The sequence below is a fragment of the Rosa chinensis genome, chromosome 4 (assembly GCF_002994745.2).
Source record: "Rosa chinensis cultivar Old Blush chromosome 4, RchiOBHm-V2, whole genome shotgun sequence".
NCBI lineage: Eukaryota > Viridiplantae > Streptophyta > Magnoliopsida > Rosales > Rosaceae > Rosa > Rosa chinensis.
This window is the reverse complement of record NC_037091.1, coordinates 1,894,693-1,966,781: the sequence shown is the minus strand read 5'-3', so window position 1 is coordinate 1,966,781 and position 72,089 is coordinate 1,894,693. Positions and strand designations below refer to the sequence as shown.

The following is a 72,089-nucleotide window of genomic DNA, read 5'->3' as shown; positions in this document are numbered from 1 at the left end:
ATAGAGGATTCTTATGGTTTGCGGATTGTCGTCATCAGAAGAAGAATCTTCAGCTTCAGGCTCAGCGAGCACCGCTTTCTGTTTTCCAGATTGTCCGGCAGCTAGGGAAGCGCTAGTTACGCGGCAGCCAAAGCGATGCGCACTCCCCTGATACAGAGAAGGATGAGTAAAGGGAGAGCAGCGAAGAGACTTGCAGAGGATAGAATTACGATACTTACCTCTGGAGGGGGTTCGCGAATCACGATACCAGCCTGGGCCGGGCGAGGGGCTCGCACCGGGTGTACCACCTGAAGAGGCTGGGGTCTTGCGGCATCTTCAGAGAAGCGAGCGAGCATCTCAATATCGGCAGGATAGGGGTTCCTCAGCTCTCCGAAAAGGGTTGCAAAGAGTTCGTCGTCCGGTTGAGTCCAGCAATTGACGGAGACCTCTGCCCACCAAGTTTCGTATCGTTCTTTGGTTCCGTCCACGACGTCGATGGTCTGGGCCCAATCGGGAAGATCAACTAGCACGAGCATGCTCTGTGCCGGCGGGGGCCCGGAGGGGGGCCCGAATCTGCGCCAAGAGGTGTTGTAGTTCCAGGCATTGTATAGAGGGAATGGTACCAATTGAACAAGACTGAACTGGCGGGCAAAGTGATTGGGGGCATAAAGCTAGTAGCTGAGTTCTTCGGCGGCGATCCTGATGCCTGAGCAGGAGATCGCGCGGCGAAAAGCCAGGCGAGCGCGGTAGGGGTAGCGAGGATCGCCAGGAAGAAAACCATATTCAAGCAAGGATGGGAATCTTCTACCCAGAATTATGTCGCAGTATGGCATCTCATCCAGGAGATACAGATAAGAAAAACACTCAGAATATGGGGGATGAGTACTTTGCCTTGCGGCTAAACCATCGACCTAAGAGTTGATCGGCTGGTGGAAGTAGAGGGATGTCGTCACGGCGGAAGAATGGAAAGTAAGTCTGGATCCAGAAGTCCAAAATCCAGAAGGGGCCAGACATGTTGGTCTCAAATGGATGCATCGTCGCCTGGTATAACATGCGGTAGAGGGCTCCTAGTACCTGTTGTCCAAGTCCGACATTGCGGCCGTTGTAGAGGGCCGTCGCTAGGGAAGTCCAAGTGCCAGTGGGCTTACAGGAAGAAGTGCAGAATATGAACTTACAGAGCCAATACTCAAGAAAAGCAATTCCGCCGGTTGCATTGTGTTCCCGGCTGTAGTACGCCAACCATCACGGGTAGGAGCCACTGTGGGCGCTGCGACCGTGCTGGGTCATGGTCGAGGTGAAGTTGACATAATCAAATTGGCCATGTACATAGGGCTCGCCATCGATGGGCAGGCCAGTGATAGCGAGGATATCCAACAAAGTGATGCTCATTTGACCAAATCTGAAGTCAAATGTGTTGGTGGTATTCTAGAAACAAAGGAAAGCAGCGAGCGGCGAGCGGTTGCCACCGCGAGGAAGATGAAAACACAGGTCGATAGTATGTGTGATACCTGCTGCGTTCCAGCGAGCCAAATCCCGCACCAGCGTTTCGCGGTACCAGGAAGTCTCCGGTGCACTGATAGAGGAGGGCCAATTCCCTATTTTGGCTCGATGGTTTTGGGCACCCCAGCCACTAAAATCTCCAGGAGTCCTTCGAAGGACTGGAATGGGCAAACGGACGGGTAGGCCGTACAGAGCGATAGCGTCGTCTGGGATTACGCCTTGCGGCGCTGGGCCCAGTCCGGTGTGATGGTCGGAAAAGCGAAGGAGCAGGGGTCGATGAATAGAGGTTTGAAGACTAATGTGAACACCGATGTTGATGCCCCAAGTCTGAGCAGCCTTTTCGTTTAACTCTTCCACCTGATCGATGATGATTTTCTTTGGGGGAGCCATTTCTGAATGTCTGCAAAGAGATGTTGGAAGAAATGGGTTTTTTCTGGGTTTAAGAGACTGGATGGGTTTCTGATGTGACAGGCTTTGCGGCTGTGGGTTTAAATAAAAGATTTTGTGAGGGAAACGATGCGATAGAAAGCGTTTCGCAAACGAAAGGATGCAACCTTCATTAATGGCATCGTTCCAAGCGACCGGCGCGTCGTTCTAGCCCCCTTCAATCAGTTACATCTTCGCGGGCCTGATTTCGGGGCCTGGGGGGCAATGTTTGAGCCCAAAAAGCATTTTTGGAAATATCCTTTGGTGGGTTTAAGCCAGTGGGCCGATACCTGTGGCCTAAAAATAAAGCTACTCGGGTCTGGGTTGTAGTTGCGCCCATTCCGTGATTCATAAGGAGACGAAACCTTCTTGAATTTGAGTAGTAGAGACGAAGTAGGAAACTACAATTAAGAATCCTTCCAAGGCAAGGAGCAGGCAAAACCCTAGGGTATAAGTACAGGGTTAAGCGGCGAAATCAAGGACCTCTCTCGAATCAACTAATCCCAGCGATTACAAAGCCTCCCCGGAGCAAACTTTCAACCTTGTTGAAACCCGGTGACCGCTTGCCAATCCTAGTCTCCTCGCGAGCCGACTGTCAGCCTCACCAAATCAACCCAGCGACCATATTTCCAGTCCCAGTCTCCTCGCGAGCCGACTGCCAGTACTACTGCCACCGATACACCCAGTGAAGCAAGGGTAACGCCCTCGCAACCCAGCGAAGCTAAAGATACGCTTTAGCAAAATCCGTGTTTTCTCATAACTTCCTAGTGATTGCTCTGCTTAGTCTACAACACTAAGTATCGATACGGTGAACACGAAGAGACCACAACCGAAGTCCTTACCCGTGTAAGGCAAAGAAGTCCTTTTTCGAAAGGCAAGAAAAGAACCCTGTGACGAGGTTGGTGCTCTCCTCGTCCACAGCGCTTGAAGAAGAAGTCAGGTCAAGGGACTACCCCAACGACTGCACCCCGCGGTGCTGGCACGCCTGCGCAATCACACGCTTAAAAGAGACTGTTTGCACACCTACCAGATTTTCGAGCCAAACATCTGTGTCCTCGGATCATACATGCAATGATCATGAAAGGAGAATCAACAGCGAGAAGCAGCGCCTGCTCCGGTGAGTTTCTGCAACTTCCGGTGACTTCAGCCACCGTTTGGGCCGCTTGGGATATGAAACCTCCTCTCCTCTTCATGCTTTTCAAGTCTATGTAATTAGTTCTTCCATTCGATCGATTTTGACTGATTTGCCTTTTGGTAGCCACGGCTCCGCCGTGTTCTTCGAGTCCGGCAACGTCTCCAGCGCTTCTAACTTAGGTGGCCTGTGAAATATGGTCCATTATTCATACTCTACACGCTGGTGTACCTAGTCTGCGAGTTCGATTATGATTTTGGAGAAGCTGTGTTTGGGGTGCAACCTGCCTCCATCGAGGTTTTATTTTCCTGGTCTGTCTTTTGATCGATTTTGGTATTAGACTATGGACTGAGGCTTAGTTGTGTTGAATACAGGATTGGGGAATTAGTTAGCTACACTAGCTCAGGCTTGCTATGCTCTCCTAATGAGTGCAGACTTTGAGCTAAGTTGATCATAAGGTGAGTTGGATTTGTTGGAGAAATTCTGGGAAATTTCCTTGTAGTTGATTGCTGGTGTTTGTATGATAGTCATACCTTATAGTGAAGGATGGTAATTTGAGTTGTTTCTGGTCTGCCAGCTTGATGTCTTCAGTCTTGAATTGGATGGATGAGTTATGGTGCTTTTATTTTTTTTTAGATTAATTGTCAACCATTTTAATAATAATAATCATAAGAGAAATTACAACTTGAAGATGTAGAAACTACATCAAAATATGAAAAAAACTTAACAATACTAGATGCAACAAAGCATCGGAAATAAAACCTAACAGGTGTACGAAGGGATGCAATTAAGCATTTGATGTAGCACCGGACATAATCCACCTAAGTAACCAACGAAGCGATTCCAACATGCAACTAAATGTAGGGCCCTTAAAAAGTCTCCCGGATCCCAAATGCGCACCTTAACAGCATCGGGCTCGTGCACAAGTTGCAAAGCCCCAAGGAGGAAGACCCATCCCAAAACCCTACTTGAACAATCCAACAAAGCAGAGGCCCAAGCCCACAAGAGTCTACTTTGGGCACCCAATACCTCTATTGGTACCAGTCCTGATCTCGGCCCCAACAACTGCTCCATCGACCTTCGTCGGAGAAAGATCAAGCCGGCCTCAACTCGACATAATTTATGTTTGGGTGTCTCTGTCGAATCGAGAATTTATGTTCGGGTGTCTCTGTCGAATCGAGAATTTCATGAATTTGTTATGACTTTCATTGTCTGCGTATTTTGTAAAAATGATAGTAAGTAAAGAAAAGAAATGAATATATTGGGTGGCCTTGGAAAAATTTGGGTGCACCTAATATATATGGTCGATATATATCGCAATTTAAGTGAAATGTTCGGTAATCTGGGTTAATTATCAAATCTATTACAATTGGTCAAACCTTGGTCAACTCCTGGTCAAACCAAGAAAAGTTGGTTTGCACGATTTGTAATCGTCGAGATTTCAATTATTAGTTCAATGAGATATTGACTGTAGAAATGTCGAAACTAGGACTCCAGTCACCTGAGGAATGGAAGGTTTGCGACTCTCAGTCTCTCAGAGTACGTGAGAAAAACATCGAAATCTAGGTAGGGATTCAGGACTCTCCTCGGTTAGGTGGTATGGTTTGGTTATGTTAAAATGCAATGCATACTAACCAAATCGTGAGAAATGTGATGGCTTGAGAGCAAAAGGGGCACTGACTTCCTTGGGTTCGATTCCCTAAACCTCCGGATGGTTAGCTATGCCAGTCGTCCGAGTATCTGCTTATAATGTCGGACTCGGTACATGGGTGTAGCTAGGTAGCAGACAGTCTCACTACGCTTACCTGGTTATAATTAATTTGAGGTAAGGTCGTGTAGTGGGTCAATGGGACCGGCCATCAGTTAATATTTGGTGCGTACGTATTTATATAAGTAACATGCATCGATTTTCAGGCGGAAAAATATTTTAAAGTTTGTCATTCCTTTAAATACTTGGTTTAAGCATGTTTTCATACTGAGGCCTCAATAATTTATTTATCGATTTTCAAACCTAGTCGAGATAGAGTTCCTATTGAGCAGCGAGGATGAAAGCTCACCCCTATAACAGTATGGATGCAGGTACTAAGCACTGGTGACGAGACAGTAACGACAGAGCTGGGTGAGCGGAACAAGTTTGGTAAACCATCATTTGGGCTTTATTCTAAATTCTTTTTCTCGAACTTCGTGTTTCGGAGCTTGTTGATATTTAGCTTTATGTCAACTTCAGTTGAATTCTCACTTCTTGAGATTCGTGTCTCTCGTGTGAGCCTGCATTCCAAGTTCTGGACGAATGAAATAAATTTTAGCAACTCATGTTTTCACCTCAAAAATATTTTGTAGCTTTCGCTGTGTTTATACAAAAAGTTTTTCAAACCAAACGCCTGGCGGTTCTCTAGGATGTAAATCTAGCTTTCGGTTTATGTTTTAGAGGGTTGCGGCATTGTGACGTGCTTAAGCTGATGAGGTGCAGCCTAGGGCGTTACAGTGGCACTGGTGTGGATGATGGTTGATCGGCGTTCAGTGGTGGCGCAGGCATGGAGCAGATGGCCATAGGTCAGATCATGGCGGCTGCATGCCATGGATTGTATGATGCTGGTTTCTTCTCTGTTTTGGGTCGCTAGGCGAAGCTTGCAGTGGGGGTTTCGAGCTCTCAAGTTGACGATCTCAGATTTTTGCAGGGCACAGAGATGGCTTGTTGCTAGGTTTGGGCATCTTTGGCGAGGTGAGTTTGAAGGGATAGGTTTGCAGTGGTGGTTTGCCAACGGCGCATCTGGGGAGAAGGAAGAGGAACACGACAGCTCCCTTTTAATTTTGTTTAGATGCTTGTTTCTGGTTAGGTTTTTTTGGTCATTAGTATGTCCCTACTCTTTTGAGCTAGGGTTGGGTAAAATTGAGGTGCCATGGATGTGGTGTCTTTCCTAGGGATGAATTAGTTTATGTTCGGTTTTATCTTATGGTTAATATGCTGACGAGCGATCCTTGCACATAATCTGGTATTTTTGGGACACGGTGTGGAAGAAGACGTACATTGGTTTTTCTGTCGATTGTCTATGAGGTGGTATTGAGATTCTCGGGATTTTCTGTAGCCTGAGAGGTTGGGCAATATAGGTGGTTAGGGGTTGGGCCCTTTCAGCTCATGGAGGTCATTCATGATGACGAACCTGTAACTGGTTCAGGTTTTAGGGAGGAGAATGGGGACTTCATGTCCACCACCAATCATTCCCGTCTTATGTAATCTTGATTATTTTCAACAAAGGTTTCTTATTCTCAAAAAAAACAAACAAACAAACAATTGATAATTTGCGATGCAAAATGACTTTGTTTTTTAGGGATATGTTGAATATAAATTGATTTGTTTTTCTGTTTATTAGTATTTTAAAGGAGAAATTGATGGAGTTCCTCATTTAGAATTGTCTTGAAGGATTATTCGTGCCGATCTTGACTATCTTTTATGGAACATGAAAAGATATAGACTCGTCTACCAGCTGTTATAAGGTGGCTCCCTTCTCCTTGCCAGTTTGCCAAGCTGAACTTTGATGGATTAGTTATCAACAACAAGAATCTGCCCATGCCTGCACTTAGTTCAGTTTTGGTTTTTGTAGAGGTTTCCATTTGTAATTTTTTTTCCTCCTTTAAAAAAAAAAAGAAAAAAAAAGCCAGTTTTGTTGCAAACACTATTAAGATTTAGGGCATAGTGTTCCTAACCCAACTGTCTGGATCAAGAATCTGCCCATGGCTGCACTCACTGCATTTAATTTCTATCAGTTCAGTTTTCGTTTTTGTAGATGTTTCCATTTGTACGTAATTTTTTTTCCTCCTTTTTTTAATTAAAAAAAAAATGGAGGAAAGATAGACTCGTCAAAGCCTTTTTTCTTTTTTTTTTAATAAAACTCGTCAAAGCCTTTTTGAAACACTTCATCACCTACATGTATCTGAATGATGAATTAATTTGATAAAGTTACATGTTTACTTACCTCAAATGCAAGTGGCCTCACATAAAAAACTACGTAAGTTCCCTTGTAGATAGAGACTATTGCATGGTCAAATGTATATATATAGCTAATCAAATCCACATATTCTTAAAGTTTATCTATATACGTTTCATTTACATTTCAGATAAGTAATATGTTATTATAATAGTAATTTCAAAGATATCGATAGATAATATTTTTTAATTTATTTTGAAATTTTATTACTCAAGTACGATCTTATGCAATCACTTGTGTAGAACGCTTAATGTAAGCTTATGCAACAATGATTTTTTTTTTTTTGAAAAAAGAGGAGTTTATTAATTCATACGATTAACATCGTACACTAGGGCATCCAAGATGAAATCTGGAGCATTTGTGAACCAATCTTGATGAAGGTTAGAATCAAAGCTAATACTAGCAAGTCTATGAGCTACACGATTTCCATCACTTCTAACATGGTGTAAAGAAATATTAGGACATTGAATCTGAATCCCTTAATTTGATGTCTGCAACTAAGGGACTCAGAGGAGATAGATCACCTACTGGGGAGGAGATTTCCTGAATTGCAAGTAAACAGTCACTTTCCAGTTCAGCTTGTAAGTAGCCATGCTGCTGCATGTATCGAAGACCTTTTTGTATAGCTAGTAATTCCACATGTAAAGGAGAGCTGATATAGTCCAGCCTATAGCAGAAGGCTGCAACAAAAGTGCCCATAAAGTTGAGCAAGACACCCCCCCCCCCCCCCCCCCCCCCCCCGACTCCTCTATACTGAACATTGGATAAAAAAGAACCATCCACGTTCATTTTCAGTAGCTCACCATGAGGGGGAACCATTCCTTAACCACTGCATGTTTTGGACTACTAGATTTTTCTCTAGTGTGCGTAGCCATTAGGTACTCTTTGAAGAGAAATGGAATTGCTTGATTGAAGTGGATGATGATTACATAAAAAACAGATATTTATACTACAATTCTGAGCAAGCCTAGTTGCTATTAGACATCAAGATCACATGTGAAAGTTAACAGAGATGTCAGATGTACAGTTCAATATGTGGTCATGCTTGGTCTTCTTAGTCTGCAATGTAGCAACAAGCTCTATCAATTGTACTTGGGTGAGAGAGCACGAATTGTCTCCAATATTGTCTGCTGCTACCATACTGTGTTGTTACTTGTTCACTTGTGCAGACTTGTAATCTTGTGCTTTTGATATGCTAATGTACGTCTTCATCTTATCATCCCCCCGCAAGCTTATGTGGGATGTGAAGCAATCAGCTTGGAACTTAGATGACGAAAACAATGCTTTGGAACGTTCTTTTGTGTGCTATGTTGGCTGAGTTTAGCATAGAGGTTTGAACAAAGTTAAGGCAGAAACAAAATCAAGGCAGAGATATACTGAAACCAAAGGAAAGGCAAGAGAAGAACATTATGCACGTTCCTAACAAGCAAGGAAGAGATTTTGTAATCATGTGGAGAGGAAAAAGGAAGGAAAGGGAAATAGAGGATGTGGGGAGAAAGAGGGAATAGAGATTTTAAAACACAGAAAATGAGAAAAGAGATGGACTTGATTATATAGCAGATGAGTAATGTTTTTGTTCTTTTGGGGTGACGAAGAAATGATTACAATGGTAGGTATGAGAAGAAAACTATGAGTGAGCAGGTTATGGTACGGGAATTTGACCTTGAAATTTTAGATTTCAAACGATGAGGAGAAGAAGAATGAGATGGAGAAGCTTTTAAAAGAGCGGTAGTAGAAAATCTATATAAAATTGCTTGAACAAGGATGATGAGGGAAACTCAGAACTAATAAGTGAAGATGAAAGTCATGAAACATAGAAGAAGCAAATAAGAAGTAGAAGAGAGATGTCGTTGCATAAGAGAGATATGCAACGAGGCTGAGCAATCGAAAGGTGAAAGCAGATCACTGTTGTTATGCAGCATGAGGAGGTAGAGAGAGCATAGAGAGAAGATCATTCTCTGGGATTTGGAGAGAGCTAATCGAGAGAGTTGTTATGCAGGAGTCTAAATGAAAAGGATTTTCTTTTGAAGAGAAAGGAAAAAGAGGTAGCTTGTAGAAGCAGAGAGAGTGAGAGAGTGAGAGAGTAAATGAACAGAGGGATGGGGTTGCTATTTTCCAAACAACAATCTAAGGTTAATTGGAAGGAAGTTATGGAGGAGAAGGGTTGTTGGGGCATGGTGGGGAAGTGAAACATGGTGCATCTGCTATAATGGTGCCAGAAAAGATATCAAGAGAAATGGGAATTGAGACTGAAAAATTGAAGTGAAATATGAAAGATCTTAGTCTTGAGGACATCACAAGAATGTAAAGAAGAAAGTAAACGGAATTGATCGAATTGGAAATTGAACTAAGAAGAAGGATTCATACATGCTGCAATCGGTTTTAGACCCGTGGGTGTACGGAGAAAATTACTCCATACACCCAGGGAGGGTTTTGGGGTTCATAGGATCAAGAGCTGTTAAGCAGATGCTCTGATACTATGAAGAGAAATGGAATTGCTTGATTGAAGTGGATGATGATTACATAAAAAACACATATTTATACTACAATTCTGAGCAAGCCTAGTTGCTATTAGACATCAAGATCACATGTGAAAGTTAACATAAATGTCAGATGTGCAGTTCAATATGTGGTCATGCTTGGTCTTCTTAGTCTACAATGTAGCAACAAGCTCTGTCAATTGTACTTGGGTGAGAGAGCACGAATTGTCTCCAATATTGTCTTCTGCTACCATACTGTGTTGTTACTTGTTCACTTGTGCAGACTTGTAATCTTGTGCTTTTGATATGCAAATGTACGTCTTCATCTTATCACTCTTCATACCATGCCATAGCAGAAGCAATTAGCATGGATCTGCACTTCTCCTTATCATTCCACAGTTTCTCATTACGATTCTTCCAAATACTCCAGAGAATAATCAACAGTTTATTAAACAACTGAGAGAGAAGAGATAGTACCCGTTCCAGCAACCATTCTTTCAAACTGAAAGCCGGAGAGACATAAATTGGAATTGAGAAAGGAGGAGACTGTAGGATAGGCTTGGCAGTAACACAATCACATAACACATGACCAATAGATTCATAAGGCGCAGAACAAAGAACATAATTCTGATCACCAATGTAACCTTTAGTACTTAAGACTACTCGAGTTGGAAAAATGTTATGACAAGCCCTCCACCCAAAAATAGCTACCTTACTAGGGACTTTAGCACTCCAAAGAGCCTTCCAGAGCAGCGCATAAGAGTCTCCAGTAGAGGTAGAAGCAGAATAATTCCCCATAGCTAACACCCTAGCCACTTTGTAAGCTGACTTAACTGAAAAAAAACCTTTTGGTTCTAATTTCCACGCAAAGTGATCAGTGTTAAAGCGTCAACTTAGGGGAATACAAAGAACTTTAGCAGCCACAGCTGCAGCGATAGGTGAACAGCAGCCTCATTCCAAGAGCATGAAGTGTGATCGATCAAATCAGAAACTAACTCAAAAATGGTATCCTCAGGTTTATTCAATAAATGGTGAGGAGTATTTGGAATCCAATTGTCCTCCCAAATACTAACCTTGGTGCCATTTCCAATTTTCCAGTACAAACCAGCTTGTAGAACTGAACGAGCTTCCAAAATACTTCTCAAAGAATAGGAGGGTCTATCACCCATATCAACAGTGAGAAAGGTACCATTAGGGTAGTAAACCGCCTTGAGAACTTGAGTCACTAAGGAGTCTGGGTTGGATACTAACCTCCAGCCCTGCTTAGCTAGCATAGAAAGATTGTGGGCATGTAAGTGCTTGAAATTCATACCTCCCTCATCTTTAGGTAAACACATTCTTTCCCAAGACCTCCAATGGATTCTTTTTTCTGATCAATGCTCCCCCAGAAGAACTCATTGCACAGTTGTTGTAAGTCATCACATAAGGATTTTGTCAACATATAGCAGTTCATAGCATAGGTTGGAATTGTCTGAGCAACTGCTTTAATAAGAACTTCTTTACCTCCTGCACTCAAGAGCTTGGAACGCCAACTAATGAGTTTTTTAGTTAACCCCTCATTTAGGTAAGCAAAAATAGCCACTTTAGAATGCCCTATATGAATAGGCAAACCTAAATAGAGACCATGCTCAGAAACACATTGCACTCCAAGAATATTTGCCAATTGAGCTTGAGTTTGAGAGACAACATTACCACTGAACACAACACTTGACTTATATATGTAGATTAGGCAAACCTAAATAGAGACCATGCTCAGAAACACATTGCACTCCAAGAATATTTGCCAATTGAGCTTGAGTTTGAGAGACAACATTACCACTGAACACAACACTTGACTTATGTAGATTAATTTGTTGGCCCGAGGCTCTAGCATATTCATTGAGAATCTGTTTGAACTGTGTACATTCATTGGTAGTAGCTTCCCCAAAAATGAAGCTATCATCAGCAAATAGCAAGTGCTGAAGGGTAGGAGCAGAGGGAGACATAGACAAACCTTTGATTACACCATGTTGAACTGAAGAAGAAATCAAGGCTGATAGGCCTTCCACACATAGTATAAAAAGATAGGGAGATAAGGGATCTCCTTGCCTAATGCCCCTTGTAGGGAGAATGAAACCTGTAGGCGCCCCATTAAGTAGAATGGAGTAACTAACAGATTTGATGGTTGCCATAACCACAGCAACCCATCTGCTACAAAAACCCAACCGCAATAACACTGCTTCAAGATAGGACCATTCTAGTCTGTCATAAGCTTTGCTTATGTCTAGCTTCAAGGAGAAGAAACCATCTGCTTGTTGTCTTAATTTCTTCATGAAATGAGCTACTTCAGTGGCTATAAGTGTATTATCTGGAATTAAACGACCCGGGACAAAGGCACTTTGAAGTGGAGATATAATCTGAGGGAGAAGACCTTTAAGTCTATTAGCAAGGACTTTGGAAGCTATTTTGTAGACCACATTACAAAGGGCAATCGGTCTTAGATCCAAGGCTAACTTTGGTTCTTTCACTTTGGGAATAAGTGTGAGATGAGTAAAATTTGATGCCTGAGAGAGTTGTCCAGTTTGCAAAACATGCTTGACAGCCAAGCAAACATCATGATGAACTACATTCCAAAATTTCTGAAAAAAGAATGGAGACATACCATCTGGCCCTGGAGATTTAGAAGGATGCATTTGGAAAAGAGCCTTCTTAATCTCTGCATTAGTGTAAGGAGCAAGAAGCACCTCATTCATCAAATCTGTGACTTTAGGTTGTAGTGCTTGAAGCACTAAAGAGGTGGCTGCACTATCAGAGCCCTCAGTATGAAAAATGTTTTCATAATATCTAATAAGTATCCCTGAAATCTAGTCTTGATCAGAAGTCCACACCCCTTCCTCATTAGTGATTCCTTTCACTTTATTTCGACTCCTTCGATTAGATGCTCGACGATGAAAGAAAGGTGTGTTCCTATCTCCTTCTTTCAGCCATTGAATACGAGAGCGCTGCCTCCAGTAAGTCTCATTGATTGTTAGTAACTCATTAAGCCAGAACTGTAAAGCTTTCTGCTCCTCAAACTGAGAGGGTTCGAAAGGTTTGCTCATTAATGGTTGCAAGCTTATCCTGTACAAGTCTCATTTCTACATGTCGTTGAAAAACACCAGCATGCCATTCAAGTAGAAGGTTGCCAGTTTGTTTAATTTTTTGCCCAACTTGAATCAATGGTGCTCCAGTAGAGGGGGTCATCCAACCACGATCAACAACAGAAGAGCACCCTTCATGCTGAAACCACATCTCCTCAAAACGGAAGCGTTTAGGAGGAAACCTTCTAACTGGGGGCTAAGGGTTAACCTTAATAAGAAGAGGGTTGTGATCAGATTTACTCAATGGTAAAGTGATAGTTCTGGAATACGAAAACATCTCTCTCCAAGTTAGGGTTTGGCAAGCTCTATCCAAATGCTCTTTTGTTGTCCTGTTAGACCAAGTGAAACGAGATCCGACGAACCCCATATCCATAAGTGCATAGTCGACAAGGGTTTTTCGAAAGCGGTTCATCTGTGCCACACTCGGGGAGGGCCACCAAATTTGTCTTCTTGGCACAAGATTTCGTTAAAATCTCCAACAACCAACCAAGGCAGCGAAGATTGTCGGGCAAGAGTGCGTAGTAGATCCCAAGTGAAGATTCTCTCGCTGGTTCTAGCAACACCATAGATCCCTGCAAATCTAAACACCTTATCTGAGCCAAGTTCTCCAACTTCTGCATCAATATGATTCAATGAGTAATTATGTAACCTCACCGGAACTTCATTGCGCCAAAGAAGCGCCAAACCTCTACACTCATCTTTGGACTCAACACAAAAGCAACCATCAAACCCTAAATTACGACGAACAGAGGTTAACAGATCCGGAGCAGCTAGGGTTTCTGAAAGAAAGATCAAGCTGGGGCATTTGAGACGCACCATATTCAAAAGGGCATCTTGGGTCGCGATGTTGTTAATACCTTGGCAATTCCAAACAAGTATCTTGAAGGGAAGCATGATTGATACCGGCAAGTTGCCGGAACTAGAGTACTTATGCAACAATGATGAGTGAATAGAATGTCTGATGTAGGCTTAGGCTACTTGGCTCCTACGTCAATATTAAACTAGGAAAATATGACTAACTTATTGAAAATAACAAAAAGGAGCAAATTACAACATTTGTTAATAACAACAAAATGATCAAATCTGTAAATCAAGCAAACATGTGTAGCAAGATACAAATTAGCCATTTTATTTTCTTAGGTATTTTCTCAAATTAGCCATTTTGTTACCTAATAGATAGGTATATGCATATAGGGATAAGTTAGAGATTTTCAACCTAAGAAATATGCTCAAGTCGCAATGATAGAATACCTAAGAAAGAGGCTGATGTGAAAAATCATTCGAATAATTAGGTTGAAATGAAAATTTCTAGAAGTGAGGTTAACTAAACACAGGCGTCTAATCTTTAGGTTGTAATACAAAAATACCTATTCGTCAGGTTGCAAGAAATGAATGGAAATCAGAAATAAAATACACAAAATCTCAAAATCTATAAGCTAGGTAAAAAAAACAAATGAAAAAAAAAACTATCAGTTAGGTTGAAAACTTAAACCTCTAACTTTAAGTCAAGTTGCAAGGAAATGAAAAACATAAATAGAAAACACAAAATCTACCTTTAAAATAGAAAGTATAAATTCCACATTCATTTAAATCTATAAAATCTTTGAATTCCAAAAAAAATAAAATATATATATATATAGAGTTAATTACTGCTTACTCCCTATACTTACAAGGTTTCATCGTTTCAGTCCCTGACCTACAAATTTCACCTAAAAAGTCTCTGAACTCCCAATTTCCTCTCAATTGGTCCCTGCCATCAAGCATCTGTCAAAAACTCAGTTATTTTCCCCTAAAAAGTCTATTATACCCTCATTTACTTAAAAAAATATATATATTTCTCTTCCTCTCTTATTTTTTTTTTTTCTTTTTACCTCTTCTTCTTCTTCCGGCACTCTTGCCTCCTTCTGTTCATCTCCTCATCAAGATGGTTCCAATCCACAGACCTTCAAGAGGTGAAATGAAAAAAAGAAATAAAAGAGAGAGAAAAAATAATTTAAAAAAACAAAGTAAGTGAGGGCATAATAGACATTTTCGGCAACTGTAACAGAAAATTTGGCGGCAGGGACCAATTGGGAGGAAATTGAGAGTTCATGGACTTTTTAGGTGAAATTTGAAGGTCAGGGACTGAAACGATGAAACCCTATAAGTATAAGGAGTAAACAGTATTTAATCCATATATATATATATATATATATATATATATATATATATATATATATATATATATATAAAGAAAAGATCCATAATTCTAGCAAGGAAAACTGCTGGAATAATGGGATAAATAAAAAAATATGTAATTAAGGTATTTAATGTTAATTTTGTTAGTTGACTAATATTTATCAGATTTAAATAGTGGCAATATTTGTAGAGATGCTAAGGTATTGGAGATGCTAACTAGTTGACTAATATTTATCAAATTTAATTTTGCTAGCCCATAAGCTTGCCAAGTTTGCACTAGTTTCGGAATTTAACTTGTATTGGAGTGGGTTTGTTCCCATGGAGATCAGTGGCTTCTTAGCCACTCTATGTTCACAATAGTTTTTTTATCTCAATATAATCTGACGTCTTTCTTAAAAAAAAAAAAATAGTGGCAATATGCGTAATTTTTAGAAGAAGAAAAAAATGTAATATTTTAGGGTCCTTGACCCAAAGCACCAAAATTGACAAAAATTATCTCACTTACCCCAGCAACATCCCCATAAAAGATCTCTTATTGAAGGCTCTAGCCGTCAAAAGTTTTCCAACGAGATACGTCTGAGAACGACGTAATCCTTCACTATGAGTAGGTTGCAAATCCACCGGCCGGCATGCATCCGCCAGTGCCTGGGATGTTGCAAGGCTTACAGATATCTCATTGACATTCTCCACGCAGTCCAAACTAGGGTTTTTGGTGAGGTAGGGTTTTCCTCTCTCTCGCGTATGTGTGGCTAGAGATGAATAGTTCCGTGACACAATTGTATGTAGACAATCAAGACTATGTAATAGTCAGGGTCCTATGGCAACATGGGAGTTGAGATAGTATTAGTTGGCTTCTCAAAGACGGAAGTCCTAGAATAAGGACAAAATGCTTTTTTTTACCGCCGCGCAAAGAAAATGTTTTGTTGCAAATGAACAACATTCTTGCTTTTAGAAGATCGTTCTTTTTTTTTGGGTACATATAGGATTTGGTTTTCAAGGAATCTGAGACAATATTCTCGACAGTCTGTCTTGGATAGGCTCGGGAATATGGTTAGTTTGGCGCTTCTAAGATATGTTCGGTACCCTTATTTTGATATTATTGATGTTAAGTTTCTTTATGTTTTATTTGTTGTTTTGTGATCTCGATCCTATCATTTATATATAATCTCATTAAAAGAAAATAGTGAGAGGAAAAATTTTTGAACTCATGAGGCTAACATTTAATTTTTAGGAAATTTAGTACCTTGTGGTTTACACTCGACATCATGTCAGTCCCTGTCCTTTCAATTTGATCAGCAACACCCCTAAGGTACCAATTTCGATCACCCGTGTCCACAATTTCGTGGGTCGTCCAAAATAGACGTCAAATGCTGATCTGGCTCTAACAAGCCCAGCAAGAAGGCCCACAAGAAAGGTTAAATTCCTAATCTGCCCCTAATACTTCCCACAAGCCTCCACTCGATTAACCTAATTCATTTTGAACGAAATCAAACACCTCAGTCTCCTAAAATCCTCCCCGAGCGACCCAAATCTCCCCAAAATCTAGCACTGAAATCTATCCTAAAATCGGGCAACCCTATAAAGGAAATCCTCCATTTGAAGTGTCAATGGACGAATAGAGACCTCGAAATGGGGGGGATACAGTTGCTGACGAAATTCCTAAATATGGTGAGTTATTTTTGTTTAGAAAATTTGAATCCGGTCTTCGATTAGAGTGGGTTGAACAATGGTTTTAAAATTTTGAGGGTTTGGGTGTTCGATTTGGAATGGGTTTGGGGGTTATTGCTATAAGCTAGGGTTTAGGGCATTGTTTAGCCCTCTTCGAAGCTTCTGATTTGGTGTATAGGTTTAGGAGGTGTTATTGTGGGTGGAATGGGTTTATAAATGGCAAAGTTTGCACCTTTCTTGTCTGTTTGCGCTGACGGTTTAGGGATTAAACATGCTTATGATTTGGTGTTTGGAAATGTGAATGAATATTTTAGGGGTTTGATTGTGGGTGGAATGGGTTTATAAATGATTGTGTGTAGCTTTATTGTTGCATTTTTCATATTCAATTGAGCTGTTGTCTGTTTGTGTTTGTGGTTTAGAGAAATTGTGGTGTAAAGTCAGTTAAAGTGTAAAGAATGCATGTGATGGTTGTTGGGGAGCTGCTTTATGCACTTTAATATAGTACCGCGTGTGTGGTCCTAATGTGGACAAAAGAAGAAATTTGACTGGAGGGCTTTTAAAAGTTGTTGTTTTGTTTGGACTTGTGGTGCTTCTCATTCATTCAATTGTTTGGTTGTGTTGTTGTTTTACATTCAATACATGGCTGATTAATTCCTTCTCTACCCAGATTACTTTACGGTCAAGATGTATCATGGTGGATACATCAGTGGAAGAAATTATATTGGTGGTCAAGTGAACTACTATGACTATGTAGATAAGGATCGAATGTCACTTGTAGAGGTTGATGGGATGGTCAGAGGGTTAAACCAAAACTACAGTGGAAGGAGAATAGATTATTGGTATAGTATAGGGAATGAGGATAATGGTATGACTAAGATTAAGACAGACAAGGATGCAATTACAATGTATTGCTGTGTACCAGAAATTCGACTAGTCATCATCTACTTGGATCACTTGGATCTACATGATGACTATGAAGAAACAAACTCGAATAGTGAGTTATATATGTATGAAGATGGGGAGGCAGATTATTTTGTAAGTCCAACTAGAAAGAAGAGTGGAGTTGTGATTGAAGAACCCCCGGATTCTCCAAGAAAGAAACCTGGGGTTATCATAAAAGAGCTTCCGGATTCACCAAGGAAGGAACTTGGGATAGAGAGAGTAGCCAAAAAAGAGCTTGGGATTGTGATTAGAGAATGGAATGAGGATGGCAGCATACTTACTCAAGCAAGCAGAACACCTGCCTTGGATCCAAAGGCTAAAGGCAAACAAAAGGTCAGTGAAAGTGAGGATTTGTTTGACATTAAAGTGGGGGAGTTTAGGAAGAGAGGAAGAGTGCATGTTGATTATAAGAAGGATGGGGCAGAATATGGAGATGAAGATTATAGGCCACGTTTTGAGGATGATGAATATGGGGATTATGGTTGGGATGATGATTGGCTGGAAGATATGGAAGGTGAATTTGATGTCTTTGGTGAGAGTATTGGCCCAAGTACACACGTAAAAACTGCTGTTGGAAGTACTGTTGAGGAAGAGTTTGTGGCTGAGGACAATAAAGATATGTATAAAGCAGTTGATTATGATGAGGAAGTGCTAGGAGGTGAAGCCAACTCTAATGGTGAGATAGGGGATGACTTTCCGGAGTTCAATCCCAATATGGACATGAAAGACCCACACTTTAGGTTGGGGATGAAGTTTGCATCAGCAAAAATCTTGAGAGCTGCTTTAAGAGAGAAAGCAATAATGGAAGGATGGGAATGCTGCCTTTTGAAGAGTGACAAAAAGAGGGTGAGAGTGATTTGCAAAACGGACAATTGCCCCTTCGAGTTGTATGCTAGCAAAATGCAGCATGAGTCAACCCTAATGGTGAAGATATCCGTGCAGCAGGCCTATAGAGCTAAGAGGGCAGCCTTGAAGCAGCTTGAAAGGTCCATCATGGAGCAATATGCTAGAGTGAGGGACTATGGATCAGAACTGAAAAGAGTAGACCCTGAAACCACAATGGACATAAAGTGTGATTTTAATGATGCTAGTGGGTTGCTTGTGTTTAAAAGGATGTACATTTGCCTTGGGGCATTGAAGACTGGTTTTAAAGCTGGATCCAGATCAGTAATCGGGCTGGACGGTTGCCATTTAAAGAGTCCTCATGGTGGACAGCTCCTAACCGCAGTGGGAGTTGATGTAAATAACACCACCTGGGTAGTTGCATATGCTCAAGTTGAGATGGAGAGCACAGACTCTTGGAAATGGTTCTTGGAAATGGTTTGCGGGGGCTGGATGGACCTTTATCAGTGACAAGCATAAAGGCCTCTTACCAGCCTTTGAGTTCATTATCCCCCTTGCAGACCATCGCTTCTGTGTGCAACACCTTTGGACAAATTTTAAGAAGTTGTTTCCTGGTAAAGCCATGAAGGACCAACTCTAGGCAATAGCAAAGTCAATTTCACAAGGAAATGGTTATGATCAAACAAATGGACCCCAAGGCTTATGATTGGCTGACAGGTTAGTATTGTTCTTGTTTATTTTATTTTTTATTTTTTATTTTTTAAAGGTTCAACAAGTTAGTTTCTTCCCTATTTAGATTAATACATGTGTTTGTCTTGTAGATCCAAGAAGGCCTCCCCTTCACTGGTGTAGAGCACACTTCAAGACTCACACTAAGTGTGATATTCTTCTGAATAATTTATGTGAGAGCTTTAACACATTCATATTAAGTGCAAGAGGCAAGCCGGTTGTGTCAAGCTTTGAGGAGATGAGGGTTAAACTCATGAAGAGGATTATGTTGAGAAAGGAAAAGATGATGAAGTATGAGGGTACCATCTGCCCTAAACCTCTAGGAATTTTGGGAAAAAACAAAGTCAAAGCTGCCAGGGATTGTATCCCACATTGTTCTAGAGGTCCACAAATTGAAGTGGAAAGTTTTAGAGGAGGTAAGCATGTTGTTGATCTTGAAAGAAGGAGTTGTGCATGTCGGAGATGGAACTTGAGTGGTATGCCATCTAAACATGGTGTTGCTGCAATTAACTTCATGAGGCTAAACCCGGATGACTTTGTCGATGATTGCTACTTGAAAAAGACATATATGGCCACTTACAGCCACACCATCAAGCCTGTTAATGGCATGGAGTTGTGGTCCACTTCTGAAGAACCTACAATCCCCCCCCCCCCCCCCCCCCCAATACACAAGACAGCCGGGAAGGCCAAGGACAGCAAGGATCAAGGATGCATCAGAGAGGGCTGAAAATGGAGGTTCCAAGCTTGGTAGAGTTCAAAGAAGTAGGCACTTGCCTCCCAAGCCAAAAGCAACCAATATGAACAAGAGGAAGAGGAACAATGAAGAGGCAGGAACATCTGCAAATCAGGCAACCAAACTTTATTTTTCATATAATCAACCAATGAGTTTTACCACATAACCATTCTTTTCGAATAATAAAATGATGATTTTGTTTCTTGATTTATTGTAAGGTACTGGTAAGAAAAAGGGTACCAAGACAAAGACTGAGTTAAGGCAGAAGGCAAGGGAAAGGGCAAAAGTACTAAAGTTTAGCTAATCGATCAAAATCTGATGATTAAAATGGTCCAATTAATTATGAGCTAAGTTGGTGTGGTTTGAGTGATTGTAGAAAAAAATGGATGAGAAGAAGGCTGTCATAGCTAGAGCTGCTCCCACAAATGCAAGAGCTGCTTCTACAAATGCAAGAGTTGCTGCTGCTTCAAGCTCAAGAGCTGCTCCTCCTGCTTGAACCTCGAAAGGAACTGCTGCAAAAGGTACAGCCTCTGTAACACCTACTAGATCATCAAAGAGGCTTAGAGAAAGTAGAAAATAGAGTCAAAAGAATTTCTTATTAGCAGGCCTTAGTTTACTTTTAGGTGATCAGTTTTTGTTTAGGGATATTGATGATGATTTGTGTTTCAATCACTTGTGCAACCTTGTGTTATGGTACAAGGTTGCTGGACCTAATCTTTTGATAAGATGATTAGGTCTACTAAATCTACAATCTGTGGATCCTATTTGAAATGTTTTTTTGGGTGATGGATGTAAGACATGTAACTTGTTTGGGTCTGTTATTCTAAAATACAATTAACGGTATTGATGTTATTGTTATTGTTTCAATTGGTCCTTGTTATTGTTTCATTGTATTGTTATAAATCAGGTTGTTTTCATGTCTTTCAATAATGTTTGAATTGGAAAAAATGAAAGGAACTGCTTCTGTCAAATTCTGGGTTTTTGGAGGCAAGATTTGTCAGTTGTCGAATTTGCCCCTTCATGTGGGCCTTCTTGCTGGGCTTGTCAAAGCCAGGTCAGCAATTAACGTTTGTTTTGGACGGCATGGACACGAGTGATCGAAATTGGTACCTCAGGGATGTTATTGATCAAATTGAAATGACAGGGACTGACATGATGTCAAGTGTAAACCACAGGGTACTAAACTGAAATTTCTCCTAATTTCTAAGATCAAAAGGATTTGGTCTAGCGGAAACTTGGTTAGACTTGCAAGTTGGGCAAATGTGGAGCTAGATACTAAAAAAGGTTCAGCGTTTGATCAAGCGTCCGTGAAAAAACACTTTTTGAGGAGAGCTTTCTATAAATCAGATTCCCACTCAAAATGATAGCACACTTTGCTAGTAAAAAAAAAAAAAAAAAACCACATTTAATTTTTAAGCCTCAACTAGAGGTTCATGGGTCAGAAAACCCAAACCTATAATAGGTTCATTTTTGAAAATGTAAAACCTCACGCTTATTTCTTCCAAAATCCAACTTGTGAGGTCAGAGTATGGACTATGGGTTCTCGTTCGTTTTAAGCTCTCTCCATATGCCAGACTGGAATAGCCATATCCCATTTCACTTTCCTTAGCCAAAATGCTCACAAGGCTCCACAATCTCAAGCTCCATTCAACTTCAAAAACCCACATCAATGCCCTGCGTTACTTCTTAAACCCTCTATGCACCACAACCGAGGTCGCCGAGTCACCGGACCTTCCAAGCTGGGTAAAGTTCTTCGACACCAACCACCCAAATCACGCAGCTTCCGACGACGACGACTTCGTCATCCCTTCACTGGCCAATTGGGTCGAAACCCACAACCTAAACCACCCCACCAAACCTCCCAAGCTCTCAACTTCCGATACCGACGACCTCGAAAGCATCAGTAGAATCTTGAAAATCCGGTACCCATCGCCGGAAAATGCAGCTGAATCGTTGGAAAGGTATAATTTTGAGTTATCAAACGGTTTGGTGCAACGGGTTTTGATGAGGTTTAGCAATGATTGGGTGCCGGCGTTGGGGTTTTTCATTTGGGCAAAACGTCGAACAGGTTATAGGCATCTTCCTGAGGCCTATAACTCCATGGTTGATGTATTGGGAAAGTCCAAGAATTTTGAACTTATGTGGGATTTTGTGGAGGAAATGGATCAAATTGGAGATGGGTTTGTGTCGTTGGAGACAATGACTAAGGTGTTTAGGAGACTTGCAAAGCCTGGTAAGCACCGAGAGGCAATCGAGGCGTTTCGGGGCATGGAGCGATTCGGATTGAGCAAAGATGTTGTGGCATTGAACACTCTACTGAATGCATTGGTGAAGGAGAGAAGCGTTGAGCTTGCCCAAGAAGCTTTCTTGGAGTTTAAGGAATCTATACCTGTGAATGCTCACAGCTTTAATGTTTTGATACATGGGTGGTGTAAGAATAGGAAGTTGGATATTGCTAGGAACACAATGGAGGAGATGGAGAGACACGGGTTTCGCCCCGATGTTTTCTCTTATACTTGTTTGGTTGAGGCCTATTGTAGTGACAAGGATTTTCGCAAAGTTGATGAAGTTCTTAGTGAAATGAAGGGCAAGGCTTGCGAACCGAATGCTGTGACATACACTATCGTAATGCATGCTTTGGGGAAGGCGAGGGAGATAACCAAGGCTTTGGAGGTTTATGAGTTGATGAAAGGGAATGGGGTTGTTCCTGATGTTTCGTTTTACAGCTCTTTGATTTACATTCTTGGTAAAGCCGGAAGGCTTAAGGATGTTCAAGAAGTGGTTGAGGACATGACAAAGCAGGGTGTAAAACCGGATGCTATGACCTATAACACCCTGATTTCTTGTGCTTGCGAGCATGCGCAGGAAGAGGCTGCTCTCAAGTTGCTGAAGAAAATGGAGGAGGATTCCTGCAAGCCGGATGTTCAGACATACGCCCCGTTGTTGAAGATGTGCTGCAGAAAGAAGAGGATGAAGGTGCTCTACTTTTTGTTAGACCACATGTTTAAGAATGACATTAGTATCGACGCTGGAACCTATGCGCTCTTGGTACGTGGGATGTGCAAGAATGGTAAACTCAAAAACGCTTGCTCCTTCTTTGAGGAGATGGTATTGAAGAGTTTTGTTCCCAAGGACAGCACATACAAGATGTTGATAGAGGAATTGCAGGGGAAGAGTATGGAGAAAGAGAAGAAACATATTGAGGAGTTGATGTTGCAGGCAAAAGAGCAAGGTAACGTATAATCAACCCTTCCTGAACAAGATGGGGGATCAATAATGGTTAGATAGATTTGCAATTTCATGTCTTTTCTGTAACAGCTCTACCTTTGGAATGAAATCAAATTTTGATAGAGTTAGAGGCCATGGCATCTCATTTTGATCAAATATCAAAGACAATCCATTCCCGAAGAATTCCCAAGACGTTGCTCTTAACAGGAATATAGTGCGTATAGAGCAATTTGTTAGTAAATTGGTCTGTTATTTTCATCTCGGTTAATCTAAAACGTTGTTGTTTGATGAGAACCATGTCACATTTCGCCTATAGGCAGAAGCCAAAAAGAAAAGAAATCAGTTCATATCATAACAGAATACAAATTCCGGACAGAGAGAGACTTGTACATGAGAAGAAGAAAACTCTTCCACTACTTTAATTAGATTGCTGTCACCCATGTTGCATACAACAAGAACAATAGAATGATTACGATTAGTAATAATTACAATTTGAGCTACTTTACATTTTTGCTAAAACAAAAATATAAAATACAAATCAGAGGCGCCGACCTTTTCTCAAAAGACTGGAGCTTATTGCTGTCTGAGAAGTTGATGTATGGTTAGATATCAGATTGAAGGCAGAGATCTTTAAGAATTCCAAGTTTTCTCGAGCTTCTGTATAATCTGACTGAGCATAGAAGAGAAGGAATAGACAAGTTGAAGGAATGATAAATATCACACTAGTAGGGTCTGTTCTTTTGGGACAATAGGGAAGTTAATGTAGTATTTGAAGCTAATCTCTTGGCCTTGGGCCTGTGCTTTTGCAAACCAAATCTCTCTAGAAACTCTTCAATCAACCTACAATTTTAAAGCAGAACAAACAATAAACATTAAGCAAGCAAAAACCAAGAAAACAATGTCAGTTGCAGGTAAGCTCACAGGTGGCAGATGGACTTCTGTGAAGATGCGAGCTCACGGTCTGGGAATGACTCCTCTAATCGGAAACTCAACCAAACATACAGATCCAATACCTTCAGTTTTTTGCACCGAAAAAGAGAGAGGCGGTTACAAGAAAGTAAGAAACTCAAAGCTATATCTTCTTGAAGAAGCTCAAGTCAAAGAAACCATTTATCTTTTTGCACCAAGTCTTAGAGATGAATAAATAGTTTACTGCAGAGTATTTCCAGTCAAGGTAAAATAAAAATCACAAATACCATATAAATAGCTGATAGATATCTCAGGAAACCATTCCTAGAACCTAAATTTTACAAGCTAGAATTTAATAATTTATTTAGTATATTTACCTTGTGAATGGATTCAAGCTCTTTGAGTGCACCTGGTGTTTTTGGTATCTGAAGTGTCCCTGGTGTAAATATTTCTCGAAGTGGCACAATGCCCCTTTTTGCATAATTTTGAGCAAACTGACACAGGAAAGATTTCTTATATATCCAATAAACCTCTCATTAAGAATACACGGTACACCCTAACAAAGACGACATATTCTTACCTGTGTAAGACCCTGGGATGAAATGTCATCACTCAAGTCAACTGGGCTGCACATCAGAATCACAAATGGTTCTGAATTAACTCAGGAAAAAAAAAAACAGAGAGAGATCCTGGCAAACTAGCCAATTGGATTCTAAAACTTAGAGGAGATAAACTAAGACTTAGAAGTTTGTCCATCATTTACCTTATACAGAAAAGGTACTTATCATGCAACCCGAGAGGCAACTCATCAATCAGAGCAGCAACTTTCTGCTCAAAAGGAGAAAACAATAGAGGATAAAATAATATAATGAGAGGTTGACAGTCTAGATAGTTAACAAGAATGCACTCTTGTAAAAGGATGAGGCATAGACATACCATTACTTCTTCGCAATCAGCAATGAAATAATTGTCTGACAATGTTGCATTCTCTACAAAATGCTCCTGCCAACAAAGTAGAGGAAAATGATCAATAAATATGCATATCATAAAATAGAAAGGCTTAAACTAAAGTGGAATTGATTTCAACCAAAGTAATTTGTGATTAACTGTTCACTTTAATATTGTTCAAAGCTGACAATAAACGAGCAACCTCAGAATCTCAGATCCAAGTCTTAGTATCATTCAAAAAAGATATGTATATCATCTCAAAGTTCAAATCCATTTAGAGACAGACCCTGCTATAATGAAATCATAAATTTCATTGGTTTCGACCTGAAGCAAATAACTGTTTATAGATAATAGAAGCGAAATGTAACCAGAAGATACCTCTTCAAAGTGAAATTTCTCATAGTTTTTTACTTTGCAGTAGCTTTAAGAGTCAACAAGATTTACCTGTAATATGCTTTAAAAAAATACTTGATTTTATACACTATTGATTTTAGTTGATAAAATATGCCACCACAAGCAAATTTAGTCAACTTGATCATTCTGAGCATCACTTTCAAAAGTCTCGTGTGGATGCACCTCAATGATACAAAAGTCAATAAACAGGAATAGATGCAGCCATGCAGGATGTATAGAATAAATCAATTAAAACCTACCAGTATCTGGTAGAGGCCCCTATTTGGCTGGGAACGTGAATACATATACATAAGATCAAAGGTAGGAAATAATCCAGCCCTCTGCATTATAGCAGTGCACCGAGTTAGAAGACAAGTAAAACTTAGTGCTACTGAATGAGAAACCAAGATCTAGAAGTGGATGCATCTAAAAAGTAAAAGTCTAATGATGGTTCTGTGAAAATTTCAATTGCTTTTTTCATTATAGCATAATCACCTCAAGAGTCGGAGATGGGGATTTTAGTGATGAATGAAGAAGAGGCAGATCAGCTGCATCTAAACAAGTCACTTCACCAACAGGAAACCTTGATCCATACCTGCCAGCTCTTCCTAAAATAAAAACTAGTAAGTCTTTCGATAAATACATAACATAGTATTTCAACCTAAGGAAATAAAGGTTATGAATATACAATAAGCTAGTGGATGCTACACAGTTGTCTTCATAACAAGCAAGAATACATGTATGCACAACAGATGCATCACAAGCATACATAACCAGGCAACCTATAACTTTACAACTTCATATTTAGGTATCCTTTTTCTATGGCAGATAAGATTTATGAAGTACCAAGTAAGGACACATTTGCTTGAAAAGTGTTTTTTCAAGGACTCAAGGCCATAATGACATGTTTAAAAACAAGCATGTGTTGAAGCTTCAGGGTTATTATATACAGGTTTTATGAATGATGCATGCATCTCATAAGCATAAAGCAAACCATTCTTTAAGCTCCATATGAATTCTTGTTAACTATACAGTGACAGACACTGAAAGATTTATTCAAATGCAGCTCCATAGTTGAGAAGTTTAAAGTACCTACAATATTAGTGACCAAAATAAAAAGTACCTGCAATTTGTTTGATCTCCGGTACAGAGAGTTCCCGGTTCTCAATACCATCAAATTTTGTCATTGTTGAAAATATGATTCGTGAAATGTTCAGATTTAGACCCATCCCGATGGCATCACTTGCTACTAGAACATCCAACTCACTGCTTGCGTCATTGAACATTGTTGCCTGCAATACTAAAGGTGTATATCAACTCAGCCAATCCTCAGGAACCACATATGGTGCTGAAAAGGGGTTGAAACTACAAATCAATAATTAACAGCATAAACATCCAAAAGTTGAAATCTGAGCTGGCAGTTCTTTTCATTTAAAACAGTGTAGCAAGAAGCATATCACTAAATGAAACTCCTTAAGGATGCCTATTTGAAGCAAGGAAATAAGAAACTTAAGGATGCAAGAAGGAAATCACACCTGTCTTGTTCGGGTCTCTGGTGGAAGTGAACCATACACAACAGAACAGAGATGCTTTCCATCACTTTCAATTTGTTTCTAGCAATACAGTAGAGTATACAGACTTAGACAGGTTAGTTCAGAAATAACACAGTAAACATAATGAGTTACGAAAGAAAAAGATCTGTTATAATTAAAAGAGCATCAAAATGAAAAGCTATAAAAGAAAAAAGATAATAATACAACATGGACACAATTTTATTGAAATCACTAAATGTTGACGGAACAGAATGGCAGATTTTATTGAAATCACTAAATGTTGACGGAACAGAATGGCAGTTTCTTCAGCAATGACCATGATCCCAACTTTCTTTGTAGTGGCTCTCTTCTGAGCCTTATTCCAAATGTACCTCATTTGTAGAGAATCCTAAAACCCATGATCAGTATTAAGAATCCTACGATCGATTATTCCCATTCAACCATCTTACAAAAGCCATCCATCTCATATTAATAAGAATTTTTTAACAGAAATGAATTACAAATTTATCCTCAAACAGCTCTTACTGAATATATAGATTAACCCAGCCTTGCACAAAGATGGATATTACAACTTATCCTTTTTCTTATTTAACTCCAGCTAAAGGTCTTATAGTTGAACTTCTAGGAACTGCTCTATATATGGGACACAAAAGAACTAAATTAGTTAACTAAGAGACTAAGCCATATTTAAGCAAGATTCCAACCCTTTGATCACATGGTTATTTATGGTTATTGTTCTACATGAAAGCATAATTAAATAGTTAAATGTTGGTATTATATACAGATAATCTCCTGCTTCGAGAAACAACAATAATAATGAGAAAATTAAGGGGGGGGAAGGGATAATCAGGAAAAATAAATATTAAAAATAAGTCTTAGATTTACATAAAACCTCACACACACCTATATCTCCAGGACGTAAAAAACAAAAGAAAAGTGGTAATCACTACCTTTAGTCTGTATATTTCACGCCGTGAAAATGTAACAATGCAATCGCCTGTCCTTATATTAGAAAAGGAACCAAGAGGAACCTTCATTGGAACAAGAGGTGAAAGTCTATCATAGAAGTGAACCTGATCACACCACAAAAAGAAGAAGAATTTGAGAGGAACAGAGACTATATTGTGACAGAGAAAGCAGAAAATCAGCAAAGCATTACTGAACACATTGACAAATTAACAGCCTCATAAAAGCACTTAACGAACATTAATGTTAATCATCATAGTAGATAAAATCATAGTGTTATGGTGTATTGAAAGTAACTGGAGATATTATAATTCAAATGTCAAAACATGATATTCTCAAAATTTTAACCAACCCAATATAAATCACCTTGACCAGATATCGATTACACAAAATCTTATTACCTCAACTTGATCACTAGTCACTTTTAACATTTTCTGAATAAGTGGGACGGCAGCTGCATCTCCACAAAGGTGAAGTTCATCAGCAGAAATTCCTAATAGAGCACGTGTGAAAGAAAAACCTCTGTTCCTACAGCCCAGCATCTGACAAAAGGAAAAACGAAAAAAAAAAAAAAAATCATTATTCTGCATGACATATGTAAAATAATGTCTAGGACAATACTATTAAGAATGTTGCATGATTATGAACTTGCATGTTGAATCCAGAAAACAAAGAAAAATTTCTGAATCAAGTTTCGAGTTCTTTCAGTTTGTAAAGTAAAGAATTTCTTGGCCATTTGGATCTAGAACTCTGAAGAAAATTGACTTGACTCATTTGGACACAAGTACCTAAATCCGTTGCTTGGAATGTACACTAGTCAATATACCTTCATTGTCTACCATGCTCAACAATATCAATATAAACAACACACAATGATTCTTATAAGCTTTCTAAAACATGGTAAGAAGCCAATCTCCTGGATTGACATAAATCATTAACCTGCCTGAATTTCATCAATAACGGCGCAATGGTAGTTGGAGGTTACATCAGCCATCTCAACTGTCACAGCCATGTGTTTTGCACCATCAACTTCCTCTCTCTCTTGTCCTGTGAGTAAATCACATGGCACTTTTGCCTTGTTCAACCGTTTTGCAACCTCCCAGGCCAACAATCTGAGAGGACCACAGTATATGCCTGCAGAAAAGGATCTTATACAGATCAGATACGTAAGCAAATGAAATAATAAAAACCACTACAAGCTTAGAACACACAACCTACCAGATGGACTTGATTCGAGTCGCTTTAAAGCATTGTGCGTTTTACCACTATTTGTGGGACCCATGTGCAAGATAACCTTGCGAGGCTTACTTCGAGCTTTTGGATACCATGTATGAGGAGAACTGAAAATTGACCATATTCAATAATGAGGACAAACCAAAAAGATACTAGATAAGTGCGTAATAACAGTTGTATGCATGGTCAACATAATGAGTTGGGCTCGAAATTACAGACATTTGGAATCACATTATATCAAATCCTAAAAGCTGTCAATTCTATATTACAAGTGAAAATATATAGAAATCCCTAGTTTGTTTACGTGTTTAAAAATTGAACTTACTAAAGAGAAGATTACAAACATCATAGAAAGTACTCATCTAGACCACTATGCAGCACATTAGTAGATTGGCAGCTATATCTTTGTCAAACAAGTCTTACATAACTCACAAGTACATATCCAAGGAAAAACTAGTCAATAGCTTTGAGAAGCAGATTTCTTACGTCAAGTCTAGAAAATCGAAGCTCGTGGTGCCACTGAAGCTGCTGTACTGCCTTGTTTTATCAGAGAAACTCACCAAAGCTCCAATCTTCAATTCTAAGTGTAGACACAAGGGCTCCATACCACCCACTAGACCTGTGGAAATGTAACAATCAAACAATGCAATCACACCTGAATCCATCTATAAACTCTGCTTAAAATGGAAAATCCTAAGAACTAGTAACATCCATTCCAGACTAGATTTCTCAATGTTACAGCACATACAACATAACTTCTAAAGTTCGAATTTTCGGCATTGTCAATTGAGATTCCAATGCTCAGTAATGCCATTCTAACCAAATGTTTCAAATTGGGTCAAGTTTCATTCTTTCAAGAACAACATTTTGAAACCATAGAGGAAAACTCTTCTCTGTTTTCCACAGTTCACTCAGCAAATAAACACCTTACACTACAAAACCAACAAATAAAAATAAGGCTAATAATCAAAAAAAAAAAGTAAGGTGGGTCTGAAAAACAAACCTCGGAGAGCGCGAGAAACGCCGGCAGATGAAACTCTGCGGCGAAGCAATAACGATACCGCCATTGTTTTTGGATTGAAAATCAAAAACAATTAAAGGCAGAAACTTTATTATAATCTTCAAGCTAGGAGAAGCAACAATGAAGAATCAAGGTACTGGGTATTGGTTTTGGGATTGAAAAAGGTTATGGGTCTCATTTTCTGGAACACTCAAAGTGCCAAAACTCACATTCTTCGGGATTTCGTGGACTTGGATTCATTCTCTTTCAAATTTGAGTCCTAAAAGTAGAAACTTGGAATACTTGGCTCTGAAATCACTATCAATACACACTCTTCCTGATTATTCATGATTCTGAGGTCAAGCTTCTCTCTTTGAGAGTTTGAGCTTAGGAATGGCCTTCCGTTTTTTATGTTGGGCTTGGTCCTAACCCGCGCAGAAGTCCCAAAGTTCACACCTAATGACCCAAACCAGGTATGATATATATGAGTATATGACCCAAAAGCACACTTAATTTTTTTTTTTTTTTTAAGAAAAAGCACACACTTATTTTTACAAATTTTCACATAATTCCCAATACTTGTAGAACTTTATATGACCTAGACGTAGGTAATATGGTTGTATGTAACTCGTTCCATGTTTGAGCTCTTGCTTTGAATTCTTAGGCTCCATTATGTTGGAAGTTCTAAGCATCACAAAAGAAATCTAGCTTTTCATTTTTCTGTTCAAACCAAACCCATTTACTTTTTCTTTCTTTTTTTCAATTATATTCATTTAGTTGTAGCAATGTAAATATTGGAGTGACAAAGTTGGATGAAATTGAGGATTGGGTGTATTGAGCAAATCATTGAGTGCGTCTAGAAGATTGAAACCCCTCTAAAAAATGGAGTATTTGCGGACCAATGCTTTTTCCCAATGAAAATTGGGTTAGAGTCTACCTAGGCCTTTAGGAACTGACGAACATGGTAGGGATTCTCTCTTATGCTAACTCTCCGATATTGTGGGTTGCTTCATTATTAATTGCTCTGTTCTAAAGGTGTTTGTGTGTAGTTTTTAGTGGTGTTGTGAAGTCTCGTATTGTCACACCATTATAGGGCCATTCCAGCGTTCCCATGTTCCACATCCAGCGGAAGAAGTTCATTTTCATCACGAAAGAAAGGCCTCCAAATCGAATTATTACCTTATATAGTTATATCCCTCTCTTCTCCATCAATCAAGTGCCATAGCTTTCATGACCTGAATGTAAGACCATCCATTTTCGATATCGAGGTAGCTGGGCCTATTCTGTATTCAATGCTAATTGTTATGTAGGGAACTTTATGCATGACAAGACTATTGAAATGGTCAGAACCTCTCATGATGATCGATTTGATTTGTATAGACAATATGGAAGGTGACACAATATATGCCTGAAAGGCTGGAAGAGAAGAACCGGAGAAGTGATGACTACCACAGACGTCCATGTATGTAGTTAATGAAAACTTGGTGGGCGCTTCTTTCTCATCCGATCATCGATCACTTACATGCCAAATTTATTCGAACATCAATAGTGGGTGACAATTAGCTAGCTAGTGTAACGCCCAAACTACACCTCACTACTGTCAAGGCAGTGCAAGTACTATGCACTGGAGATGGAACAATACCTGACGGAGCCGGGTGTGCGTAACTTGTTTGAACAATCAATAGTAATGGAATGTCAGGTTCCAGAACATGATTTTAACTTTACCTACTAGGTTTGTTACTCCAGAACATATTGACTATTTATTTGGTTCTGAAAACTTGGCTGCTAAGTTCGTTACTTCTCGATTAATTTGTTGTGTCAAGGTTTAGATGAACAATTTTAAACTTAGTGAATTTATAGTTTTCACTTCAATTCAAAACGTTTCCGCTGTATGATTTATTAAATTTCATTGAAGAATAATGTCTTTCGAGCTTATAGGATATCAGAACTCTCAGTTTATATCTTAAAAATCGCACGACACTATGACGTGCTCAACCTGGTGAAGTACAATTTAATGCGTTACAGCTAGCATGGCTAATATTGAATGATAGCGAGAAAGTTTGGATCCACACGATTTTTGTTCAAAATGGTATTTGCTTTGTACTTGATTTTATTTAGTTAGGAAATGAACGTAGCATTCTTAGATCTCTGAGTACGTACATATTTTGCGTTGGACGTTGGAAACCTTATACATACATATACACACATATACTCATGCATGCATACATATATACACACATACATGTGTATAAAGTCAAGTAAGAAGAGTTTCTAGGTCTAACACATGCAACACGTTTGTAAGGGTAATGAACTATGCACTAATGCAAGTGCATGAACCAGCATAATTAATTATTATATGTATTTCTATGAAATCCTAGGGTTAGCTAAAGTGGCGAAGAAGAATAGAAATCAGGACCGATTATGATTAAAATAGATTATATTTATATATTCACACAAGATTATATATGCCGTCAATCGTAACACCAGAATTGGCCTTGATAATATGCAACATATCATAGTCATATATACAAGGTCCAGAATAAGTATATACATAATTCACAATGTCTTGATTGGGATTAATTGTCTGTCGTTAATAAGGAAAATGACCTCTCAAATTCAACAATCACTAAATACCTTAAAAACTAGCTCCTGAACAAAATAAAGTTTACGCCGCAGAGCTTAAGCTTAAAAAATAGAAGCATTATGACTCATGAATTATGGCATGCACTCTATGCATAATGACTCGTGAGGCCTAACCAGGCGTATTATCATTATTATTTCTTCTGTGATCAATTAGAAATATCACAATCTCACACTAATTATTCGATCTAGGGCAAGACTTCTTATTCCTTTACTGTTCCTGGGGCAGCAAATTAGGTCAAATTATTTCATTCTGTTCAAACTTGAAACTGCGGTCCTAAATTAATTACTAGCTAGCTAGCTTCTTTTGAGTCTGGACCATGCCCTAGTTTTTGACATCATTCTCATGAAAGGTATGTATACTTACCAATAGGGAGACAGATATGGAAATAATGAATCTGGGAATGTTCAAAAGAAACAAAAGAATTATCCAAAAGGAGATCACTACAGAAAGGACTGAAAAGAAGAACATTCATCGCAAGAGAGATAGTCATTATCTAATTATTCATAGAGAGAGTAGCTATAGGCATATATATAATTATATGCCAAAAGATTTTCCTGTTTCAAGGCATTGGTTAGAGTAAAAGAAGAGAAAAGTAAAAAAAAAATCCAAGGTGAAAAGTTTGATATTCCATCAATTCAATTCTCTATGTAACAATTATTAGAATCATTTTGCATTGGATATCATCCCTCTTGTACGTGGGTTCAATGTTATAACATAATCATGCAGTAAATTTTTTGGCGTTGTAACTACACAGTCAATAGAACCAACACACACACCCATGCAGTGTATCCCAGCATAGCCAGACTAATCACTGCACCGCAGACGCACGAACCATTGAGTGTTTTAACTAACCCAAGTCCCTCAAATCTGCTGGCCACGGGATGGAGCTGAAATTCGAACTCTAGACCTGGGGGATGAACCCAAAATATTGAGGGCAATAATCTTGATCCGCATAGCGACCTGTGAACCCTAACCTTAAACTGTAAGTGAGCACTCAAGTAAGATTTTAGACTTTTAAATGATTATTTATAGTGTACATAAATTAACAACGCTTAAACATTTTTCTCAAAATGATGGTACGTGGTAGCTAGAGCCTAGAGTTGAAAGATATTTGGCATAAATTTTGTTGTAGCATTATGTATCGTGGAATTTTCTCCAAATTAAAAAAATTTTGCATTTGATATGTGAGAACTAACTCAATGCACACCTCCAATACATGCAAGAATTTTGTCTACAACTCTACACTCTTTATTTTTCATACTCTTAAACACTTGCAAAATCTTATATGTATCATGCTTAATTACGTACTTACATCTATGGCAAAATATTAGAAAAAAAAATAGAGAAAAGTATGTTTAATTGCAATAAGCATGCATACACATATTACTAAATATATAATAATGTCAAAGGTCTATATCGAATGTACGTATAAATATATTTGGTACAAATACAGAGGAAAAATGAACTTTGTTCCTGAGATTGATCAGTACTGAGAGAAAGAGAGATGCCAAAGAAAATGACATGTGAGAAAAGCTTTGTCACATTTTGAAAACAAAGAACAAAACATTGTCTTAAAACGGATACAAGATCTCAGGAAAGAAAAAGAAGCAAAGAGAAGAATAGGGATAAGTCTCAAAGCCAAAAACAAAAGCGATAAAGAATCTGCAAGAAAATGAAATTCATCTGCATACCTTTGACTGCCTCGTAAATCTTGCAATTATGTGTAGACTCAGAATCACCAATGGAATTCAACCATTCAAAGACACAGGGAGGGTTGGTTTGGGAAACAAAAAGAAAAATTAAAGCAGCACCAAATCTTCTTTGTTCGAGTTCTTTATGTTTTATTGACCTCATTTTGCACCATAGTTTATTGTGATAAACGCAATCTGAAGCCTTCAATCTTTGCTCTTAATAAGAAGACTAAGCAATCATTATGTGCGAAAACCCAAGGTTAATTTTATATACTTTTTAACCAAAGTATAACTCTACAGATGCGCTCTTTCATCACTAATATTCTAGAAAGTAAGTATTGTATGCGATGATATATATATATATATATATACCATTGTAAGACGTCGTTGATAATGTCTTAATCTCATGGTATGTTGTAGCTACACATTTTGACGACCAAAAATGCAAAGAAAGTTATGTACGTACATAGGGATATTTGTAAACTATATATTGGTTGTATGATAACTTTTACAACATTTATTGACAGTGGACAATTAATCCGTAACGAAACCCTTCCTTTTCATTTTTTGGGAGAGAGCATAATGAGACTGCGATGAGGAAAAACATTAACCAATTAGTGCATAAAGAGGACTAGAGGAGGCCATAACTCGTAATTTCGAGATATCCCTCATCCGAGCATATCAAAATAAAGAAAATGAGGGATGACTCAAACTCAAGAATATCAAAATCATAATTATAACTTATCTAGTCATTTTGTGTGTCATTTAGTTCGTCCTATTCATCTAGCTAGTCTTATATATGATAAATAAAATAAAATTTAGCTTCTCTTTGAAGTAGTTTGAATAACCTTAAGAAATAAACTCGATCTAATGTGGCATAGCTACTTAATTAGCCATAACATGCATACATCATTTATCTGAATTCTAAAGCATAATGGATGGTGCTAATCGAGATATGGTGAGTCCAACACTCAAATCTCTTATCAGGTCCTTTCAGTGGAACTGTGGAAAGGATTTGCCTAGCTAGCTCAATCTCATAGTCAATTGGTGGGACTAAGATGTGCTCAACTCAGCGGAGATACCGTTCTTTTTTCTTCAGAAACATATCATGGATTTTCGTTCATTATAATGCATTCGTTGAATCCAGGAACGTGGTGTTCCCTAGATACCACTTCACGGAATTGGACTGCTCCTGTTCTATATAAATATGGATCAGAATTTTGATTTTTAGGTCCTCTTCTGCATATTGCAGTTTTGATTTTTTTTTTTTTTTTTTTTTTTTTTTTGAGAATAAGAAACATTTATTGATAACCAAAATTACATAACATAGGAATGACCGGTGGTGGACAAGAACTCCCCACTCTCCTCCCTAAAACCTAAACCAGTTACGGGTCCGTCATCCAGAATGACCTCCTTGAGCCGATAGAGCCCAACCCCTAACCACCTATATCGCCCAACCCCTCGGGCTACAGAGAATCCCGAGAATCTCGATACCACCTCATAGACAACAGCCATAAAAACCAACACCCTCTTCCACACCGTGTGCAATGATACCAGACCACGTGCAAGGATCGTTTGTCAGCACATTGACCATAAGATAAAACCGAAACTAAACCAACTCGTCCCCAGGAATGACACCAAATCCATGGCACCTCAATTTGACCCAACCCTAGCTCAAAAGAGTAGGGACATACTACTGACCAGAAAAGACTAACCAAAAATAAAACGCAAAACAAGACCAAACCAAAGCTATTACAAGCAACTTCCCTCTCTCCAATTTCCCCGCCGGCAGACCACCTCCACAAAACTTGCCCTTCAAGCTCACCTCCCCAGAGATACGCAATCAATACCGCAAGCCGCACTGATACACCTGCCTGTCGTCGACCGGATCCAGATCTGGAAACAAATCCACTCCAAACCAAACCACCTAGAAACAAGAAGGGAATCACCGTGCCCTTCCACCTAGGAATAAATTGCTCCACCCTTCTGTGTCCATCCGCCTGGGAGCCCGAACCCACCTCTGCAAACATCGCCGAGCGACCAACCTCCGAACAGAGACCAGCGCCATACAATCCATGGCATGCTGCAGCCACGATCTGGCCTCTGGCCCCTTGCTCCAAGCTTGCGCCGCCGCCGAATTCCCCCTCCACGCCTGCGCCTCTGCCTGAGAGTAGAGAAGAAGCATGCAAAGCCCCGACCAACGAAGAGAAGACAAAACCCCCATCTCCAGTCTGGCAACACCTACCATACGTCGCTGAGGAGGGAAACCACGGTTGACGAGGAGGCGCCGCCGGACGAGCGTCAATCTCTCCTTCGCTCTTTCCAAACCCTAGCTTTCTCTCCTATTTTCTCGGTGCTCTCGGTCAGTTTTGATATCTTTCATATCTATATATAATTCTAAAACCGTTTCTGCATGCTTCTAAATAATTCATTAATGTATTATAGCGACTCTTTTAATTTTTAGGAGAAAAATATCATTTACTTTTGCTTATATCTTATCACAAGAATTAGGAGTGTAATTACATCACTAGAGTCATCCAAAAAATATAGTAAGTAAAATTATTGCTACATACATCACTATCTGTTCACTTTGGGAGACTCGCCAATAAGACACGCAATTATAGTACGAGACATTTCTAAAGCTCTCAAGAAGCGGCCATAATATAGGAGTTTCGAGTACAATATACTATGGAAGCAAAAACCTGAAACTCAAGGAGGCATGACAACATCTTCTTTCAATTGGATGCACCATTCAAGCTAAAAGTCATCAACGTCTCCTCAAAACTTGGCCATGAAACCCTAGCAGAGCTCGACACTTTAATACCATTTATTTGTACACAACCAAACAAGTTTATGTAGAAAAAACATTTTGTATTAAGCCTCCTTTCCTCTGCTTAATATAGTGCATATTGATGAGTACGCATGTCCAAATATCTCTTTTCATCACACCTCATTGAATCCGTAAAGAATTTGATTTTTGTTGAGATACCAAGCATTTCATGAGATCCTTCGTCAAATCGTCAAGGTTCTCAAAGTGGAGAAGAATGGAGTATATTTTCAAATATTGTAGGGTCGCTTCTTGAGTATTCTTCCCTTGAATTAGATGTATATCCAATTACAATGGATGGCCCATGGCTCTTTGTCTTTACAAGTTTCTTTGCACTATTTCAAGAACTCACTTTTCCTCGTTATTGCTTCAAATCATTCCCTAAGACCCACATACATTAGCGAAGCCAAAGATGAAAACAATGTCGTTCTAAAATCCACACAAAAGCAAAAGCACATAATTCACCATCAAGGGGAGATTAATGATTTAATGCTGATTAGATAACCTTCATAGACAAAATGGAAGTCCACTCATTATACATGTTTTCAAACTGGACAAAACGTTTTTGTTAGCGCCTCATAAATTTTTCCCCTCCAAACAATTATTCATTTCAATCCATTCGTCAATAGGGAGTATTCCATCCATTTTGGTTCACTGAGTTAAATTCAAAATTTTTTCTTCAAAAGATCGGAAATCAAAGCCCTTCTTACAATATTTGATTCTTTGATATGTCACAAAGCACCGAGAGTAAATAAATTTATATATTTGAAATTTGAGATTGTCTTTTGAAAATTTAAAAGTGCGTTAGAATTGATAAAATAAATTACAACAAATTTTTTTTTTTTTGAAAAATGTTATGTGTTTTGATGAGTTATAGAAGTGCTTCGCAAAAACATTTTTTTGTCAATTATATAAAGGTTGAACTCAAATATAGAAAGGTTAAAAAGAAACATTACCCAAAATTAAATAAGAAAAAATGTTATGTCGCTTGGACTTTTCTAAAATCTAAATAACAAAGGCAACACGTATTTTATATACGTCCCAATCTAGGATATCCATCTGGGGACCAACTAGTCATCATAAGAACCAGAAATGGTTAGTGGAGGCTAATGAAGTTGTTAAGGATTTCCATTTGGAACGTATGTGTGGGTGTGATTTGATTTGTATAAGCCTTTGTGGTACCCCCAACTAGGAGTGTTTCGCCGTCAGCTCAATAATTCTTGTCCTCTTAACATATAAGTAATGCCCCTAATCAAAATGGTTTAGGACCCAACAATCATGAGGATTTGCAACAAACTAATACAAAATACAAAGATAGACAGCCTAGCTAGTCTAGCTTTAGCTCTTGGACTCTTTGATGCTCATGGAGTCATGTGTATCAGGAAGTTTAATACGAATCAATTGAGACTTCAAACTTTGAGAGCCTCTAAACCCCAAAAAGGCAAAGACCTCCTTGTTTTGTTCAAAGCAATTCAAACATGGAGTGTTGAACGCTCAAGTAAGGAGCTTACTAGAGCTGGCGTGGACGGCGGCCGGAGGAGGCACATCAAACTAGAAGAACTAGGGCACTTTCTGTGACCACTTGGATTTAGGAAGTACATCCAAGTGAGCAAGCTAGCTCTCCCTGAATAAATAATACATATGGAAGATGGTACTTGGTATAGCTTCTACAAAAGAACTTAAAAAGAAGCCTAGCACATAAATTTGGGATGGCTGCCTAGGTTTCCAAAGACACAAAACCCCTAAATTGAGCTAAGAAGACCTCAAAATTTGTTAACAAAACATTCCCTCAACATCCATGTAATTTCACCTATAATAATCTAACCAATATTGCTGTTGGGTAGGAAAGTTTATTGAAAATGATGTTGCAATCTTCTATAGTGAAACTCTAGATAATGTAAGTAAATTACTGAGCCTTATTTAATAACTTATTTTATATGTTCAATCGTGTAGTTGTTTATCTTATATATTTTATTAAACATCATCTTTATCGTTTTATACACTTACGATATATATTGACGTTAAGTATTTAACGCAGTTTAAATAGTAAAGACTTGTGTTATGAACACAGATAAGTAAATAGTGTGTTGATGTGTGATTGAAGAAGTTGGTCGGTTCTGATTGGCTTCGCTAATCTCTATCCAAAATAATTACCTACCTTGCTCAAAGCGAAAAATTATAGACCGGAGAAAACCTGAAAAGACAAAATATGAAGTTGTTGAGAAGATTTATACTTGCTAAAGCTGTTGTTGCATTAGTTTACAGAGCCCTATGGCCCCCCATGTAAACAGAAAAACGAAAGATGTTCGTTGAATACCTCCAGAACCCCCCAAAACCCAACAATTTCACAAGAACCAAAAAAACCCAGATAGGCACATCATCATTTTGTCAATACACACTAATATCTTCAACCCCAAACATTCTTTGCCAGCAAAAGAAAGAAATAAAAATATAAAAACAGAAAGAGCAGCAGAAAAACAAATATAGTACTAGCACGGTAGCACCGGTCTCTACCACCACCACCAGAGAGGCAGAGCAGAGAGCAGAGAGCAGATACACATTCCCTTTATCTTTTTCCATCTTTCCCTGCTTTGCTTTAACTTTGCTGGGTAGACCAAAATGGGTACAAGAATACAGCTATCTGTAGAGGCACACTAGATCTCCTACCCTTCTTCTTCTTCCTTCACTTTGCTGACCGTGGGCAGCCTTTGCTCTGCTGACCGAGTCGTTCTGCTAACAGCTTAAAGCTAAACGACATGCCCGTTGCCCCTTCATGTTGGCCCTGCCTTAGAGCTTTGGGGTTAATTTAAAAAAAAAAAATTTAAAACTTAAAAAAAAAATAAAGAAAAGCCCCCAAAGACTAGACCCCCCCTCTCGCTACCACTTTATACTGTTCAAATTCGATACTTTGCTGTTGTTACTAAGAACGAGAAACTTTGCTTTCTTCTCTCTCTATGTCTGCCGCATTGTCTCGTTCTACTTCAGAATCTCTCATCTCACTTCCACGCATTAAAGGGCTTGTCTCTATTTCTCTCTCTTTCGAGTCTTTCATGGTCTTCTGGGCTTTTGTATCTTTCAGCTTGAAACTTCCATAAAGAGTGTATACAGAGCTCATAATAAGAGCAAAACAAGAGAACCCATTTGGTGTTTGCTTTCATTCCTTCCACATTTGAAGCTTATTTCATGGGTTTTGGGATTAGTGGGAAAACACAAAGAACTCAACTTTTTGGGTTATCAAAGTGAGAACCCAGATACTGGGGAAGGAGGGGAAGAACCCAGAAGGCCAAAATAGCTGTATGAAGTGATAGAGAAACAATGGGAGATGGGAATACCAAGAAAAGCAAGGTTCTTTAATTTTCACTCTCCTGGAAATAGTAATGGGATTTGTTGATGATTTGTTTTTGTTTGTTTTGGTTTCTGGAAATGATTAGCTGATTGTGTGTTTTGTTGTTTGGTGAAGCTCTCATGGTCAAAGAAAATGGTCAGGAAGTGGTTCAATATCAAGAGCAAAACTGAGGACTTTCAGGCAGATGATGTTGTTTATGGGGGTGAGAGAATCTTTGTTTTTGTTTTCTTTCCCAATGGTTTCTTGTATGGTTGGTTATATTATTATTTAATCATTATTGGGGTTTTGGTTGACATAATCTTAAGATTCTTAACTTCAATACTGAAATGCTCACTTTTCTCCCTCAAAGATGATCCCTCTCTTGTAATTCTTCTTCAACTGGTTGTTGCTGAGAAGCCTGAGAAATTAAAATTCTGGCAAAATTTGGTTCAAATGTCTCAGGCTCTCAGCAATGCCCCTGTTCTGAATTGTAGCTATCTGTTACTGCATAATTCCCAAATTAGTGTTCGCTAATATGAAACTATTCAGTATTCAAAACAATTTAGAAGGTCACTAAGTATATTTCTGTTTCGGTTTTCGAGCTGAAAACTGATGCATTGCCAATAATTGTCTTCTTCAGGAGCTGAGGTTGAATACAGGACTAGCTTCTCAGAGAGGGAACCGTGCACGATTAAGAAAAGCAAAACAGGTTTCTTGACTATTCTCTTCTATGACCGACCAGAATTTGACAATTCACATATTCAGCGTGTTTCAAGGACTTGTATTTGGTTTCTTTTCGTCATTTTCTTCTCACTTTAATGCACAGAGAAATTCAGCAAGAACACAGAGCAGGTCCGTCGGCGGAAGATGAATCTTGACCATCCTCGAATCATAGATGTGCAGAACCATAGGTAAATTGTCTACATCTTCCTTTTACCCAAGTTCTCTTAAGAAGTGTTTTCTCTCGAATGTATTATTTACAATTTGTGTTTGTTTTTATTTTGGTCCAGCATTTTTGTTGCTACATGGAATGTGGCCGGAAGATCTCCACCAAGCAATTTAAATATGGATGAGTGGCTTCATGCCTCACCTCCTGCAGACATTTATGTTCTCGGGTATGTTTTGATTGTTTATATCTAATCGTCTTCTGAACAAACTACTGTTTGATTTACTAATGAATGTAGTCTATTTCTCTCTTTCAGGTTTCAAGAGATAGTTCCACTAAATGCTGGTAATGTTCTGGGGGCAGAAGACAATGGACCTGCCAAGAAATGGTTGGCTCTCATTCGGAAGACTTTAAACAATCTTCCTGGTACTAGTGGTGGCGGTGGCTGCTATACACCATCTCCCATCCCACAGCCAATTGTCGAGTTACATGCAGATTTTGAGGGATCTGCTAGGCAGAAGAGCTCATCTTTTTTTCAAAGGAGATCATTCCAGGCAACACCCAGCTGGAGAACGGAGAATGACCCTTCAGCTTCACAACCCCGACTTGATCGAAGATTCAGTGTTTGTGATCGGGTGATCTTTGGTCACAGGCCAAGTGACTATGATCCCAACTTCAGATGGGGTCACAGGCCAAGTGACTATTCAAGGCCTAGTGACTACTCAGGACCGAGTGACTATTATTCTAGGCCGAGTGACTACTCAAGGCCGAGTGACTTTTCCAGGTGGGGTTCGTCTGATGATGATAATGGACCAGGCGATTCACCAAGTACTGTTTTATTCTCACCAATGTCCTATGCTGGATCTGCATCCAATGAAAATGGATATAGAATGCCAGGGCATTCAAGGTACAACTTAGTTGCAAGCAAGCAAATGGTGGGCATATTTCTTACAGTATGGGTCAGAAGTGAACTGAGGGATCATGTTAAAAACATGAAAGTATCATGTGTTGGAAGAGGACTAATGGGGTACCTTGGAAATAAGGTATTAATCATGTCTATTGTAATTGTTTTGATTCTTTTCAATTTCATTAAATGAGGAAATGACAATATTCTGCTTGGATTTACAGGGATCCATTTCAGTCAGCATGTCTTTGCACGATACAACCTTTTGCTTTATTTGTACTCATTTAACCTCAGGACAGAAGGAGGGTGATGAGCTAAGAAGGAATTCTGATGTCATGGAGATCCTTAGGAAGACAAGGTTTCCAAAGGTTAATGGCTCTAGCGCGTTGAAAAACCCAGAAACAATCCTGGAGCATGAGTAAGAGTCTTGCTTATCAACTATTGATTAAAAACTATGGTCACAGCTTGAGCATATGTTAAAAAACTGCATGGAAATGTTATCCTCTTTCTAAAGAAAGTGATTTAAATGGTTTAAAATTTACCTGGGATTGGACAATGACTCAAAGTGTTTAAGCATCTGTAAATGTCATTTCGATTCCTGACTTGAGACATAATTCAACTGATTACATCATCATATACTTGTGTGTAATGCAAACAAATTATGCAGCAGCTGCTGGTATATGTCTCTTTATTGCGACCATTGTCCAAATAGCATTCTTTTCAATTAGCTAATAATGTGCTTTCCTGATTTCTTATCTAGTCGAGTTATTTGGCTTGGGGATTTAAATTATCGGATTTCCCTCTCTTACCGCTCTGCTAAGGCATTAGTTGAGATGCAAAACTGGAGGGCCTTGTTAGAGAACGACCAGGTATGATTGCAAGTCCTCCATACTTCTTTCTGTTCTGTTTCTATACCCTGTTTTAAATCCTTGGCCTTGTTCTTACCAGTTACATAAGGCATGTTACATCCTAAACTGAAGTTGGTTGTTTTGCAGTTAAGGATAGAGCAAAAACGTGGTCGTGTATTTGTGGGCTGGAATGAGGGGAAGATTTACTTCCCACCAACTTACAAGTATTCTACTAATTCAGACAGATATGCAGGGGATGATATGCACCCAAAGGAGAAACGTCGGACACCTGCTTGGTAAGACTATTTTTCCTAATTTATGTAGAATTATGTATACTAATCTGAAATGGAAGAAAGAATCTAATGAGGAGAAAAATGATTTGATTATAGAGAGAAGCGATGCTGTTAATTTCCGAAGACTTGCAATTCTAATTTATTTACTTTTCTTTATGAAGGTGTGATCGAATATTGTGGTATGGTGAAGGTCTCCAACAGTTATCTTATGTCCGTGGGGAATCTAGGTTCTCAGATCATAGACCAGTTTATGGCATATTTTGGGCGGAGGTCGAGTCAAGTCACAACAAACTGAAGAAAAGCACTAGTTATTCTAGTTCTAGGATTGAAGTAGAGGAGCTTCTGCCATATTCACATGGATATACTGAGCTAAACTTTTTCTGAAGGATGAGGGAACAATGATGACCCACAATGGTCCTATATTCAAGTATGCTTCCTCTCTCATATCTGCACACTAAAGTTTACATCTTTGATGATAGGCATGGTCATTATGAAAGCTAATACCCAAAAGTAAATGATTTGTTTGACAAAAAATAAAAAATGATATGGTTATCTTAGTGTGTGTTACTTGATCATTTTTGTGAGGATTAAAATCCTGTTTATTAAGTTTATTTATCTTCCTGCAAACCAAGTATTGTTCTTTTTCTCGAAATGGACTTTTCTTTCATTTGTCACAATCTTGACCATTCTGGTTGTCTTGAGGTGTATGGATGGCTCAGTAAACCAGTGTTGTTTACCTCAGCAGTTGTCAGGCTCAATCAAATCCTTCAAACCATAGACCGATCCTGAAGAACTATACCTAAAATGCTAATGAATTGAGACTTGAGAGAAATGATGTCTCTTTTAGTAAACTTGAAAGTGCCTTAAAATTTCATGTCTTTTTTCTTGGGCTGTATATACTTGCTTGGTTTTGTTGTTGTTAAGAATTTGGTCCTCGTTTGCAGGCGGGAATCACTTTGAAGGACTCATGAAGGCTGATGGAGACATTCCTTATCCCACAAATCGAAAAAGGTTGGTCTTTCTTTTCCTTTTCACTTTTCTTGGTTTTGTTGTATGCATTTGTTTCTTTGTCTAATTGTTACCTTTTCTCTCTCATCAGGTTTTAATATTGAAATTTTTGGTCAGTAACTACATACATCAACAGCAAATTGTACAGTAACTACAGTTGATTATCAAAGCATGGTAGCTGTTAAAATCAGTTTCAGTGGTCAGCACAGTGCATTATTTGGTCACCCAATTAACAGACACTTACCTTTTTGGCATCTCAAAGTGTTCCTATTTTCTGTTCAGCACAATTATTAGGTACTAACTCTTTGTTTTGAAAAGTGATTACTTGTAAACTTATAGTAATAATTACTTGTTCATGAGCTTACCATTACAGACTTTTCTATTGCAGGATAAACTGTCCAACCAGAAGTTGCCAAGTGAGAAGATGAGGATTTTTTTTTTATTCAAGATTCTTTATTTGTTTAGGAATTAGGAATATATATGATGACTGAATGAAAGTGAAAAGGTCAAAATAATCATTCCTTACAACCTTTTTGTTTTAAATGCAAAAGAAGTAGAGAATTGATGGATGCTCTGTAGAGGCTGTTGCCAATGTGGAAGAGAAAAAAAAGGATAATGAAACAAACAATGGTGTTTATAATTGAAATCTGAAGCCTCTGGTCTCATTGCTACTGATTTTTCTGAAAAGTTGGTGCTCTGTGCTATGAGCTTTTGCTTTTTAACTGTGTGGTGAATAACAATCTAGGAAAGCATGAGTCAGTTTTTACAGGTTTGGCAGGTATACACTGCAGCCATGATTTACAGGCTCTGCTTTCTTTTGTAATGGGGGTTGCACATCCACATTTGTCTTTAGCAGTTTGCACCAAATTCCCCTGATTTACTTTCCATTAAGGACCATTGAGAACAGATGCAAACATAATTAAAACAGAAGTGCGATAATTTTTAATGGCAGCACAACCAAGTGGGAAAATGACTAAACTCTATAATGAGCATGCGTTTAATCTTCCTTGCACGTATTTGAAACCCCATAAACAAAAAAAAATTACTAAAAATGCCATAGCCTTTTGGTTTGAAATGACATCAATTTGTCTTCAAAGCATTATTATTGTTAGGATTCCCTGTTTGTAAGTTATTTTAACTCTTTAAATGGTATCAGACCTAGCCGCTCTCGACTAGGTTTACTTTCTTGGCAAAGGAAGCAAATTTTGACATCTATGGATCTGGATGTTCTAAGCTGGAATTGCAAAGGTATCTGCAACGATGCAACAACTCGGGCTCTGAAGGATTTATGCTCTCAGAATCGCCCACAATTGGTCTTTTTATGTGAGACAAAGATTAGCAGATTAGAGGATTTCGAAAAGCTTCGTCTGGCGTTAAGGTTTACGCATGCAGAGGAAGTTTTGAGTTCAGGACAAGCGGGGGGCCTGGGGCTTTTTTGGAATGAGGACTTGACAATTCATATTGGAACCAAATCAGCGCATCATATTGACGCGGTGGTGGTGGGTGAATCTGGACTCCCGTCTTGGAGATTGACGGGGTTTTATGGACATGCAAGAACCGGAGACCAGGATCGCTCTTGGCAACTTCTACATGATCTAGCTGATATGGATTCCCTTCCCTAGATGGTAATTGGGGACTTCAACGAGATTTTGAATAGCGGGGAGAAGATTGCAGGTCCGATCCGGCCGGAGAGACAGATGAGAGGCTTCCGGGAGGCGTTAGGTTACTGTGATCTTCTAGACGTAGGTTTTCAGGGAGCAATGGCTACTTGGTGGAATTCTGATACCTTGTTGTGCCTTGATAGGGCTGTTTGCACTCCCTCTTGGATTGACATCTTTAACCATGCTACAGTTTTTCATTTATCACCATCGAATTCTGATCATGTTCCTCTCTTGCTACGAGCTAGTTCGGTTCCTTTGCTAGCTAGGCCTAAATGTCCCTGTTTCAAATTCGAAGAGTTTTGGCTACAGCATGAGGATTGTGATAGAGTGGTGAAGGAGGCTTGGGGAACTGATGTGTCGGATACACCTATGTTTTGTGTTACCAAGAAGATCATGCATACTAGAATTCAATTGAATAAATGAAAGAAAGAGGCGTTCTGGGGCCGGCAATTACAAATGGTTGGCATTCGCTCTAGATTGGAGGAGTTGTTGAGTGTGTTTCCATCAGAGAGTGTGCAAACTGAAAAGAGGGAGTTGATGGACAAACTTCAGAATTTACTATTCCAAGAGGAGTTGTTTTGGAAGCAACGAGCTAAAATCACATGGTTGAAAGAAGAGGACGGGAATTTGGGTGCGCCAGTGGAAGTTAGTAAGGTGACCGAGCTCATACTTGAAGCTGGGAGGTGGAATGTTCCGTTGTTAAAGAGATTTTTTCGACGGAGGAAGCATAGGTGATTGCTACAATTCCATTGAGTTGGAGGGATGTACAGGATCGGTTATGTTGGAAGCTGTCGAAAGATGGCAGGTTCTCAGTCAAGACGGCTTATCGGTCTGTTTTTTTGCACTCTTCTAGTTATAATCCATTGCAGCTTCCAGTTGGGGCAAGGTTTTGGAAGAAACTTTGGAAAGTGATTATCCCAAACAAAGCTAAAATACATATCTGGATAGTGTGTTTGGATATTCTTCCTTCTTTGGGTAGTTTGGTTTCAAAGAGAGTGGTGTTGGCCTCGCATATGTGTGTTTTGTGTAAGACTCACGAAGAAACAACTCTTCATCTTTGTCGGGACTGTGTTTTCACTCAAGCGGTACTCCACAAAAATGCTATGCTTCAACAGGTTTGTTATCATCCTAGTAATATGGCTGATGACGTTATTACTTGGCTAAATCAATGTGTACAGCAGTTGTCTATATCCCAGTTGGGAAAATTCCTATTCTCATTATGGGGAATCTGGAAAGAGCGAAACGACAGGATATGGAATCAAAAGAAGAGTGCAGCTGGGGATGTTAGTGTGGGTCTGGTGTCGAGATTGCAGGAATTTAGGTTCCATAATCTGCAGCCATCCAGTTTTAGAAGAAAGCTAAGGGCAGTGTGGAGAGCTCCTCCGGTAGGTCTGGTGAAGATCAACGTGGATGGTGCATTTCATCATGCTACTCGGAAAGGTGGACTGGGTTTTGTGTTTAGGGATGAGCATGGGATCATGTTGGGAGGTGGCGCTAGTCAGTTGAATGGTCTGTTATCGCCGTAACATGCAGAGATTTTGGCGTGCAAAGCTGCAATAGAGTTTGCGTTGGCACATGGTTTTGGTCTTGCAATTTTGGAGACTAATGCCAGGGAAGTCCAACGACAACTCTCAACAAAGGAATCTGCCAATACATCCTTGCTTGGCAGGTTTTATGATGATGTAATGGCTCTGGGAGAAGCTCAAGGGGTTGTTCATGTTTGTCATGTTGGTAGGCAAGGAAATATGGTGGCCCATCTGTTGGCTAACCATGCTTGCTCCCTTAGGCACATTGCAGCTGACATTTGTAATGTGTAAGTTTTATTTTCATCAATAAATGGCTGACCTCCTTAAATTAAAAAAAAAAAAAAAAAAAACTCTTTAAATGGTAAATAAAAAAAGTAAAATCTCAATCAAGCATGAGATGTTGATGGGAGAGAAATGGTATGTGAGACCACTCAAAGATCACATGTAGCATTTTTGAGTTTACAACTTATTTCATGCTCTCTGCTTGATGATAATCCTAACAAACTAGATACAAAGTGTGGAAGAACGAGCATCTAAGAAAACCTAAACGTACACTCCGGCTGTTTGTTGTATTAAGACTATTCAACCGTATTAGATGTTTGAGTTTACCACTCATTTCATGCTTTGTATTAAAATCGTGTGGCCGAGATAGAAATTAAAATGTAAAAAACAAAAAGACATTTTCTAGTTTTGTACTAGAAATTTAAGGAGAAAAATAACTAAACTTTATTCTGAGTTTGTTGTATTCATCTTCTCAGTCTTTAAACTGCTTCAGTTCCTTCAACCTGTCACAAGAGGATGCAACATAGTTTATTCGACTACCCTCATCCTGTAACAATGGATGACAATATAAACACAAGTAATCCTGGTTGGTCTTATATTTCTTCTCAACTCTTTTCATAAAGTCTTGGAACTCTGGGGTCATTAGCATGTGTTTAATCTTGCTCCAGATACAAAAAAAAAAAATACTAAAAATGCTAAAGCCTTTTGGTTTTAAATGCCATCAATCTGTCTTCAAATTAAAGCATTATTATTGTTGGGATTCCCTATTTGTAAGTTATTTTAACTCTTTAAATGATAAATAGACAAAAATAAAAACTCAATCAATCATAAGATGTTTATGAGAGAAAAATGGTACGTGAAAGTGTAAGACCACTCAAAGATCACATGTAGTATATTTGAGTTTACAACTTATTTCATGCTCTCTTCTTGATGATAATCCTAACAAACTAGATACAAATTGTGGAAGAATAAACATCTAAGAAAATCTAACCGTACATTCTAGCCGTATGTTGTATTAAGACCATTTAACCATATAAGATATTAAGGTAAACACTTGATATATGAAATTACAAAGAAATCACACGTTCTGAGCAGTTGAAGTTCATATTGGTAGAGCTTTGCATTTGCGATGTTAGACAGTTTTCCTCTCTGTTCTTCCTCATTCCTCCCCAAGGCAACTGGTGAGCTAATCTCAAGCGTGAAAAGGTGCGCGCAACCCATACCCGGTCCCTCTGTATTGTCACATGACCATGCGATAATCCAGAAACCTAGATCGGTCAGTCCCGCAACCATTAGGGGACTAATGAGATGAATCTTATCAATACTATATTGTGATCGATGATATGTTACGCATCGTAGAGAATCAAATGCTATTGAATTTGCATTGGGCTGTAGCGAGATTGTGTGCATACATTTCTTGAGGAATGCCAAAATGAAATTTCTTGGCTGTGTCATGGTAGAATTTGCTAAGGAACGGTTAACAAAATATGCGGCTTGTGAAATGAATGGTGAGTACTTGTGCTTGCATCCGATGAAGATTAGAATGGAAACAAATGTTAGCAATTTGAATGAGGTGGTATTTAAAAAACGAGAAAAGAATAAAAAAAACCAAATTAACAAGGCAAATACATTCATCACTCCTCTAATTAAGTTCCCAGAAAGCTCAACAAAGTCGTAGTCAGATGACTAAACAAATATACAAGCCAAAAACATCCATGATTTCTCTTAGTTCTCAGAATCTTGGTAGTCTCAAAAGAGTCGTGCTGCGAGTATAACTGGTGAGCTAATCTCAAGCGTGAAAAGGTGCGCGCAACCCGGTCCCTCTGTATTGGCACATGACCATGCGATAATCCAGAAACCTAGATCGGTCGGTCCCGCAACCATTAGGGGACTAATGAGATGAATCTTATCAATACTATTGTGATCGATGATATGTTACGCATCGTAGAATCAAATGCTATTGAATTTGCATTGGGCTGTAACGAGATTGTGTGCATACATTTCTTGAGGAATGCCAAAATGAAATTTCTTGGCTGTGTCATGATAGAATTTGCTAAGGAACGGTTAACAAAATATGCGGCTTGTGAAATGAATGGTGAGTACTTGTGCTTGCGTCCATGAAGATTAGAATGGAAACAGATGTTAGCAATTTGAATGAGGTGGTATTTAAAAAACGAGAAAAGAATAAAAAAAACCAAATTAACAAGGCAAATACATCCATCACTCCTCTAATTAAGTTCCCAGAAAGCTCAACAAAGTCGTAGTCAGCTGACTAAACAAATATACAAGCCAAAAACATCCATGATTTCTCTTAGTTCTACGAATCTTGGTAGTCTCAAAAGAGTCGTGCTGCGAGTATAACTCTAAGCCCAAACACATTTATGACTCCTCATAGTTCTCAGCAATCTCAAGAGAGCTTGTTGCGAGTGACTCCTTTAAATGCAAAAAGATCCATGACTCTTCTTGCTCGTCTCAAGAGGATTAACAAAGTCCTAATGCGAGTATGATTCTTGGTTTTGTGTATATGACTCCTCCAAAAATCAAAAAATAAATGATGATGAGGCAAATTCTCAAGGGAATATTCAGGGAGGATAACACTTGCCATCGTGTTGCTCTCTTGTAAACCAGCAAGCAAAATCACATTCTGCAATTAGCTTTGCTCAAATTTAAAGTTCAGATATATTGGACTCCAATCTTTCTCTGCAGTTAGCTTTGGTTGAACCTAAACTTAAGTCTTTGTAGCTCTGATTTGTTGTTTGAGTTATATTTAGAGTCTTCACTTAACATGTGCACTTTTACATTTGTTGAAAAAGAAAATCACACGTTCTAATATATTTCAGGTGTTTTCTATTGTCAGCATTTGGACTCAGAAAATTCGAGTTTACCACTCATTTCATGTTGTGTTACGATCGTGTAGCCAAGATAAAACATAACGTGTAAAAACAAAAAGACATTTTTGTTGTAGAGAAACTGAATTTGAGAGGAATTTGCTGTGTATTCTCATTGATAATAGGGGCCTCTTTATATAGATGATTACAATGCATAGAATCTCAATCATACAAGGAAAGTAATTCTACATTGATTAGGATTCTAGATCCTTCTAATTAAATCCTATTACCACTAGGTCAAGTAACCTAGAGTTTGGGCTAAACACAAATTAGGTTTTCCTTCAACAATTTTCTAGTTTTGTACTAGAAATTTAGTATGCGTTTGGATGAAAAAATTATGAAATCTGTAGGAATTTATAAATGATGGAATTTTAACTCCATCAATCTAAAATTCCATTAATTACAATTTCTATTGTTTGGTTGTATCTATTTAGGATTTGAAATATGTAATAAATTAAGAAAGTTAAAAAAAAAATAGAAAAAGCCTTGTTTTGGAAATGAAAATTGAATACTGCAAATGAATTCGTAAATGACACATATTTTGGTGGAAATTGAAGTAAGAAATCTAAATAATGAATTCCTTCATTTTTTTTTTCTACAGAGAAATTTAAAATTTTCAATCTGATAATGCCAAACGAGAGAATTGGCTTTTAGGAATTATGAAATCCTCACTTTTAATTAAATTCCATCATTTTTTCCCTCATCCAAACACACTTAATTAGGAGAAAAAATGACTAAACTCTATAATGAGTTTGCTGTATTTATCTTCCCAGTCTTTAAACTGCTTCAGTTCCTTCATCCAATCAGAAGAGAATGCAAGATAGTCGATTCAACCAACCTCATCCTTCATCAATGTACGACAATACAAACACAAGTATTCATGGCTGGTCTTATCTTTATCCTCAACTCTTTCCATAAAGTCTTGGAACACTGAGGTCATTTGCATGCGTTTAATCTTGCTCGCATGTGTTTGAAACCATACCCAAGATACAAAAAATTACTAAAAATGTTAGAGTCTTTTGGTTTTAAATGCCATCAATTTGTCTTCAAAGCATTATTATCGTTGAGATTCCTTGTTTCTAAGTTATTTCAACTCTTTAAATAGTAAATAAACCAAAGTAAAAGCTCAATCAAGCATGAGATGTTTATGAGAGAAAAATGGTATATAAGACCACTCAAATCACATGTAGTGCTTCTAAAAAAAAAAGATCACATGTAGTATATTTTTGTTAGGAAATTGTTAAAGATGCTCGAAGTAAACTCTAGATATGTGAGACAATTCAAAGATCACATGGAACGAACATCGAAGAAAACTTAACTGTACACTTCTCAACAGATGTAGGTTAAGACTATTTAAGGAAGAAAAAAAAAGGCTAAGACTATTTAACTGTATAAGATCTTTGGGTAAACACTTAATATATGAAATTACAAAGAAATCACACGTTCTTAGATAGTTTCAAGTGTTTTCTATTGTTAGCGTTCAAACTAAGAACATTAGAGTTTACCACTCATTTCAAGCTCTCTGTTACAATCATGGACCGGCATAAAAAATAAAATGTGAAAACAAAAAGACATTTTCTAGCTTTGTTCTAGAAATTTAAGGAGAAAGAATTGATCAATAGTCATTATTAAAGCAAGAGAGGAAACGCAGAATAAAGAAAGTTGCTGATAGGTGTACAGTTGTATACATGGGGTGTTGGTAACTATTTTACTGAAAAAGGCAATATACTTCATATTCAATGAACTTGACAAGCACAACCAAAATTTACAGGTTCGACAGTTTTATGTCGGGAAGTCATGATTTAGAGATTCTTTTCTTAATGGACAGATTGCTATCAGCCTAAGCTATTATCACTTCTTTATGTTGCTAATTACAGATACACAAACTCAGTCCGAAACAACAAAGATCCCAAAACCAACCCACCCAGCAACACAACTACATTAATATATGATCATAAACTCCTTTTTCAGTTTTCAAGGAGGCAAAGTCATAATGCCGAAAGAAAATGAAATTTTGAGGTGCCCTTGTTTCCTTCTCGGCAATATATTCCACAAAGATTTCTTGATTTGGACTATGTCTACTTCAGAAAACCAAGCAGCCACCATGAAAGATGGCCAAACAATCAACCATATGGAAAGAAAAGCCATATTCACCATAAAATTAAATGCACGAGATCCAGAGGAATGTTACTATATGCAGACTGAATGACTGATCGATCTATCAGTAACAAAAACAAACTATGACGGAAGTAGACATAGCAGAACTTTATTTGTCACACTTCACAAGCCTAATATATATCTTCCTACAATCAATTACGTACCCTCTTATAACAAGATTGGATAAATAAAAAAAATCAAAACCAGTAGAGTAGCAGAGTATTTATCCCAATCTATGTGAGGAACTAAATTGTGTGAACTTGAAACTTATCGAGAATCCGAACACCTTGCAAGCCAATCATCTCAACTGTTTTGACCCTTCTGTAAGCGAAAATAAGAACTAGTGAACAACAACAAAATGAAACCGTCAATACGTTTTTGTTTTTTTGAAACAAACCGTCAATATGTTTTAATTCATTGTTAAGTGTTTTTTTAACTCAAAAAAAAAAAAGCAAAAAAAAAAAGAAGAGAAGAGAAGATAAACAATTAAACACAATACCAATTGAACTAAGCAGAGCCAAACCGTGTACACCTCAACCCTAAACCTAGCTAACAACAAGAACCCTATTTCCATTTACCGTTGATCGCCATGCTCGGGCCAAGTACTTATTCGATTGTTTCAATTTCACTGAAGTGTTATTTTTAGGTCAATTATGCTCGGCTTCATGTTTTAAACTCTGCTCATTAGAGTTAAGTTTGTAAAACTTTTGTTTGGCTTTAGCTTTTGGGAAATTGGACATACGTATTCTTATAGAATGAAAGATGCAGAGAGTTGACGATCATTTACTAATGAAAAGCAATTGGAAAGAAGCATGTATATCAGAAATGACTAGCAATTGTCTTTCAAGCAGGTATATGTTCAAGATAATACCGTATTCCACCTCATATTATACATCTATACACTGTTGAAACTATATATATGTTTCTATTTAGTCTGTTTGCTGAGGTTCTTTTGCAACTTATATTTTTTTTCCCGATTATTTTGATTGATTCCAATCCCAACCTCAGGGCTGGCTCTGCAGGTTTATTGAAGTAAATTAAAGAGGAGAAAAATGGAGTTGTGTATAGAAAATTTTGCACAGCCTTAATTTGGACTTGAGGTGTGGACCTAAATATTTTTTCGGATTTCCCTCTAAGTTTTTCTCATTTATATATAGTTATATTGAATTAGTGATTCTAATTTAAAGTACTACAAGTTGCTTGTTAAACAAGTTCCTATAAAAGTAACTTGTAGTGAAAAATGCACATCAGAGTGGGATAATTTACGTACTGTACTTTTACTGGCCACGAACTCTTCTTTTTAATCTTGTCTAATAATTAAACCTTCATCACCTTGGAGCTCTGGAGGAGCTGAATCAGCTGATAGCAACACAACCATCTTGCCAGATAAGAGAAGGAATAAAAAGAAGGGTGCCAATGAGGTGCGTGCAGAACTTAAATTTTTGATTTCATTCTTCTTTGTATTTGTAATGAGGAATTTCTGTTATTATCTAGGTTTTTGAAAAAATCAAGACAAGAAACACACCAAAGATGATCACATCTTACTTGACTTGGAATTTTTGCTTTGAATTTCTCTAGGAGGAGAAGGAAAACACACTTCTGCTATCAAAAAGCACCGTGGCTTTAGTGTACGTCCATTTATCATCTCCCCCAACTACTTTTTCCTTGGTAGTTGATTACTAGTTTGATCTGTTGCCTATCCTAGTGACATTTGATGAAATCTTAGATTTGCATTATCAGGAAATATACGATTCCAGAAGGTGCATATGCTATTCTGCAGTCATCACAAAATATTGGCCAGGTTTGTATCTTTGTAGTTGTTGTTTATTCATATAATGAATTTTTGTTACATATCTCTATTCCAGGCATTTTTATAATTCTTCATGTAGGTTGAATCAAGAAAGAGAAAACGAAGCAGAGCCCTAGCATTCTCCAAAGCTGGAATTGAAGTTTCCCATGCTGACCAACCATTAAGAAGATAGATTGTGACGAAATGTGTAGTGGAAGTGAACCTGAGTTGGAAGAGATGCAGAGTCTTGACAAAAATGAGCAGGGCCAACCAGTGATGGTACAAAAGGAAGTTGAAAAAAACACATCAATTACTTTGGAGTCCTCTCAGGGGCTAGACTGTGGCAAAAGAGTTGGCATGAATGGTGAGTTCACAGCTGCCTCACCATCTGGAAATGCTAATATTGGTGACGAATGTGACTTGTCTTTACACGAAGATGTAAATGTTTCGCCAACTTCAAGCATGAATGATGACAGTGAAAGCACAGAGTCAATGGTAAGTTCATACTTAGATCTGTAATTTGAATAAAAGATTATCTCGGTAGGGATTTCCCTTAGTGAAATATAAGAATATGACTGGTGAACTAATATATCTAGGCTAGGTGATACATGAAGATGAACATTCTGAGATCACATGTGGAATATGGATTTGGTATATAGGGGAACAATGAGCTCAATGCCTATAAGTTAAACTTCGATCATGACATTGTTTCTCAAGTGATTATATATATATGTATATAGTATATATATAATACACACAGAGAGTAGTGAGAACTGTCATATTACCAGTTTTGATGACTATCACTTATATTTACTGACTATTTGAAGAATGGGGTTGAATACTGGCCAGGATAAAGTAAAGGGGAGTCCAAAAGTAAATTTCAGCAGGCCAAGTGAACTCCAGCAGCGCAAGAATGTTGTACATGTATCAAGGCCTAATGAAGTTGAAAATGCAAGGGGTTATCTTCCAATAATAGATATGGAGATGGATATAATGGAGGCTATTAAAGAAAATTCTGTTGTAATTATACGTGGAGAGACCAGATGAGGTAAAACAACCCAAGTTCCTCAGGTAGGTTGGTTATTATTACTGTGATTATCTTTATTTTTGTTCTTTTATCTTATTTCTCCTTGAACCTCCTAAATTTGTCATTTGGCTGGCATTTTGCAGTTTCTTTATGAAGCTTGCTTTGCCAGAACTGCTATTATAGGTGTTACTCAAGTACTCAAGCCCACGACCTTGCAGTCCGTGCGACTGTTAAGCGCGTAACATATGAGGTCTGCATTTGGGTAAAGAGGTTGGCTTTCAAGTCAAGTATGAAAAAAGGATTGAAGAAAATTGCTCCATCAAATTCATGACAGAAGGAATATTGCTACGAGAAATCCAGGTTCTTAAAGCAACTGATACTTCCTTTGTATGTTAACTTTCTATATATCTTCTAGTAATTGCCAGTTGTATAATGAGATTTCTATGCAATATGGTTACTTAAAAGGAGTGTTTTTCTCTAATCTATCTAGTTAAATGAATCCTTGTTATTGTGTAGAGTGATTTTTGGTTGAAGCAGTACTCTGTCATCATTCTTGATGAGGTTCATGAGTGGAGCTTGTGCACAGACATACTTATCGGAATGCTTTCACGTGCAATTCCTTTTTGTCAGGTGATGCTCAAGAGTGGTGCTTACTGCTATAAGTTATACATACTAAGCAAATTTATAACTCATATGTCATACTAATTTGCAATTGATGGCAGAAATTATATGACGAGCAGCAAAATTTATTGCATGAGAGAGTAACTATAAGTTCTGAAAACCGGATTTTTCCACTAAAGCTTGTGCTGATGAGTGCCACCTTGCAAGTGGAAGACTTCGTTAAGCTATTTCCTGTTCCCCCACCGGTTATAGATGTTTCCAGCAGACAGTTTAAAGTAAGCACTAAGCACTCAGTTCTCAAAGAAAACTGAAGCTAATTATATAAATGCGGCATATAAAAAGTCCTGAAAATTCCCAAGAGTATGCCACATGCATGGGAGCATACTATTTTTTGTCACCGGGAAGAGGGAAATAGAGTCGTTGTGTCAAAAGCTACTTAGAGCTTGGAGTAAAATGTTTATGAAAATGTCAATTGGGAGTGACAGCGCTGAAGTTTCTGAAATAAACTCTGGTCAGGAAATAACTAGGAATGAGATCAGTGAAGCATTTGATGTGCATGACAACTTAAATGACCATCAAACTGACAGCGACAGATTTTGCTCTGACGATGAATATCATTATGAGGTAGGTGAGGATGAGTGTAGTACTTCATATGATTCAGAACTAGAGAGTGAGTTAGAAATTAGTGATGACTGATGACGATGTGGATTCATTGTGGCAAGATGCCCCAGAAATTGATGGTAATGTTGCAGATATTTTAAAAGAGAAAGTAAGCATTGTATCACTGAAGGCTGCTTTTGAAGGTTTAGTCAGAAAAACATCATTGGGCAATAAGTCAGATGGCAAACAACCTAATTCAGTTACTGATCTAGATGCTTGTTCTAATCAATCCAATTGTCTCATAGGGAAAAAGGGTAGTGTTAAAGATGGTAGAATGCCAGGTGCACTGTGTGTTCTCCCTCTTTTATGCCATGCTGCCTGCAGCGGCTTAGCTACATGCATTTGAAAAGGTCAAGGAGGGAGAACGGCTAGTTGTTGTGGCCACCAATGTGGCCGGAACCTCTAAAACTATACGTGGGATCAAGTATGTAGTCGATACTGGAAAAGTAAAGGTGAAGAAATACAATCCCTCAAATAGCATGGAGACATTTGAAGTAGAGTGGATGAGTAAGGCATCGGCTGATCAACGTAAAGGAAGAGCTGGAAGAACAGGGCCTGGCCACTGTCACCGCCTGTATTCTTCTGCAGTATATGATAATTTTCCTGAGTTTTCCGTACCTGAAATATCCAAAGTCCCTGTTGATGGTCTTGTTCTTCTACTGAAGTCCATGGATATCCACGAGGTGCATCCAAAAAGTATTTTGGTGCTTATTTTTTGTATAATTTTCAAGATGTCTAAATGTACAGACAATTTACCATGAAATTCACAGTAAGGAGCTTGTGCTTTCTCTTTTACTTATGAACTGCTTTTATAGTATATGAATTCATATTTTACGTTGCATCCCTGGGATCAAATTTTCCATTTCCTACTCCTCCAGAGGGTGTGGTTGAAGTAGAGCTTTGCTTAAATCACCTTGGAGCACTTGATGAAAACAAAAGAGTGACATCTTCAGGGAAAGCCATGGCTTGGTACCCCATAAGTCCTCGCCAGTCAAGGATGCTCCTTACTATTATTCAAATCATGCATAAGAAAAAAATTGATCCCAGGCCTAATTTAGTGCTCCTTACTATTAGGCCTGGGATCAAAAAAGAATGGCTTGTCGGGTATGCTCGGTCTTTATGCACTTTACCTGACCCCAAAAAAGTTACCAGACATAGTTATGATCCAATAACAGACCAGGTAGTACATGATGTCGTTCCAACCTTTGGTGATCATTTGTGTGATCTTCCACCGCATCCTCAGGCAATTAGTGAGTTTGAAGATCGAGTGAAAGCTTTCGCTTTTGCTTTGCTTGATGGCCAAGTATTTCCTTGCTTAAAACCTGTTAGCAAGTCAAGAGATCCTCCTCTTACTATTGTTTTAAGGCCATTAGAATTAGTTCCAAAACAGATTTGGAATCATCTGGAGAAGCTCAAGACAAAAAACATAGACAGCTGTGCTATGTTACTAGAGGTCTGGAAGGTTAATCCCTGGGAATTGTATCAAGAAATCGGGGAATGTCAAAAGAGTCTCCACAGTAAATTTGGATCTCTGTGGTTAGATATGCTTAAACAAGTTGGTTTAGACCTCCCACGATGACTTCACAATTGAATCAAAATAAGGCAACGGCTGGTGTTGGAGTTCGACCAACGTATAGTATTTACATTGATGTCTTTTTAGTAACCTGAAAGTGTTATATTTGACTCCTTAATTGAGATGGATGACCTCTTTGTTAGAATTTGAGCTTCTAATTTGTGATTAACAAACTATAATTAAAAACACAACTTGGATGCTTTGATTAAATTGCAGTGCAATTGAAGCACAAGAACAGATGAGAAAAACAGCTAAACTTGAGTTGATGAGTGCTTGATTTTGAGATCTATAATTCTTATCTATTACAACACAAACATAAGCTTATATAATAACCTACCAAACCATCTTGTGGTGAGAAATGAAAGCCTAATTAACAAGATTATAATTGTACTTTACAATAAAAATGTACAAGCAGAGAAGAGAAGAAACATAATTCCATTTTCTGTAGATAGATTCCTAAAGTCAAATAAGAATGGAACAATGCGTATAGATAGCAGCAGATCTTTGTAATTAAGAAAGCAGAAAAATGATTCCATTTTCTGCAGACACAATTTAGTCAAACTTTTCTCAAAGCCAGTATTAGGTATGAACGAAGTTTTTCAGACCAAAAAATAGGTGGAAGAAGATAGTTGGAATAGTACTAACTTTCCTACACTACTGTACTTTGTAAATTCAGTGGTGGCCGCAGCTGACTGATCAAAATTTTCAGCTGCGGACATTCGTGGCTTCTTCTTCGATGCTACTATGGCATTGCCGTAGCTTCTTCTTGGGCTAATATGGCATCACGTATCTTCTTCTTCCGTGCTAGGTACAGTACATGTACCTTTGCTAGGGCTATAGCTTCCTTAAGCATTCCATTATTACAATCTACTACAGCTTTTTTGTGAAACCCGTCCAAAGTCATCTGATGATCTCGGCATTCAATGGAGCAGAATGCGGCTAGGTCACTGCAGGCACATCAGAATTTCAACTCAGATAAAAGAGTTAATTGCTTACTGATCAGTGCAAACCTACTTAAATGGTTTTCAATTCTTGACAATGAAAAGAGTAATGCTAGGTGAATCACTTCATAAAACATATTTATAAAACATATGTATAACTAACTAGCTATAGCTAATTAAGTATTCAAAAGCAAATAACCGATCAGCTTTTCCCTCTAGTTTGCCACATTGAGCTAGTAATTAGTTCAAAATAAAAATCATCATACGTGTATTACAAACTTCAATTCCAATTCTATGGAAAATATTGCTAAAATGAACTCCAAGATCATCTTGACAAAAATAGGGTTAATGAAAAAGAAAGAAAGTAATTTAATTAGCAAGAGTTACATACCCATACATGTAGAGGTCCTTTTCTGGGAGATCCTTCTTGCACAAGGAACAGGCTTTGAGAAAATCCTTAGACCCTTCCTTACGTTGCCTCTCCCGAACCGGTGACCCCGGCGGTGAAGCCAACTGAAAGATACTCCGGCGAGGTTGTATGACACTTGGTTTCGTGGTGGCTGGTTGTTGTACTCGAGGCAGCATGTCGTCAATGACTAATGGAGCTTGCTTGTGCTTCTGGTGCCACAAAGCCACAGGCGACTCTAAACGATTCATTTGGTTGAATATGCGGATATTACCGTGACTCGATGATTGAAAAATACGGGTCCGTTTCGAGGCCATTTAGTTGCAACTGAAGGGTTCTGGGTTTTGTGAACAGTTAATGGTGGTTCAACAATTGTTGAACGGTAGTTGGACCACTAGCTTTTGCGTACAAAGCTTCACATGGGATTGCTTAGGGTTTTGGTAATGCAGGTTTGATCGATATTGAAGAAGAAGAATAAGAAAACGAGAAAGGGGTTGGATTAGGATTTCTATGGATCGATACGAGAACTGGGTAGCCGTTGGTTGTAAGAGGACTGGGAATTTGATTTACAAAAGAATCAGAACTAGGACTGAATTACGCTTTAGAGAGGGAGATAGAGTTTTAGTGGGACACTGAGAGTTAAAAACTTTCGCATGCATTTCCAGTATTTTTTGCTTAATTTTCTTGAGAATCCGTTAGGCCCCAGACTCCTTTTTAGATGACTGTTAGGATCGCTTTTAGAACTTACAAAACTATTGACTCAGCTTATGGGATGGAGCAGTTCGTGAACAGGCAACGCCCAAAACTGGATGTGATGTTTTATCAATTATGAGATTTAGAAACATTACAACTTGAATAGAAGGGAAATTCTAGTGTAGTGGTGGGTATCCCCACATTTACAAAAGTGAGAATAAATTTTGTTGTCAAAGTTGTAATTTGAGTTATACTTTGTGTAATCTTAGTTCTAATAATGATAATTACACATCTTACGATATTTTACAAGTTTTTGAACAAATTCGTTGTCAATGTTGTAATTTTAGTTCTAATAATGGTAATTACACCTCTTACGACATTTTACAAGTTTTTGAACAAATTCGTTGTCAATGTTGTAATTTTAGTTCTAATAATGGTAATTACACCTCTTACGACATTTTTACAAGCTTTTGAACAAATTCGTTGTCAATGTTGTAATTTTTGTTTAACTATATGTAAATAGTGTAAATGAATATGGTAACTTTTGTTCTCAATGTTGTAATTTTGGTTCAAATAGTTGTAAATGAGGGTATCTCATACCCACCAGTACACTAGCTTGTCTCTGAATAGAAATAGGACTTTTCATGGTTTTATAAATTAGAAGAAGTAATGGGATCGAGCATCTGTAAGTGGAATACAATGGCATGCTCAAACATGTTAAACTTTGTCATAACAATAATTGTTTGAAATTCTTCTGTATCACCATTCCTAGAGCATGCATGATTTTTGAAACATGCTCCAATTGACATAATAACAGAACCTCGAACGACTTTTTTTTATGAATTTTATTATTTATCACTGAAAAATCATTAAAAAAAACCTCAGAGCTCTCTATTAGTTCGAGAATCGTTTAATAATCATTATATCAGAGCTGAAAGGAAAATTTTTGGAGAGAAAATAAGAACATGCAAATTTAGCAAAAAAATTTGTGTGGTCTAATCCACAATTTTAGGTATCTACGATCTACCTAGTCTTGAAATTTTTTAATTGTTGAAGGATATCGACATTGAGTGTGCCTCTTCAAACTAGGGTTTAGTTCTAGAGTTGTAATAGGAGAGAATGTTCTGGATTTCCTAATTATTCGGATTCTATTTCCTTGTATGACAAGATTATGTACTTTGTAAATCCCTATATAAAGGGCTCCTATTATCAATAATACAATACACATAATTCTCTCTACAATTCTCGAATCATATTTTTCCTTAAACACGTTATCAGCACGAGCCCTAACCCTAGCCTAAAAGAAAAAGAAAAGAAAAACAAAACCCTAAAAACCCTCCTCACCAAAACTGCCGCAAGCCCTAGCCGAGCTAACGACCCAGCCCTGTGCTCGCTGCCCCCGTACCTCCTACGCGCCCTTGCGCTAATTGCTCCCCGTCTGTGCACTCGCGTGCCTGCTGCCCCGCAGCCCCTACGCACCACCTGCTAGCCCACGCTAGCGTCTGCTTTCCTGCAACCCACAGCCTGCCCTCTGCTCACATAATCTGCCCCGCAGCAACCCGAGCGCCTGCCTGCTTCACACGCACGCTGTTGCCTGCCCCGCAGTTGCTGCTGCACACTGTCCCTACTGCTGATGTCACCCACTACTGCTGCTGCTGCCCCTCCTTGCTGTTGCCGTTGCCGCTTGCTGCTACCACTGCTGCGGCTGTCGCTTGTTGCTGCCAATGGTTGCTGCTACTGTTCCAACACGCCTCCATCAACACGCGCATGTTCTCAAGTCCCGAATCATTAAGTAAGTTTTTGTGATTAAAGTTCCTACTTTCTTGTCTTTTAAATTTCTTTATTTGCTACAGGATTTGCAATATATGAAATGGGTTCGATTGTTTAAGCGGAATTGTGGGGATTCACGCTAAACGAACTAAGAGCGTTCGTAATCAATGAACTAAGAGTTTTCATAATATTCGAACTAAGAGTGATCGTAATCAATGACCTAAGAGTGTTCATAATATTTGGACTAAGAGCGTCTGCAAGCATCAAATTGTGACCATATTAAACATCATTGTTTCGGTCTAATCCAAATATTCTTGGAAATCAATTTCTTGGTAGCATAGCTCGGAAATCTTATTTATATAAGTTTTCATGGAAGCATTGACTCCGAAACTAATTTGTTCTTGTTTCACCCTTTTTTCAGGATGTCAAACTTGAACGAGCTCGATTTTACTCCATTGGATTCTACGGGCACGAGATATTTATTGCCTACAATCTAAGAGCCTTGTTCTAAAGGAACCGCTCAAGACTCACAAACTGAGATAGATAATTTCAAGGCACTTATCCTGATGAAGCGCCACATGGAGATGGCACTCTAGTTTAAGTACATGAATGAGGATAGCGCTAGAAACCTTTGGGTAGCGCTTCGTGAATGTTTTAACAACATTCACAATTTTCCGAACTTAGAAGCATGATGGAATTATCTCTGCTTCTCTAACTTTGACAAAGTTATGGAATATTGTTCGGAATCTCTCCGCATCAGACATTAATGCATGCCTGTGAAAAACTATCACAGAAGAACAATTGATTGAGAAAACCCTCAATACCTTCCCTGTCTATGCTATGAGGTCCTCTGATTTATTCCGGACTAATGTGAATGCAAGACGGATCATAAATTTCCATCAGCTAATTAGAGCTATGGCATGTGTTGAAAGGCACAACCACGAACTTTGTGAATGGAAAATATGGTAGGCCTCAAGATGGCTACCATGAGCACTGTTCAATGGCTAGAAGAAGTCGACATGGATGATATGATCAACATGCTCATGAAGGTAATCGCCAAAGTTGGCAAATACATGACCAAAGGAGTCATGACGTTGAGGGTTGGGGGTTGGACACCATGGCGCCACTTTTGGCCATGGTAACACTATTCCAACGCCAATGGTCCTAGGGACCATTTATATTGCGTCAATACGCCTCAATCAAGAGAGCATCCTCTACATTATGTTTTATGGAGTACTTGATCAATGGTGATCAAGACATCGAGTTCAAAAAGACTTTAAATCTGGCGATGAAGACAAAATGCCGTAGATTTTTATTTCAAATAGTCTTTTATTTTTCCAAGAATTATGTAATGGCAATTATGCCTTAATCAATAAATGACAATTTTGTATTAACTCTTTCTCAAGTGGCACATCCAATGAAGTATGATGTCTAGGAAAGTGATTGAGATTAGTGGTACTTAAGAGAGCCTTTCTCCATCGACATCTCTCTCTACTTTCCTGGTCATATTTGATTGGAGTTACCAAATGGATTGAGTAACTACGATTTGTCTAAGTTTGATCTTTATTTTGGATTAGACTTTGGTTAAGAAACTTTGATGTAATCATTGGCTATTAATAAAGTGTCGATTCTTTTACTTATTGTCTTGGACATACCTTAATTTGAATTTTATTTGAAAGATATAAAAGCCAATGGTTTTCATGTGGAAACACATTGTGAGAATGGACAAGAGTTCTTTAGCATCACCTCTAATGACTACGGACATAAACGAGTATTCGAGAAACTTATGTGTTGCTCTAGTGGGTTGTATTCAACCACAATTCGAGTCATTGAATCCAACCATGTCATGAGAGATGACTTATGGGATTCTGACACGTATAGGTTTTGGCACAACCGTTTGGGACACCCAGGTCATGATATGATGATCTGTGATACTAAAAACTTCACACGGATATCTCTTCTTCAAAACGAAGAGAAGTGAGAATCAAAGGTCGATTCAAAGAAAGCATTGCACTGCCGCCGCGCCTTGGGGCTTTGCCGCTATGCTCCACTAGCCGGCCAACGCCGGCGCCGTGATCCCCCTGCGGCAAAATCATGGCTTTGACTCCATGTATGGAGACTTGGCTCCTCTCTCTACTTGTCAAAGTAAATTGTGACATTGTAGCTCAACCAAAACCTTCATTGGTTGATTATAAGGCCAACCTTTTGTTCTGTAAAGCCTATTTTTATTAGGATCAAGACCATCCTATGCAATTCCATTCTTACATAGAATCCAAGGGGATTTTGTGGATCGAATCAACCAACTTGCGGACTGCTTAGATGTTTTATGGTGTTGGTTAATGTGCAGACATGCTGGCCACGTGTCGCGCTATCATCCACTCGTAATGCTGCTTATGATCAACTCCTAGCCCAGAACATATGGCGCCTATGGGCTCACTACCCAGATCATCCCATTCAGTCAATTTGACTTGATAATGCTAGAGAGTTTACATCGAAAATTTTCGATGACTATTGCATATCATTGGGTATTGATATCAAGTATCATATTCCCATGTACACACCCAATTGGTCTCACGAAAAAGCCACCATCAAAAGACTACGATGGTAGTTTGGACATTGATAATGCGCACCAATATTTCTGCTTGGGTTATGCAATATCACATGAAGCTATGCTAATTTGTCTACGACTCATAGCAGCCACTCAATTTTTATTTGCGTTACAGCTAATGACTGGGTTCGAGTCTAATATTTCGTACTTGTACATATTTGAGTGTGCGGTTTATGTGCCAATTGCGCCGCCATAGCTCATCAGTATGAGTCATTGCAACGAATGCAAATACATACATATATATATATATATATATATATATATATATATTTGTGTTGGACATAAGTCTCCAACTGTAAGTTCGCTATGTAGAACCCTTGACAGACGATCACTTTTTCGCTGGATTTGCGAATTGTCACTTTGATGAGACAGTCTTCCCGTCGTTAGGGGGAGATTAGAACGTCAATGTTCAACATGAACGACAGGAATTGTCGTGGTCTGTGCCACTATGTCTCATCTTGATCCCCTAAAAGTGATGAGATCATATATACCTGCTGCAAACATGTCTGCAAGGATTGATGTCCCCACAAAAGGACATAGTGTCACCCAGAGGAGATGGGTACGGCACCACTACCATGGATGGTGGTATGGTGATGCCACAAAGGTTGCATAATGGGGTCATAGGCCATGGGTTCCGCTAGAAAGCGTAGGAGACCCATAGGTTTGATGGATTCTTGCCCTAGGAAGAGAACGAGCTTGGCACAACTTGATCCATTGATCATTGATACTCAAAATCTTTCTCATAAGAATATTCTGGATCGTGGTTATGTCCAAGAGACATCGTTGGGGGATGCCTCAATGTTAGAACCAATTCCTGAGAATATAGAGATCTCTACGAACTACACTAGTGTATATGAGGACGTGGAATTATTGAGACCAATGACATCGAACCTTACTCCGTTGAAGAATGCCAACGTAGAGAAAATTGGCCTAAATGGAAAGATGTGATCCGTTGAATTTGATTCACTAACGAAGAGGAAGGATTTCAGGCCTAAGATGCCAACACCTCCTAACATAAAACCTATTGACATTTATAGGTCTTCGTTAGATAGAGTGATGAGAAAAAGAGATGGTAATCTCGCTTTATGGGGCAAGGCTTCTCACAAAACGCCCTGTAATCAATTACGAGACGACATATTCTCTCGTAATGGATGTCATTGCACTCCACTACCTTGTCAGTTTGGTAGTTTCCAAATAACTGAACATACAGCTTACAAATGTGGTCACTACATATCTCTATGGGGATCTAGATACGGAATATAATAAAGGTTCTTGCGAACTTCATTTACCCAAGTCAAATGGCTCTAGACCACAAGTGTTTTCAACGAGGTTGAAACGTCACTAAAGTGACTACTTGATTGGGAAGGGATATGATGAACTATGCTCCTACGTTTTCATGACAAGTTCTGGATTTGCAATTGTCACGGTTTATGTTGATAAACATAATTGGAACCCTTGAGGGAAACCGCTGAACACCTGAAATCCGAGTTTGAGATGAAGGACCTTGGGAGAACACGGTTTTGTCTAAATTTAGAACTTGTATACCATGTCAATAAATGCTTTGCATTTTGATAAATTCAAAGATGCACTCCCATGGCCATTCGTAGTCTTGGCCCTAAGAGGGATACGTTTCGTCCCAGGGATGATGACGAAGACGTGTTAATTGGCAGAATGTCTTACCTAAGTGCAATAGGCGCATTATTGTACTTAACACAATACAAGACCGGACACCTCATTTGTTACGAACTTGTTGGCTAGATATAGTCCCCCGCCAACGCAACTCCATTAGACTGGTATAAAGACAATCTTTCGTTACTTAAAATGTACGATAGATATGGGCTTGTTCTATCCCTACAAAGAGAAAAGAATGACGGTAGAATGAGAATGGATCTCATTAGCTCAAGTGGCACCGTCCAAGACGCTGTGATCGGCAAAAACCGCCGACCACCCATCCTCCTCCCTTACATCAAAACGATGATGATGTTTTGATGGATTTTGCTGATGTAGATTATCTCTCTGACCCTCACAAATTTCGTTCCCAGACCAGTTATGTCTTTACCCTGGGAAGCACCGCGATATCTTGGAGGTCTACAAAGTAGACCCTTGTTGCTACTTCCTCAAATCATGCAGAGATTATTGCTCTACATAAAGCCGTGCGTGAATGCATATGGCTAAGGTCTGTAATTAGACACGTTCGAGGAGCTTGTGGTTTGAAGTCTACCACAGATGAACCTACATGCATTTATGAATTGAGCAAATGAAATTAGGTTTCATCAAGGGCAACAACACCAAACATATATTGCCTAAGTTCTTTTACAATCAGCAACAACATTAATCACTTCTAAAGATTGAAGTGAATCAAATCCGATCAGAGGATAATGTAGCGGACTTATTCACTAAGTCGTTATCTAAATCTACCTTCGAGAAACATGTGAAGAGCGTCGGATTGAGAAAATTATCCGAACTCCCATTATTGTAGTAATCAGGGGGAGATGTCGACATCAGGGGGAGGAATAATGTCGACATGATCAATCTCGAAGAGTGAAGGACGTGTTGTGCTCTTTTTGTCCTTCGACCAGGGTTATTTTTGTCTCACAGGGTTTTTGTAACCTAGCAAGGTTTTTAACGAGGCAATGATCAAAGCGTCATTACCAAGTTTGAGTGGCACAAAGGGGAGTGTTGAAGGATATCGACATTGAGTGTGCCTCTTCAAACTAGGGTTTAGTTTTAGAGTTGTAAAAGGAGAGAAGGTTCTAGATTTCCTAATTATTCGGATTCTATTTCCTTGAATGACAAAATTATGTACTTTGTAAATCCCTATATAAAGGCTCCTATTATCAATAAGAGAATACACACAATTCTCTCTACAATTCTCAAATCATATTTTTCCTTAAACATTTATTTATTTTTTATTTAAAGAAAGTTTTGGGGGGTCTATGTTCACGGGTTGAGGGCTTGAGGCATATAGTTTAGGGTTAGGGCAGAGTTTACCACTTTGACGTAAGCCGACTCGAGAAAGGATGGACAGAGTTGCACTCTCCTCTAGCAACGGACCTTCCCTTTGTTAAAGGTTGTTGAGGTGACACTGCAAAGCTCGAGCTCGCCGATCATCATGGTAGTGGAGGAACCCTAATATTTACCTTTGAGGGTACAAGTAGATGTATAAGTGATGATGACCTTGATTAATTATCTGCCCCAGATCAGTGACAATATCAGTGTAAAAGTATTGCTTATGTCCCATAATTTAGAAACAAGGGGATTTTTCATCTCATGACGTTTGAAAATCAAGTTACTCCCGACTTGAACGTGGAGTACCAACTTCTCAAGTTCCCAATACTCGCAACTTTGAATACTATAGCAAGCTGCCTGACCAATCAAGCAACGCATCCCATTACTTCTTCTAATTTAAAAGCCTTTGTCATCTAACCAGAGTTGTAATCTATACATATTTTGATGTATTATTTTCTTCAATAAATTTCCTCTGGACTGAAATAAATTCATTTGCTTTTAGAAATACATTTACATTCATAAATTATTAAGTTATTCGGAGTTGACGTACCACTATATTATGTGAAGCCTTCCCACCTATTCAGGTACATAATAATTTGAATTTCCCTGAAAATGAAACAAAATCACCAGACAATTCGCAATTTAGCACTAAATCGTCCCTATACATTGTGCCACTGCTACCACGCGTGAAGATGAATTGGGACGTGGTGTCTCGAATCTAACAAGTAAGGACAATGTCGGTTTTGTCATGTAGGACACTAGTCACCTTGCATGCAATCTGCATTGACAAATGTACATTATTTGTATGCATGCCCCATCCATATCAGCCTTCACCGCTTCGATCGTCACCTTCCATAAATACCTTAACATATCTCTGGTCTACTTAGCTAATTGTCACAGTTGTTTCGATTAATACTAGTATAGCCAAGCTTGCTAGCTACGATGGTGAACAAAGCCAGGGTTCCTTTGGTGTTCTCAATCCTCATCTACTCTCTTTTGCTGGGCTCTGAGTCTCTCACTCTCGGTGATGACCGCTACGATTACGATCAGTGTGCCCGGCGCTGTGCGGACAAACCAGCGCATGAACGTCAAGTATGTGTTGCGGCTTGTAGTCGTCGTCGTCATCGCCCGGACGTGAGGCCAGTTGATCCTCGTCACGAGATTGAGCAATGCCGGCGGCGTTGCGAGAGGCAAGAGACTGGAGAACGCTGCCGAAAAAGGTGACATAAATTCGAAAACAAATGAGAATGCTTAATTTAAATCTAGACAAAACTCAAAGTATAGCTATTAATCTATCGATCAATAAATTATCATAAATCAATTTTACGAAATAGCCGTAGACCAATTTCATGTAGTGGTAAATCGGTCGAGCTCTAATTTACCATTGCATGGCACTGATGAGCTAAACTTCATCTGTGGAATTCGTTAAAGATAGTATTGAATTTTTGGATGTTAAATACTCTGGTCGTAATGAAAATTCTAAAAAACAATGAGTAAACTCAACATGGCCGAGATGATACAAACACATAACATTAGACATTTTTAATAATTAGATCGTCCATGGGTACATCTAGATTGTTTTATATAATTTCAGTCGATGGTGTACGCACGTACGTATTTCTATGATTAGAAACGTACTCTTAATCAAAGAGAACATCTTTTAGTTATTTAGCTACATCAAACAAAAATATGATATTGATACCAACTTAGATTTCCATTAACTGTAATATTTAACTTTGCATAATTGGGAATTTGCACCTCAGTATCTTCCGATATAAGGTTGAAAATATTGGAGATTAATTTTAAAGATTCGTATGATAATGCGTCTCAGAGTCTATAATGCTTATTGATCCATGTATATGCCCACTTACCCAACGTCAATGCTGTAACCAACATTCTAAAACTGAACCATCCCAACAAGGTGCGAGGAACTATATGGAGACAGAGGAAGAGAACCAGACATGATTAACCCAAGTAGAGATCCTGAAGACAGATTTGAGCAACAATGCGAGAAGCGCTGTGTCTTGGAACTTGGCGAACACAAGCAGCTGCAGTGTCACCAACGCTGCGTGGAGCTTATGAAGGAGCAAAAGCAATGCCAGCGGAGTTGCCAAATGCAGGGACGTGGTGATCATGAACAATGCCAAAGAACATGTAAGCAGCAACTTGAAGAGCAACTAAGGAAACAACAAGAAGAAATAGGCAGAGGGGGCGAGAACCCACACAGGGAAACACAGATTCTTCAGTCGAAATTGCGATCTGAAGAAGGTGAAATGTATGTTCTGGAGGGGTCAAAAATGTGAAGAAATAATGTTGCATGACTGTAGATGTAGTAGCATGCACGTACGGTGTGTCGAGCGTTGAAGTAGCTAGCTCATATACAGTGAGCTTTCATTTTGTTTTTGGAAAGAGCTCTTTGTTTGAATTAATAAATGAATGAAAAGTTTCTATACGTATCTGTGACTATACTCCATACCCAGCATGTATTATTGATATAGATGTTTAGAGATTATTAAATGGTTATCACTAGCTTATGGATATGCATTTCGATCTCAAATTAAGTAAACAAAGATCCATTTGCTAAGTATAATTAAGCATGCTATGTTCAAGTAAGCAACATCTCCCAAAGCAACGAAGAACTTCTCTGGTTCAGTAAGCTGCAGCATCCCGAAGTAAAAACTCACTTTTGTGGTTTTGCAACACTCCGTAGTTTATTAACGCAAAAAAAAAAAAAAAAAAAAGGAAACACAATAGGTACTGTTCTAGATTTGCAGCTCTCTTTTTCCTTAGAAACTTCGTTCTTAATGATCGATTGACGCCGTAAAATTTTCAGCATTATTGAATTTGTATAGGACTAAGCCTCCAGGGTTCTTGAACTTTTGTTTTGAAGGGAACCCAGCAGCTGTTTGGCCTGAAGGGTTGAGTCGTTGAGATATACGATACTTTATCTATTGGTTAATTTGTTCATATTGCATAAACTGGATCAAAGAAAACACACCTCTTGGTGAGAAAATTACACATCTTTTGAATTGAATGAATGATCAGTAGGAGCAGTTACTATATTGTTCACACTTCACAGCATCCCTGTTTTCTACACTGCACCTAGCCCTTTTTCACATTCACATTATGGTTATCGATACACCAACCCATTTCCATTTTCCAAGTCCTGGCTACTCCCTTCCATGCACTTGAACACGTTCCAACCTGAGTTGTCCTTCTCTTCCTCAAAAACCAGAACTCCACAGCTTCACAGTATAATAGTATATAGTCCATCGCCATGTCACATGATTATCATGCAGTCACATTACTCACATACGTCTATTTTACTCTGCAAACTACCATTTTTGATGACACAAAAGTTTGGGTCCAGTAGGACACTAGTCACCTTGCATGTTATCTACGATCATGTATGCATGCCTCTACAAATACCTCAACACTCTCTTCTGTGCTTCCAAGTAGGCTCAAAACAAGTGACAGAACACATTAACCATGGCGTTCAAAGCTAGTTCTAGTCTCCCTTCATTGCTGTTCCTTTCCACTCTTTTCCTTGCCTCTGTATCCTTCGCTGATCATGAGCTAGACTAATGCATTCAGCAGTGTCCGGCGCAAGACCTCCGATGCCAGATGGGTTGTCTGCAGCAGAAAGAGCACGGAGGAGGCGGAATGCAGCCCCTTGTCCCTCGCGAGGCATATCAGAAGTACTGTCAGCAGCGCAGCGAGATGAAAGAGCGAGACCCGAAAATATTTCAAGAATGCGAAAGAAGTTGCATGGAGGATTTTGAACAACAGAAGCAAGGAGGAGGAGAACAAGGTAAGGGACTGCAAGGCGGCGGAGACATTAACGACGATGAGGGAGAGCAGTGGGAGGAGATGCGTGAGGACATGTGCGAGAAGAGTTGTCTGTTGCAATTAGGTGAGGGTGCGGATGATCAGCAACAGCAGGAAGTGTGTGAGAGAAGTTGCCAGAAGAAACTTACACTGCAATACAAGCAATGCAGGCTAAGTTGCCAGAAGCAACCAAGTGGAAAATCGAAACGAAAAGTAAAGCAATGTCAGACACTGTGTAGGGTGAAAATTGAACAAGAACAACAAGAGCAACTAGAACAA

At 38.7% G+C, this 72,089-nt stretch overlaps 3 protein-coding genes and 1 pseudogene across 4 annotated transcripts; 3 read left to right on the top strand and 1 right to left on the bottom strand.

Annotated features, from left to right (window-relative positions):
• The first annotated feature begins 21,199 nt into the window (after positions 1-21,199).
• Positions 21,200-23,071, top strand: LOC112198506 (pentatricopeptide repeat-containing protein At3g22670, mitochondrial). Its single transcript, XM_024339642.2, has one exon. The coding sequence runs from the start codon at positions 21,330-21,332 to the stop codon at positions 22,956-22,958; it is 1,629 nt and encodes a 542-aa protein (XP_024195410.1). The 5' UTR covers positions 21,200-21,329; the 3' UTR covers positions 22,959-23,071.
• Positions 23,072-23,334: 263 nt separating this feature from the next.
• On the bottom strand, positions 23,335-30,359 carry LOC112198505 (DExH-box ATP-dependent RNA helicase DExH16, mitochondrial). 2 transcript variants are annotated; one of them, XM_024339640.2, is made up of 16 exons: positions 29,949-30,358; positions 29,432-29,564; positions 28,931-29,052; positions 28,656-28,846; positions 28,114-28,254; positions 27,697-27,819; positions 26,729-26,806; positions 26,317-26,485; positions 25,689-25,801; positions 25,454-25,534; positions 24,789-24,854; positions 24,616-24,680; positions 24,433-24,478; positions 24,230-24,346; positions 23,865-23,956; positions 23,335-23,783 (listed from the first exon to the last, which is right to left on the bottom strand). In XM_024339640.2, exons 1-16 carry the CDS (start codon positions 30,010-30,012, stop codon positions 23,666-23,668), a joined length of 1,719 nt encoding a protein of 572 aa, XP_024195408.1. In that variant the 5' UTR covers positions 30,013-30,358; the 3' UTR covers positions 23,335-23,665. The 2 variants fall into 2 exon arrangements, with proteins under 2 accessions (XP_024195408.1, XP_024195409.1); XM_024339641.2 differs by lacking the exon at positions 25,454-25,534 and having other exon boundaries at positions 29,949-30,359.
• Positions 30,360-39,966: 9,607 nt separating this feature from the next.
• LOC112196225 (type IV inositol polyphosphate 5-phosphatase 7) lies at positions 39,967-45,042 on the top strand. Its single transcript, XM_024336536.2, has 13 exons — positions 39,967-40,452; positions 40,568-40,655; positions 41,073-41,141; positions 41,259-41,343; positions 41,443-41,547; positions 41,635-42,361; positions 42,447-42,640; positions 42,983-43,091; positions 43,218-43,366; positions 43,525-43,790; positions 44,308-44,374; positions 44,463-44,665; positions 44,760-45,042. Exons 1-10 carry the CDS (start codon positions 40,423-40,425, stop codon positions 43,745-43,747), a joined length of 1,779 nt encoding a protein of 592 aa, XP_024192304.1. The 5' UTR covers positions 39,967-40,422; the 3' UTR covers positions 43,748-43,790; positions 44,308-44,374; positions 44,463-44,665; positions 44,760-45,042.
• Positions 45,043-47,168: 2,126 nt separating this feature from the next.
• On the top strand, positions 47,169-58,561 carry LOC112197235 (annotated as a pseudogene).
• The last annotated feature ends 13,528 nt before the right edge of the window (positions 58,562-72,089 follow it).

Excerpts from the sequence above, each read along its gene's own strand:
- LOC112198505 (XM_024339640.2), bottom strand. The coding sequence starts at position 30,012 with ATGGCGGTATCGTTATTGCTTCGCCGCAGAGTTTCATCTGCCGGCGTT. Across the intron at positions 27,820-28,113 it reads TGACTAGTGATCAAGTTGAG|GTTCACTTCTATGATAGACT; the intron begins GTAATAAGATTT and ends TGGTGTGATCAG. Across the intron at positions 23,784-23,864 it reads CAGAAGTCCATCTGCCACCT|GTTGATTGAAGAGTTTCTAG; the intron begins GTGAGCTTACCT and ends TTAAAATTGTAG.
- LOC112196225 (XM_024336536.2), top strand. The coding sequence starts at position 40,423 with ATGGGAGATGGGAATACCAAGAAAAGCAAG. Across the intron at positions 40,453-40,567 it reads GGAATACCAAGAAAAGCAAG|CTCTCATGGTCAAAGAAAAT; the intron begins GTTCTTTAATTT and ends TGTTTGGTGAAG. Across the intron at positions 42,362-42,446 it reads TGGGGTACCTTGGAAATAAG|GGATCCATTTCAGTCAGCAT; the intron begins GTATTAATCATG and ends TTGGATTTACAG.
- LOC112198506 (XM_024339642.2), top strand. The coding sequence starts at position 21,330 with ATGCTCACAAGGCTCCACAATCTCAAGCTCCATTCAACTTCAAAAACC.